This window comes from Tachypleus tridentatus, chromosome 7 (assembly GCF_004210375.1).
Source record: "Tachypleus tridentatus isolate NWPU-2018 chromosome 7, ASM421037v1, whole genome shotgun sequence".
Classification (NCBI taxonomy): domain Eukaryota; kingdom Metazoa; phylum Arthropoda; class Merostomata; order Xiphosura; family Limulidae; genus Tachypleus; species Tachypleus tridentatus.
In genome coordinates, this window is record NC_134831.1 from 68,191,478 (window position 1) to 68,263,566 (window position 72,089).

The window sequence follows — 72,089 nt, forward strand, 5'->3', positions numbered from 1 at the left end:
AAAACAGTAAGGTTTTTATAAAATCAGGAAGGCTTAACGTTTCATTACTAACAAACAGTGTTAAGCACCGCAGCTAGCAGCAAACCCTAAACTCTTTGATGCATGAAGATTGAATGGAACGATCCTCAGGTAACCTCGTTTTTATAGCGAAACTCCCGACAACCTCCCGTTGCGCGGCCTACTCTTATCTTGTCACGTGAACCAATCGAATCTCAGATCATACATGCTTGATCACTCTTTTCTTTACTGGCAAAACAAAGTCCATTCTACATTCAATTTCGCGAATTAAGAAAAATGCAGTTCAATTTTTATGTATTAATTCAAACGCTTGTTTCATCTCAGTGTTTTTTTTTCTCGATACTCTCACTATTAAAGCTTTTCAAAACTTTTAAAAAATGTCCACGTTACACAATCGTTGATGGAATTCATCTTTCTATCTCGAAATGGATTAATTCTAGATTTTTTGACAAAAGTCATAATCTGATGAAAATACTTTCAGTAAATGTTGTAACTAATGTACTTTTAGTTTCGCAGCTTTTGGGCGTAACCGTTCCTGATCTTCATCTGAATGGAAAAGAACAGAAGAAAAAAAAAGGTGGCGAACAGTTCCCGTAACATCTAACTTAATAAATAATGGGATTAAATTCCCTCTCCTTAATCCACGGCTCCAGGATTCCACTAGATTATTCCCGGCGCATAAAACGTTTGGAAAAAGTATATATAATTATTTCAATGATTTAATAATTTGTTTCTTTTGTTTGTTTTTGAATTTCATGAAAGCTATACAAGGGGTATCTGCGCTAGCTGTCCCTAATTTAGCAGTGTAAGATTAGAGGGAAGGCAACTAGTCATCACCACCCACCGCCAACTACTCTTTTACCAGCGAATTATGGGATTGACAGTAACATTATAACGCCCGTACGGCTGAAAGAGCGAGCATGTTTGGTGCGACCGGGATTCAAACCCGCGACCCTCAAATTACGAGTCGAACGCTTTAATAATTTGTATTTGCGTACTGTTTATATATTCTACTAATTAATTTCTTGTGAGGCTTGACTAGTAAACATATTCAGTATAGTTTATTATCGTTTTATAAATGATACTGTATTCAACTAATTCTGTTCCAAAGCTCTAATTATTAATTTTTGTGCCACTGTAAATTATTTGACAAGTACATCGATTTGTTTAATACAACAATACCATTCTGAAGTTTGAAAAATGGCTTTAGTACCATAAAACTTTGATGAATGGTACCACATGAACAAGTTGAATAATGTTTCATTTCTTTAGGACTAAATATCGTTCCATAATACAAATAATACAACGTAGCAGCAATATCACGACAGCCACTTTTTGTATGAAAAAAAGGATAACGCAAATGCTCATGATTTTAAAATATATATATTTAGAAATATTTCTTCGACAGAAACATGTTTTAAAAATTCAATATATATATATAATCCGGAAATCATAGTTTTAGGAATTACCATTGTATCTGTGACAAAATATTTTGTAGAACTTAAACTTTCAATCCAATGGAGAAAACTAATGCAGGACTTTTGTATCGTCTGGCAGTTACACAAATACCAGATGAATGAAGATATCATAGATTAATTAAAAAACCCCAAAATCACGAATCCCGGAAAGTGTCCGGGATTTAACGGCTACATCTACAAAGTTAATGAATACATGCAGCTGTACGCCATCTCATCTGATGATTTTCATTTGTTTGTTTTTTTTATCCAAGGTAATCATTTGGTTGGCAACTTCTGAAAGACCGCATGAGATGTACCAGGGTTGACATAAACTGATGAAGTGCTGGACGTGAATATAAAGTCTAATTTTCTTGAGAAATATTTCTATCTTTTGTCCCTTCCGCCTATGCTAAGACGCCATTATCACCGGGAATTCTGCCAGAGCTCTTGGGTTGTGAAGGACGAAAGCAAACCTATTTCTGTAATTACTGCTTTTGGTCAAACATGTCCTTGTATGTAAAGGGAAAATTCGAAATTAACGTAGAATTGGTGGTATAGGGTAGATCAATAGGAAAAAAAAATCGCCAATCATAGTGTATTATTATATATATGCATTATTGGAAAAGTAATAAATCTTACAATATACTTACTTACACGTATAATTTGGGCCATCATTGTATTTGAAAAACATTTTAACCAGCACTAATTAATCTAGAAAACGCGTGCATTATTGATATATCTGTAGTTTTAATGTTGTGGATTCAAAACTTTCAGAAGTATTTAACAAAATATAGCGGTAAGTCTACGGACTTACAACACTAAAATCATGGGTTAGATTCCCCTTGGTGGGCTCAGCAGATAGCCCCAGGTGGCTTTGCTATAAGAAAACACACAAACACTCTACTGATAACGACGCTAAAACAATATTTTAGGGCCCGGCATCGCCAGATGGATAAAGCACTCGACTCGTAATCTGATGAGCTCCGGTTCGAATCCCTGTCACACCAAACATGCTCCCCATTTCAGCCATGGTGGCGTTATAATGTTACGATCAATTCCACTATTCGTTGATAAAAGAGTAGCCCAAGAGTTGGCGGTGGGTGGGTTGGCTATCTTTACTCTAGTCTTACACTCCAAAATTAGGGACGACTAGCGCAGGTACGTTTCGTATAGCTTTGCGCGAAATTCAAAATAAATTAAAGAAATTTAATTTGTCAAAAATATATGAACGCTAACACCAATCAGAAGAACATTTTATCCCAAAGTACTTAAGTAAAATGGCAGTAATAGTCAAAACAAATCAACCGAATAACTGGAAAATCATTCAACTAATACACAGCAAAAAACAACTTTTTTATTGTTCAACAGCTAATTAAAATAAGAACCCAAGTGCTCCATTGGTATTTGTAAATGAACCAACAGTGTTAGCTACCATTTCCACTTCTAATAAATAATTGTTTACAATAATAAGCCTATTATATGGCAGCATACGAATTATTTGCAATTTTTAAGCTTCTTAAAAATTAAGGATCTTTTAATGTGTAAAATAATTACCTTTTGTTGAAAACGTCTAAAACATTTTTGTTTTGTTTCGTCGGCGCTGTACATTATAGTCTCGATTTACAAAATTGTTTAAGCGTAAGAACCTTGAGCTCAAATGGAGAGAGTTGAAGGTTGACAGTGATACTTTAACGTGAAAGAAGCAAAAAAAGAGAGAAGTTGAAGGTTGGCAGCGATACTTTAACGTGAGAAAAATCCAGAGAGAAAAAGGAGCAGACGATTTTGGAAGTATAGGATACAACCGTGGTAACTCGACGATATTATATGTGAATTGTACTCGGATAGTTTGGTGATAGTAACAGAGCAAAATAGTTCAGCCTGTCAACTGAAATTCTAAAGCTATTGAATACGAATGAGTTGACTTTTGAAAATATTTGTTGTTTTTTTGTTTGTTTGTTTTGAATTTCGCCCAAAGCAACAGAAGGAATATCAGTGCTAGTCTTCCCCACTTTAGCAGTGACAGACTGGAGGGAAGGCAGCTAGTCATCACCGCCCATTGCCAAATCTTGGACTACACTTTTACCAACGCATAGAGGAATTGACCATAACATTATTATGTCCCCGCGACTGAACGAGTGAGCATATTTGGTGGGACGGATATCAAAGGCTATGACCCTCAGCTTGCGAGTCAAACGCCCTAACCACCTGGCCATGCCGGGCCGGAAGTAGAAAGAAAACTAGCAGAACGCCAGAAACTAGAGTCACGAAGTTTATCAGTCGACTAACAAACCCTTAACGGGTTTAGAGGTCCTTTTTTAGTTTATATTTGACGAGCGAACCTTCACATTTAGGTTCCCCTAGACTGTCCATTATTTTTGGACATTAATCCTCGACTCGACGAATTCAAAACCATTCAGACAGGTGTTAGTGATCAGTAATCTGAGTGTAGAAGATAAGAAAGCCAAAAGATCTGTGGTCTGTTGTCGATTATTGTGATAATCCTTAAGTTTTTCTCTAGTGTCTTAAAAGCTGGACGTTGCAGGGCGTCAGTCACTCTTAGATGCTGTCACATGGTTAAAGTATACTTTCTTGTTTTGTACAAGAAATTAGTTGAGAAAATATGCGTGAATATATCAGAAGTATTGTGTTATTCTTATTTGTACAAGAATAGGCGATTGAAAATTTGGTGTTTCCTCAGTAGTTTACAAATGTTTATTATACACGTTGGTTACGGAAAAGTATTAATAATTATGTGTTTCAGAGGCAAGTGAATAGAATTTTTAGGAGTATTTAGAATGTATTATCAATGTGCAAACACCACTTATCTTAAACCTACATCTAATTATTTGGAGACATCAAGTGCAGTATTCTATAGGACGAACAAACAAAATGTCATTAGAGTTCACCCACGTCCACGAGTTAAGGTGGTCAGACGTAAGGAACATCACGGCAGAAGCTCGCTCTCATCCACGGGCTAATTTTAAGACTTTGCACTATTAATTACGCACTATAAGACAAACTCATCTTTGTGATAGCAGAGGTAAGTAATGAACGCTGTTTGAAACTTTGTAACAAAGTAGTTCTTATTCTGTGATCAAATATTTCAACAAAATTACACGAACATATTAACATTGTGGAGTAATAAAGTGATTTTTGGGTTTTGACCTTTACCATTGCATATAGAATGGGATCACTCTCATGACCTGAAGAAGTACCTCACTAAACATCTGATATAACACATTTCTCTGCGTTATTCTTAATGGAAATAAATACTTAGCATTTTTGGCGACTAAGTGCTTGAAGCAAATAGCAACTTCTGTGGGTTTCTGAAACTAGTTATTTCTCGCTAGGACTTAGTCTGGTATTTTAAATACGCGCAGACTAAACGTGACTTAGTTTCTGTTGTTGTTCAAACCCAATGGAAAAAGAAAGAATGTTATTTAATAAATTGTCGTTTTTTTCAAGTGTTCCTCTTGTGAACTTACATTGATAACAGACCGGTTTTGGTATATGAAGAATAGTTTTTGTTACTGTTATATTAGAATATTAGTTTGTGCTCAAAGGGTACTGCTTGTCAATTATGAGAAAATACCAGCGATAAAATAAACATGAAAACATTTCACTTGTAGAGTAATAAACAGAGGAAATGGTGTAGGACAGTGAAATCATCGAAATCAGATTAACTGCATTAATTTTACATATTAACTTGATTTCTAGGTTTTGGAAGTTTAGATTTAAAGAAAGTTTCTCTGGAATAATAGGAGAAATGTTTATGCTGAATGGAAACCAATGAATCAATTTTGATACCCGTATAATTTATAATAAAGAAATCTTACAATATTAAAGAATATGTTTTTTGTTGTTAAATGCAAAGCTACAAAATGGACTACATGCGCTGTGTCCATCTTAAGTATAGAAAACCAGTTTATAGCGTTTGCAGTCTTATTGCTGAGCCATTGTGGACAATATTTAGAGAAAACGTCCAAAAAAGATACAATCATTCGCACACAGTACTTAAAGATACGCTAATTAAGATGATGTACTTTAAATTTGATAGGTTATATTTTATAATAAATTATTTTTATACTTACATAGCTACCAGTATTACAGGGACATTGTGAGCTGAAAACGACCCTTAATGAATAAAATATCTAATTTTTACGGCATCACAGTGTTTCAGAACACGTGAGAATACAAAAACGTTAGTGTTTATAGCAAAATACAATCGTACAAACCGCGAGGACGCAACAAAAATACATATATGTGATCGTAATAAATCCAAAACTGAGTCAGCTGGTGGTATCTTGTTTGTAAATTGGATAGAACTTCCAAGTATGGAACTTCAACTTCCTTCACCAAGAAAAATGGCCAGTAGGAAATTTTAGGTTTTATTTTTATATTACGTAGAAGCACTAAACCCATAGCACATTGCTTCGAAAATATCCTTTTGGAATAACAGATATCACTATAATAAATAAAAATTGTTTTCACGCGTTTATGGAAATAAAATACTGATACGGGAGTTAAATCCAAGAAGTGGTATTTGACACCCACAGTAAAATTATGAAATATTAATTTTTTTTTTAAATCCCATCTTCATGCAAATGTAAGCTTAATTATCTTACAAAATAAAATCTGTCTTCATAAAATGTTATAGAATTAAATTGAGTGGTTCGTTTAACATTGTATTTCTTACTCAACATCTGGCCCGCTATGACCAGGAGGTTAGCGCGCTCGACTCATAATTGGAGGATTGCTGGTTAGAATTCCTGTCGCATCAAACATGCTCGCCCTTTCAACCGTGAGGGCATTATAATGTGACGGTCAATCCCATTATTCGTCGGTAAAAGAGTAGCCCAAGAGTTGGCGGTGATGACGAGCTGCCTTCTCTCTAGTCTTACACTGCTAAATTAGGGACGGCTAGTGCAGATAGCCCTCGTGTAGCTTTACGCGAAGTTCAAACCAAACCGAACGTTGCAGAAGGCTTATCTGTGAATAGCTAACCTTGAAACGACAGTCTAGAGAAAACTCAACTAACCAGCAGTACTCACCGCTAACTCTTTGGTTACTATTGTTTAAACGAATAGTAGAATTTAACAGTCATTAAGGTACAAAGCGCGGTTTTTAGTAACGAAATGCGAACCATGAATCTTCGGATCCATGCCCGGTCCCTTCATAGAAGAAAGCAAAGCTTTAAAATTAAAAAAATAAAGACGTTTTATGTAAAAAAAAGTCTTAGAAATATTTTCTGAAGGTGAAACTTCTATTTAAAACAGTTAAAGTGAAGCTTATATAATGGACATAAATATTCCGTACATTCATATACACATAGGCAAATACTCTAACAGTGTTGAATGTCGTTTGAAAGATAGTTTTCTATCTATTAAACACCAAGAGCTAAAACTGAAATATTATCCGGTTCGGTTATATTACCGGTTTCAAACCACATTGTTATAAGTTCAAGCCTCACCTTTTCTAATTCAGTATAAAAATAAAAAGAAACTTTCCTTAATTAAACGTCATGCTTTAGAACAATTTGATATTTACGGATCATAAAATATCTTCTATTCTGAGATGGGAACCTATTTCTAAAACCTGTCTTTGCCATCTTCAGTTGATAATTTAGCCATTTAAAGTCGTCATAACTTACATACCGAAGTATTTTCTTAATGATATTGAACAAACGAGATAAAATGTGTACTTTAACCACGAAGGAAGCAATAAGTTAAGTTATAGAGGTCAAAGGAACTGCAATAAATCCACAAATATAATCCTAATTAATTATTGACTTAGCGTTATAAAATACGATTTTTAGATTTAAATGAATGACTCGTATATGTAATTTTATTAAGTATTACGTGTAGGAAATACATAAACCTTGTTTATTCATTAATCGTCTTTGTTTTACATTCAAGTATATGAACCAAACTGTTTTGCCTTCACTGTTATTATAACGTTTCCTTCTCTTCTTTTATGTGTAAGACCATTAATTTACTTTTACTGTTTAATTTTATTAGAAGTTAGTTTTATCTTCATTTTTTACTAATAAATTAGCCTTGAATGTACAGTATATTCCCCATTTATCTTCTCTTTTACATTAACGATTGTAATTGTAGGTTTCAAATACCATGCATATAATATACATATACCACTATATTAAGCCTAGTCTAAGTCATTCGATTTGCCTTTTATCTGGCCTTCAAAATTGAGCTACCAAGTACAGCTCAGGAGCGACGTTATCTGATCACATTTTCTAGTATTTCCAACAGTTTCAAAGCTTCGTATCAAGTATAACATGCTAATTATTAACGCATAATACCATATGTGTCGACTTGCTAAATCCTACGGTTCATCCTCCACAAAATGTGTTTACATCTGCTGATCATCTGACATTTCTAAAAAAACCTCTGAGATTAAAATGAATAAAAATAACTGAGTTTGAAAAAAATATTTACAACCTAATGAAATGTTTTGTGTATTATATTTTTGCCTTGGTTACATATTTCATAAATGTTGGCAGTCTTCGACAGCGTATTGCATCCTGTTTGAAAACATGACATCAGTTTATCTTACATACTTCCTTCAGTTAAGATAAGGTAGATACTTTTTGCTTGGATAGAGATCAATCCAAAGCATTTAGATCAGTTTGAAATTAGGCCAGTCCAAAATTTTTTTACCTTCTTTGTTGTTAATTTATCCAAGTTCTTTGAGCTGTTTTTGCTGCGTTGGAAGAGGAACCTTCTGCAAATGAACCTATGGTAAAATACACTTAGTAAACTTTATTAACACACGGTTCCATCTATTAAAATGATCAGTCCGTGATTAATATCTGCAGTCCGTGAACTGCTGAAACATGTTCATTTTGTGATTGAAACTCTAGCATGTTTTACTGAAGATACAACATTTTCTCTATGGGAAGATATAACAATTCTCTTTCTCACGCCAAACACCTCCAGCTATATTTTGTGAGAAAGATCAAACTTCAATTTCATCAATCCAATGAATTTTCTTAAAGAATGCACTAAATTTATTTTTGGCTTCATTTTTAATGGATTGTTATGGAATCTGGTTTAAGTGTGGAGAATTAAAAGAACCAAAGTTTTTGTGTCTAGATTCGTTTGCAAATTATTTTCATGCTCTGTTAAATCAGATGTCTTTTTTAAGTCCTTGGCTGTTAATCTTGAATTATTGTGGACTGCTTGGACTATTTTTTCTAGTGATACAGTTCTTCTGGGACGTTCTTTAGTTTCCATCGTTTCAGACGTATTAGTACTCTGAGACTTCTTGATCATTGCTCTGATTGTGGAGTTTACTTTTCCAAATTTCTTCGGCAAAGTTTGATATACATTTCCTATGCTTACCCATTAACACGTGATTTTCTCTTAAAACCTTGATATGGTAAGAACGGATATTACTTTGCTTCAATTGAAGTAGGAAAGAATCATGTGCTTTACGATTTAATAATATAGTAGGTTTATAAGTAGTGCTTTATAAACTGAGATATATATTGAGATGGCTCAATTTAGATGAAACCTTGATGTATACACATTAAATAAAAAGGTACCAATGCTATGACAAGCATATGCTTTTCAGAAAGCTTTAGTTTTTTCACGACTACGGCTCGTGTATTTAGTTTGTTTTAAAGAAATCAAACGTTATTAACTTATTTCATTAGTGACGTTATTTTCAACTGTGATGTATTTAGTTAATAGTTTTTATATTTCCCTTGTAACTGCATGTATGTAATGTACTGTAATATGCAAATTTATTGGAGTACCTTACTGTATTTGTCGTTTTACTTATCGTGCACATGAAACAAATATATTGTAATTTAAAACGTTGGACAATGTGTCAAAGTCAAATTGTTGTTTTTTTTACCCTTTATCCATGTTTGTAATATGCTACAGATTTAATTTACGTCAAACTTGAAGAGAATGGAACACATGGCCACAAATGACTAAGTGCGATAGTGTTTTTTTTTAAATTGTTCAAATTTGGTAATCTAAATACTGAGCAGTACGTTATCATGAATAATTGTTCTTAATTTGTATACACGTCATCAAGAACACTGGGAAAAAGTAGGCTTTGGTGGAAATACCAACAAAGCATTCATTACTGGGCAAACAGACTGGTTTTGGCTAAATAAAGTGTATCTTGGCCTTTAGAATTGCGGTACAGGAGCTTTGGCTAAATAAGCCAAAGTTAAGCTTTTTGGCTCCAACCAGCCAAAGAATCAATGAGAGGTTACAGAAGTCAAGTGTTCAGGAAACAGGAGATTCTATGACAGTTTGGGGTACAATATTTCTGAATGTTGTTAGCCTTCTTCACAAAATTAAAAGAATCTTGGATCAGTAAAAGTATGATATTAGTTCATCATGAAAAGCAGCTGATTAGGCAGAATTTAATATTTGGAGACGATAATAACCCAGTGAGCCAAGAACGTACTTTCAAGAGATACTGAAATGATTTGGTAGAAAAAAAAAACAACTCAGGAGATATCGATCGGAAGAAATAGCTGCTAAAAAGTTCGGACCTTAACCCTATCTAGGATTTATAAAACCTCCTACTTGACAAAAATACCAACTCTATTAAAGAAAACCTCTGGATCCATCTTGAAGAAAATGGAGTCCAATTACACCAGAAATTTGAGAAATTAGGATTAATGCCATAAAAATGCCAAGCTGTTATTTATGCCAAAGATGACCACACTAAACATTAGTATTAAATACACTTAAAGACATTATTTGTGTACTAATTTTATTGTAATTTATTGTAATACTAGCTGAAGTACCACTCCCTTGAAAGGAAATTATGTAAATCCATGGTCAATGAAAGGTTATCCGAGGACATGAAAAGTTGCTTCCCTTATATGTAATTATAAAAAACACAAAAAATGCACATAAGAACTGAGAAAAGTAAATACAACACTAAAAACTTGCATGCATGGTCCGATAAACGCAATAACTTCCATACCAAATTTGGTGAAGATCTATCTACAGAGAGAGAAGTAGTGGTAAAAACGTAAAAACTGTAAAACGCTAAATGAAAAACTGAAAATTAATAAGCATCTTCCAACGGGCCTAATAAACCTCATTCGAATTTGAGTGAAGATCAATCAATACCATGCATAGTAGTGACATGGACAACAGAGATTATACAGATATATATATAGATCAATTGGGAAAAATCAAAAGTTAATTTCGAGAGCAAAACAGCACCTACTCTATGTGTAAAGCCATAACGTATGAGAAGAGTTGAGGTGATCCAATAAATATGCACACGTTTGTACACATATATGGACATCACTACCAGAAAATGAACATATACAATCATAGCTGATTTTAAATCCAATGATACAGTGTTAACATCAATGTTGCTCAGGACTAAAAGTTATCAGAATTATAAGAAAAGTTCCTTGGTATAAATATCTTAATAACATACTTCGCATTGTCTTTTTATATATATATATATATATACACAATCAAATGAACATTATATATATAACTCAAATTAGTTTCAGTTTGAAACTACAGTAACATAAAACTATATTTATGCTTTCCTATTCTTGTTTCTTTTTTAACTTCATCCTCCTAATTAAAATTCCCCAAAAAATGCAATTTTCGCTTAACGAAAGGTAACGTTTACAGAATACTAAATGAGTGAAAAAAGTAATAAATAACTCCCTAGAACTTGCGCTGGTTAAAGAACACAGTAAATGTGTATGATGTTTGTTTACTCCTTCGCGCTAATCAGAATTACCAAATCAGTATCGGCCTGTCAAAAAACACAAAATAAAACTAAAGTTTACACGTAGCTTTGCACCGAGAGATGCTCCCCCGGAAAGTGACCTAGTGGTAGGAAGACTAACCCTCTCTGTGGGAATTCGACTTCTTCTAACTAATATATTATCGATTTTAGTACTCGTCTTGTTCGCGCATGTTTCTGTTAGTACGGTTTACATAGGTGTGGCACCGCTAGAACACTCTAAACACGTACCACACCCCCAGTTTTCAAGTTCCCTGAGATCATTTACCACTAACTGTATATAAGTAAAAAAACCAAAGAAAAGAAACGTTGAGGTGGTCCTTCAGACCTCCCATTTTGAGAAGAAATTCAATTTTTGGCGCGTGTTACATGTACAGTGGCACGTGCCGCGCATTAAAAGTCCTAAAATTGTGACTCAAGTTTTAGTTTCTGTAAAGGTTATGACCTTCGGTTGTTATCCACAGTACGAACAAAACACTGATCTGTCCTTAAAACGTCTTAAAGTTCTATTGGCTAATTTGTAGGTTCAGAGGGTACCTGGTATTCCAAAGAGTGGTCTATGGTTTCCACAATGGAGAAGAGAATAATGTTCGAAAGCTCGGAGTTTGTTTTTACATTGTTGTTGTTTAAACAGTTAGAGTAATTTTGTTTTGTTTGTCTGTTTTTTTATTTAATTTCGCGCACAGATACACGGACTAGCAACCCCTAATCTTGAAGTGATAGACTAGAACGAAGGCAACTAGTCCTCACCACTTATCGCCTGCATTTTAACAACGAAAATAGGATTGACGGCCGAAAGGGCAAGCATGTTTGGGGATTCGAACCAGTGACTGTCGTAACCACCAGACCATGCCAAGCCCCATTCAGTAGTGATGAATGATAAAAAAAGAAATATATACTGTAAATTGAATAAACATACAACTATTTTCTAAACTATTGTTAGTTTTTACGTCTTGAACATTTTGAAAGGATAAGATCACTAGATGAAGTCATTCCCTCAAGAGTCAAAAACTAAAATTCATTCCAAATAATTTGTTTTTAATGACCGAGTCTTTAGTAAGATCAGAGTGTCATTATCGTCACTGAGGTGAAATTTTATTTGATACCCGGTAAACTATCTTCCACTCCTGATGGAAGTGCCTTGTAGGAAAAGACATCATTTAAAGTAACTAAAAGGAAAATTCCAGATATTGCAATTGCTTATGTGTGTATATATGTACTGCTAAATTAATTCTTATCAATTAATATTTTATTACATTGTTCTCACTTTGTGCAATTGGACGGAATAAAATTTATAAACCAACGAAAATAATCATAAATGGATTTCAGATGTTACTTGACGTTATGTAACAGTTTCATTGGTTCCCTCGTTTAAACGTTAGCACAGAACTCACTGTAAATAATTCTAGAAAAAAGTAAAGTTTTCTTAATTCAACCATCTCTTTGAAGACATTGAAATCATAAGTTGACTTACCGTGTGCAACACTGATATCATACAACATTACATCTTTAATACGTAAATGTACACAATTTGTTAATTCATGTGTGACTGTGTTAAGTGGTGATTTATCTTTACACGAGTCATTAACACATTTAAAATATTATTCAAAAATAATTATATATTGTTAGAGGGAGTCATCATATACGTTGGCTACAGGAAAAGAATAACAAGTAAAACATTTTTTGTTTGTTTGTAAATTTCGCACAAAGCTACACGAGGGCTATCTGTGCTAGCCGTCCCTAATTTAGTAGTGTAAGACTAGAGGGAAGGTAGCTAGTCATCACCACCCACCGCCAACTCTTGGACTACTCTTTTACCAACGAGTCTTAACACGCTTGGCCATGCCGGGCGACAAGTAAAACAGACAGTAATGTTCTGCAACCTGTATATTGAAGAGAAGACACTTTACATATCCAACCAAGTATTAAACTAACAAGAAGCACTTAACATAAAAACTTCTGTGATAACTTAAGAATATACATTAGCCACAAAACCTTCTATTACGCTAACAAGTGTTATTTAACATAGAGGTTTCTGTGGTATTTTCAAACATTTTCACCATAAAACCGTTTACTACGTTAACGAGAAGAGATTTAAATAAAAAATTCTGTAATATCTCAATTAAACACTTTATACATCAAACCCATTATTACTCTAACGTGGGACTTTTAACATAAAGACTTGTATGGTACCTAAATACAAAATTATTTACCTACCAAACCTTCCTATTACGCTAACGAGAGACGTTAAAACTAATCTAATCACATCAAAAACTGTTAATGATATATTCGGATAAACGATTTGTTTGTTTTTGATTTGGCACAAAGCTACTCGAGAGCTATCTGTGCTAGCCGTCCCTAATTTAGCAGTGTAAGACTAGAGGGAAGGCAGCTAGTCATCACAACCCACCGCCAACTCTTGGGCTACTCTTTTACCAACGAATAGTGGGATTGACCGTCACATTATAACGCCCCACGGCTAAAAGGGCGAGCATGTTTAGCGCGACCGAGATGCGAACCCGCGACCCTCAGATTACGAGTCGCACGCCTTAACACGCTTGGTCATGCCGGGCCCTGGATAAACGAAGGTGCTGCCATAAACATTGTTGTACAAGAAATACTGTTAGAGTAAAACGTTTCTCTGTAGTCCTCACGAAGAACATCGACAGAACAGTTTGCTACTGTAAAGTCCATCATACAATCTACCACATATACAGTATACAACATACTTAGATCAAATTAAGTAAGTAAATCGTACAATGATAAGCACTGTATTCTAGTTTTAATTATATTAACCCTCGTTGAAACGATCATCATATAGAGATCACTTAGTGAGATTTTGAATAAGAATTGGTTATCTTATCACCACAAAAATACACACGTGACATCTACAAAAGCGAGAGAAATTACAAAGAATATGCAGTGATTTTTAGCAGAAAACAAAATAAAAAATATATCTAATCACATCTCGTTATGAGTATTCGAAAGATACGAAACCTTTCTTCATACAATCCACTTTTAGCAACTTTGTCTAAGAGTATATTATTTTCAAGTGTATTACACATTGTTTCCTTGTTTAAGAAATATTTGGTTCAAAATTCAGAGTTTAGAATTAATTTTAAACTCGTTTTATAAATGTAACAATAAATCCCAGTAACGAACAAGTATATGAGATCTTGGTTATGGTTAACTGTATATTAAATTACATTTAGTTTCAGCTTAAGTTTCCTCGTTGCGCTAAACAAATATTTCTCAAACATTTTCTGTATGGGAAAAATTTGCACAATAAACGCTGAAATGTTTTTTGAATAATTCCTACAAAAGGAACACAAAATTAAGTTCATCGTCAACAAGTGTATTTTTAATTAGTTTCTATAAATTACTTTATATCTAACGAAATGGATATGGCACATTTTAATTGCTACGAGGCTTTTATTGGTAATTTAAAAGGAATAAAAACAATAATTGTTTATTTATGAGTTTTCGAGCTATGCTACACAAAAGGTTATCTGCGCACAATCGTCTCTGATTTCGAACCGATAGGATGAACGTACGACACCAAGTCAACAGTACCACTGCGAACACTGACTATTCTTCTCAGAACGAGTATTGGTATTTGACCATCCATACCATAACGTATCCTCAGCCCCATAAGTTCAGAGCCAGTTTTTCACAGGACAAGTACTGTAAATTAGGCCCGGCGGGGCCATGTAGTTAGGGCGCTTGACTCACAATCTGAGGGCCGCGGGTCGATATAATGTACGGTCAATCCCACTACTCGTTGGTAAAAGAGTAGTCCAAGGGTTGACAGTGGGTCGTGATAACTAGTTGCCTCCTATCTCTTCATACACTGCTAAACTAGGAACGGCTAGCGCAAATAGCCCGCGTGTAACTAGGCGCGAAAGTCAAAAACAAAAAAACTGCGCCCTAACTACGGCCAAGTCGTGCAGATGACAAAACATAAGTAGAATGACTGAGTTTCTTAAGAGTCTCAAATAAATATATATATATATATATATTTGTATATTTTAGTATCAAAATGTAGAAAAGAATACCTTATGAGGTCTGGATATTTTAGTTACTCATTTTAGGTAAACACAATTTAAACTGGGATAAGGAAAACTTGTTTCATTCTTTGTCGTTAAACCCAGAGCTATACAATAGGCCATCTGTGCTCTGCCCACCATTGGCATCAAAACCTAGTATTTAGTTTCATAAGCCTTCAGAGTTTTCACGGTGCCACAGGAGGGCGGATAAAGACAAAATAAACGATATTGTATGGTAATACATTTTCGTTTATCATATAGGATGAAACCGTATTTATACTTAACAATATCAGCCAAAAAAGATTGAAGGGAGGCAAGTTAATTAATATTAATATTCCATCTGATGTTAGGTGTGTAATCATTCCTTCGCTGACAAATACGTACACATTGGTATGTATATATATACTACAAAATAAACATTAAGTATATTCAGTAAATAATTCATTGTCAATCCCAGTTACCACCTCAAAGACATGACAAATAATGCCTGTGGTAATCGCTCCCAAATGTAGTTCTATTTAAGATAATTTTACTTAATATCTTTTATTATTTTGTTTTATTCCTTTTGTATGGCCTTAAGTCGCGGGTAGCACATAGTAAAAATGTTAGAGTGGTTTCATTTTTATTTTAAAAATTATAAGAACTATTACGGGTAACTGGCTGGAAACAGTAAAACGCAGTACGAATTGAGATATTATAGATGTAAGCAACTCAACTCCATACCTTCAATTAATTTTCCATGTTTACTCGCTAATTTTCAATTAATTTTCCATGTTTGCTCGCTAATTTAACATCAGGGTTTGGATTTTGACCTGGTAAACAGGATATCTCCAACGCATTTGGGAGCTATTACCATAAGCATTATAAGTTATGACTTTAAGTTGACAACTAGGATTGTTCGTTTGAATTTCGTGCAAAGCTACTCAAGGGCTATCTGCGACGGGGAATCGAGTCGAACGCCTTAACCTACCTGACCATGCCGGGCCGACTAGGATTGACAATAGTTTATTTACTTAAGACTTCTTAATGCTTACGTTATACGGCCCAGCATGGCCAAGTGGTTAAGGCACTTGACTCCCAATCTGAGGGGCGCGGGTTCGAATCCCCATCACACAAAACATGTACGCCCTTTCAGCCGTGGGGGCGTTATAATGTTTCGGTCAATCTCACTATTCATTGGTAAGAGAGTAGCAGTAGCTCAAGAGTTGGCGGTGGGTGGTGATGACTAGCTGCCTTCCCTCAAATCTTACACTGCTAAATTATGGACGGCTAGCGCAGATAGCTCTCGTGTAGCTTTGCGCGAAATTAAAAAAAACGAAGCCCGTGTGTAATTTTGCACGAAATTCAAACCAAGTATATTTTATATTAAGTGCATTATTGTTTTACGGTGTTGATATTATCCATTAATGTAATCACTAGTATTAAAGCTATTTATTTTATTGTAGATGTTGATAAAGAGAAGCAACATCCTGTTAATGAACCAAAGTGTCAATGAAAGCACTTGAAAGCTGAATATTGATCCTAAATTTCTTTATACTTCCTTGGGTCTAAACTTCATAATGAACAAAATAATTTCTTTGAGTTTTAATGATACACTTAATAAAAACTAGTCTTCTTGGGAGAAATGAAACAAGTCGTTAATGCTATGATTGGAAACTGCCTATTTATCAACATCGAAAAGGAACAAAAGTGAAAAGCGAAGACGGTAATTAAGAAATCAAATTAAAGTATATTGCGCTATAAGATATCCTAGTGACCTAGCAGGACTCTTAGTTAAGTGCATATAGAAAGGACTACAAACTATATGGGTTCGACACATAGTTAATGACTCTCAGCACTTAGATTGTCTGAGAGCTTAAAATGTTAAAAATTGGAGGACTCGTCGTGTAGTTTCACGCTTACAACAAACAAACAAAATTGAGAACAAAATCAGGTCATTATTTTGGAAAAAAAACAAGTTACATAAACAGTTGCCACTGTTAGGAAAAATGTCAAAGTCATCGGAACAAGCAAAAATTATTTTTGTAAGTGAAACTGGTTGTTTCTAATTTTGTTAAATATGATCACTATAAAGATTGTTGTAATTACCTTTCTAAGGAAGGTACTCCTTCGGTGAAGGCTAATTCTGTCCGTTCCCATACCTCTTGTGATCCCAATCGTTAAAGTAAAAGGAAAAAATAACGATTTAAATGAGTAATTCTCTGAGTTTCAATTACGAAATTTATACCCACCCACACGTATCCACAAAATTAGGAAATTCCAGTTTCTTTACCATAAAAACGGGCCTTCTCGTAATCCCAACAGTTCTAGTTCCTCGAAGGTTGGTATCCGATAAGTTATTAGTTTCTTCGGTGTGATAGTATTTCTCTTTTCCCCGTGCGCTACACACGCCACAATTTAAGATTTTCTTGATTTTCATCCAATCACAGCGAAATCTGCTGTGATTTTTGAAGTTTCTCCAGCAATTTATATTCTCGAAAGAGGTGCATTTTATAAGTTACCGACAGCTAACTTTCTACCTCCCGTGTGTGGAAGAGTTTTATATCCCCAGAGTTACCAGGCCCCCTATGGGCGTCAGGCCAATGCATCGTAAATGCAAGTAAAAAATCTGAGAAAGCACGATAAAGGGAAGCTAGTGTTGTAAAAATAATTCTAATTTTTAACACTCTGATATGGATAGTTGTTTTAATATTACAGTTTTCAGTAAATGTGATGCTTTAGATCTAATTAAAAGTATGTAAAATACACTGTTTAATAACTTCTATTTAAATACTTTGTTTGCTGTTAAACACAAGAATATACAATGAGTTATCTGTTCTGTGCCCACCATGGGTGTTCAAACTCGTGTTTAGTGTTAGAAGTCTTTAGAATTACCGCTGAGTCACTGGAGAGCTATTGAAATAGGAATGAAATAATAAATATAAAAAAATCACTTTGAAAAGTATTCAAAAATAAGTTTTCATAAGGTCCTAAACAACAAAAATCTTTACCCTTCAGCTAGTAAGCGGGCACTTGACTAAACATTTTAGTAAAGGAAAAAATAAACATAAAAAAACAGTGAATCTGTATTCTATACTTGTAGTCACGTATTTTAATTCACCAATGGCAAAGCTTTACTCTGTAAGCCTATATAGCGTGGTCATTAAACAATTAAATATTTCGAAAATTCTATATTGATTCTATCAATATATTTTCAACCATCCACGTTATATCTTGTTGTAACCACACTGTTTGAAGTTAAAAGGACCTCGTTGTTTTGGGTACATTCAAAACTAGAAACACTACATAAAAATTGACACTCAATGGAAGACTTTCCCACAATCCATGATTAAGCTTGAGGACGGTTCTTCTTTTATTGAAAGGGGGGGGAATGTGGTAAATTAGCTAGGTAGTTGTAGTTATTAAACAGTGGTTTACTTCCTCTCAGATACCGTGCGTGCAAAAGGCATTGTATTCGCTATGGGCGATGTCAACAGCGCAACAACTCTTTCAAATCTGTTACTTCTAATAGTAATTCTACTCATTGATCTAACTGCTATTCGATTCATTATCGTTAAATATTACTGTATTTATTAACTCCACAAATTACTGTGAGAACTATTCATTCTCACCAAATAATGCATTTATTACTAACTCCATATATTGAGCTAACAACCGATAGATTCATTCTAATGAATTGGTACCGTTAATACTAAATACACACATTGATGTAACAGATTTCTGAATTATTTTCATTACGTAATACTGCTATTATTAACTCCGCACTTCGACCTAACATTTGTTAGATCCATTCTCAAAAAACAATGCCCTCCGTTATTATTGACTTCAATCAATGACGTAACTATTGATGTATTCATTCTTATCAGTTCTGAGTTGTAACCCCACCCCTACCCTTAGATGTAGACAACAGTAATTAATCACCCTGTTTACCAGTAAAGTTTATTCACAAGTCAAAAGAACATTAAAATGTACGTATGCATTTGTATCTGTTAACTATATATATATATATATAAATTATAATAGACTCAGATCTTAAAAACATTTATATGGTCAAAATGGCAAGATTATTGTGTGCAAAAATGTTTTCATGTTGCACTGCAGTAGGTTACAAGCGTAGCTTAGTGGTTAGCGTATCGAACTGAAAATCCGAGGGTTTCAAGAAATAATGCTACCACAGACACTTCGCACTTTCAGATCTTGGCGTATTATAAGGATTAAGGGCAGCCGCTTAAGGTGGCGGGTTCAGCCGCCTGGTCGCCTTCCCTCTGGTCCGTAGTTCTAAACCAGTGACGAAAATATACGAAACACAGATGGCAGTGTAGCTTACTATGTGTAAAAGTATCACTCTGGTGAAGCAACAAACAAACAAATTTAGATTTTTGTTTTGCTTTTAATCTAAATTGTATCAGTGTCTAAAAATTACTGAAGGTCATAAGTCTGTAGTATATGAATTAAATATGTCTTTCAAGCTTCAGTTTTAACAATAGTACCAGCTCATTTTTTAAGCAAAAGCAATGAAGCTCTGATCCAATACATGCATGGTTCTCACTGGAATATTTTAGTGAATGTATAGCACATCATGAAGAATAAACTTTCTACAAATTATTTTTTAAAATCAAAAATGGCATAGAACAAGTTGTTAGTTATATGTAAATATAATTTTATAAGGATGGGGAGTAATTAGTGATAGTTATATACTGTTGTTTCAAGTAAAATATCTTTATGGAAGTTTGCCTTATGAAAATACAAAAAATTCAGCCAAAAAAAACACACTAAAAGATTAAAGAAAATTTAAACAATAGAAATAAAATACATTTTTAGACTTTAGTATTGATGAGTAATTGTTTGGAAATAACAGTGAAGTTCCAACCCTTGACAGTAACAATGAAACCAAAGTATGTTGATTGTTTTTGTTCTTTGAATTTCGTGCAAAGCTACTCAAGGGCTATCTGCGCTAGCCGTCCCTAATTTAGCAGTGTAAGACTAGAGGGAAGGGACCTAGTCATCACCACCCACCGCCAATTCTTGGGCTACTCTTTTACCAACGAATAGTAGGATTGATTGTCACTTTATAATGCCCCACGGCTGAAAGGGCAAGCATGTTTGATGCGAAGGGGATTCGAACCCGCGACCCTCAGATTACGGGTCGAAAGCCTTAACCCACCGGGCCATGCAAGGCCCAAAATATGTTGAAACAGGACTATAAAATGTGTAGTCTCAGCATCACCAGGTCATTAGGGTGGCTGATTCGCAATCTGGTGGTTGCAGGTTCGAATCTCCGTTCCCTTTCAGCCACTGGGGCGTTAAAATGTGACGGCCAGTTCCACTTTCGTTAGTAAAAGAGAAATTCAAGAGTTGGCGGTGGGTGTTAATGACTGCCTTCCCTCTAGCCTTTCATTGCTAAGTTAGGGACGGCTCGCAGAAATAGTTCTCGTGTAGCTTTGCGCGAAATTCAAAACAATAAATACAAGGTATGATAAACACTTGAGATATCCTGTTAGCTCGTTGAATCCACTGAATTTCTTTTTTGTCTTCTCACTCAACAAGAAGTAATCTTCCTCTCTTATCTCCCCGTACTTAAAGTAAATTGGTTTTTGAGTGTCGTTTTCAACAAGTGTTCCAGACTTAGTGACAAGATCTACAAGAGTGCTTAATTTATCGTTTCGTCTCGTGAGGAGAAAAATACATTTCACGAGAAACTGAAGGAACGATTTAGTTAGTCGTTCTGAAATCTCATGATGACGGTTTGAACTTTTGTGAGTGGCGGTATATTAAATAAAATCGTGAGCGTACATAATATTAAAAAAAAAATAGTTACGTATCTTGAAAGATATGATTTGGTTTTGAATTTTGCGCAAAGCTACACGAGGGCTATTTGCTCTAACCGTCCCTAATTTAGCAGTGTAAGACGAGAGGGAAGGCAGATAGTCATCACCACCCACCGCCAACTCTTTTACCAACGAATAGTAATATTGCCTGTCACATTATAACGCCCCCACGGTTTAAAGGGCGAGCATGTTTGGTGTGACAAGGATTCGAATCCGCGACCCTCGGATTACGAATCGAGTGCCTTAACTCTCTGGCCATGCTTGGCAGGAAGACATCGTTTCAAACCGTATTTTATTTAGATCAGAGTATCAGTGGTATATTACTGACGTCAAAATGCCCTGAAGTTTAAACATCTTACATTATACAATGCTTTGCAAAGTAAGTAAAGTGTAGAGTAACTTGGAAATAAAGAAAAATTATGTTTTGTAGTCGGGTCAGAATTTTAAATTTTACCTGTAAAGACAATACACGAGCACTATGTTAGATAAAAAGAACAACACAGAAAACATGTAATAAACATCTATCTATCTATTCGTTGGTTAAGTTGTCTTAATGTATTTATCTATCATTGTCTTTTTTTGTACATTTATTTGTTAAACAGTATGACGCAGCATTAAACTCTTAACTGGAAAATACATGTCAAACTATTGTTATACCATAGAGAAAGATTCCTCAAAATAAAAGAGGGATGTAGAGAGAAGGAAAACTAAAAGACTGAAAACAGAAAGGTGCTGTTAACAATGAACTGGTTAAACTTGGTCTGTTGAATTTGTGGTGTAGGGGAAGAAGCAATAAAAAACATAAAAAATACGATGTTTGGTATTGCCGTCGTTAGAATACGCATAGTTTCATTAATAGCCTCATTTTTAATAAATATTATTATTATTATTCGTGTGTTTAAGTACAAAATCGCGTGACTTTTACTACCAGTTAAACAAACTACACGAGAGGTGGAGAACATGCGTTCCAAGGACCTTTGGCAGTAAAGAGGCAGGTATAGATGAATTGACTTAGAACTGTAGTGAAATTCTATTATAAAATTAATCTACACGAAAACAGCGTCTTATCTTAGGCCTATTAAGGTAGATACCATCTATTTCTGGTAATTAAGTGTTTTCATCAAATCAAGAGAAAAGCACGCTATGTGCCGCCTATAGTTAACACATAGTTTTTGGGAGTTTTTTTTTCTTCTTTGTATCCATTTCTTTACTTTACTTCTGTCACACGAAATAAAAACACTTGCAAACTTAAAGAACTCTAGGCTATAAAAATCCTCGCTTATTTTTAATGGATTTTTCAACGTGAAAACGATTCTCGTCCAAAGAAGGAAGGAAAAGCAGTGCAATAAGCCTAATTGAGATTAAGGTGAAACATTGGAATTAATTAAAACTATATATCTATGTATGATGATAAAAATAATTAATTATAACTTTCTAAAAGAAAATTATTGTTTAATCCGCACTATATTACATAAATGTTCGTAATGGTAAATTTCTTTATTATTATAAAAAGATTGCTTTCACATTCTAATCTATTAATTGAGACATTAATTAATGAGAATAGTTGGAATCAATAAAGCATACACTAATAATTTGTGTAGTTTATAGATTTAATTTGTTGCTATTTCTATCCGTCGTGTAAAGCTATAGAATGGGTTACCTGAACTTTGTCCACCGCGAAAAATTGAGCTTTAGATTTTAAAGTTGTAAGTCCCAAAAACGTAGCGCTGATCCACCGAGGGATTAACACGTTGTAAAACATTTTAAGTTTAAGCACTTAAGACATAAATCATAAGTTCGAAAGTCGTAAAAAAGGTTCAAGATAATACTATGAACAGTTCCTAGATTTAACACCAGGGTGTCAGAGATGGTAACGTACTTTTTTTTTTGAATTTCGGGCAAAGCTACTCGAGGGCTATCTGCGCTAGCCGTCCTTAATTTAGCAGTGTAAGATTTGAGGGAAGGTAGCTAGTCATCACCACCCACCGCCAACTCTTGGGCTACTGCTACTCTTTTACCAACGAATAGTGGGATTGACGGTAATATTATATCGCCCCCATTGCTAAAAGGGCGAACATGTTTGATGTGACGGGGATTCGAACCCGTGTCCCTCAGATTACGAGTCGAACCCACCTGGCCATGCCGGGCCACAGGTAACGAACTAATGAATTACATACATTTTATCACTAAAATTTGTGTATGTATATATATATGTATATTGCTTTTATTTGAGACACTTTTTGTTAATTTGATGATGATAGGTCAGTTGTTGAAAATCCTTATATTAACGTTAACCTATTTATGAATATTTTCTTAGGGTCATTATAACGGAATTTTGTTCTGTTGCACTATTTTTGAAATGGAATACAATTCTCGAAGTAAACGATTATTTTATGAACAAATGGACTAAATGTTCAATTTCGAAACCCCTAGAGCTCAGGTGCTGTCGTTTCTCATTTGAACTACTGACCAGATGTAGGGCAATCACTGTCAGTATCCGTCATCACAATGGCTTTGTCCAGATCTTTGAACTGAATAATGAGATTCATTATCACCCACGTGCGATAGTATGTTAAGTACTATAACTTTTCGATCCTTGAATTTTTTTATTCACAATCCTAGAACATTCTCGGATTTTTATTTGCGAACTGAAATTCGTTTGAAAATAAGAGTTTACATTACATTACATTACATTACATTACTGCAGATACTTTGGTATTAATTGCACTTGTTGTTTAGATTGCTAATCGTAAAAAATAGTGGAATAACATCTGAGAATGAGACAGTGTCGGGCTGTTAAAAAGCAGAAGGAACCCAACTCTTGCTAAGCGAGTCAAGCCACTACTTGACTTTACTCAAGACAGCTATATGTTTGATGCTGAGTAAGACAGATGATTGGTTGCTCTTAAGCGACTAGGTGTGTGACTACTACTAAATACGCAGGTACGTGACTGATGACAGGCAAGACAGGTGCGTGACTAAGCCTAAGCAAGACAGGTGCGTGGCTATTGATAAAAAAGACAAGTGTAGGAACTTAGCTCTAGGCATGACATTTAGGTGTTTGTTGCTGAGAAAAATCGTGCCTGTTGCTCTTCACAGGTGTATAGTTTTTCTAAAATTGTAAAATTGTATGATTCAGTACAAGTTGTGTTCATTGGTTGTTTATAGAATTGAATTTGAATTGTATTAAAGTTTTAACTTTTCTAGAACAGGCCTCATGCTCCACTCCCACCCCAAAGAGACACAGCGGTACGTCTGCAGATTTCAACGCTAGAAACCGTATTTCGGTAATCATGGTTGGAAGAGCACAGATAGCCCATTGTGTAGCTTCATGTTTAATTACCAACCAACAAACATGATCAGAAGTAAGTTAATTGGGTAATTTAATAATGATAATTATAAATGGATACGATGTTGATTATTAAAATAATAATGTGTTAGTTCACTTAATGAGTTCATTATGCCTTTCCTGGACGTTGCTTAAATACTGTAGACCAAAAAGTAAACATACAATGATAATGTTATCAAATATTCCAAAGTGAAATTCATGAGACTCTCCATTACGTACACGGCATTTCTTTGTTGTTTTTTAAACTACTAAATTAACTTGACATGTAACAGTTTTAATTACTGATTTGTCAGAAGTGTTATCTGTTACTGGGATATCACTAAAGAGGTATTCGCCACTGAAATGATATTTAGTAGCGTTCATTTTCTGTATCAACAAATCGTAGAATTGCAATCACATGTTGTTCGCATTCACTTAGGTATAACAGCCGTGTCAGAAGCTCACAGGATTCAGTTAATTCCACACTACTGACACAGGGAAGAGCAGCCAGTAAGAAGCACCCATTTGACTTTCTCTGTTTCTTTGAATCGAATAAAGGGATTAACTGTCACGTTTATAATGCGCGCACTCCAGAAAGAGCAAAAATTATTCAGCAGTATCGTTTCTATAGCCTTGAACTATTTTATAATAAGTTCTACACTTTAATACTATCGCTACGCCTACTTCGTATTAGTGGTGATGCTTGTTTATAGACTTTGATTACTTAGATAGTCTTCGAAATTTCACATTAATCAGAATCTGTATATTAAAATAAACCAAGATATATCAAATATTTAGTTACTTTTAACCCTTTCTTTATTACTATTGTTTTCAGACAAAGAACAAAGAGACAGAGTTTTTGAGGAATCTAAAATATGACAAAATTTATCAGAGAAATCTTCAAAGGTGAGAAAGTTGTCTGTACTCTATGTTAGGTGCTCTCCCCCAGTAGCACAGTGGAATGTCTGCTTACAACGCTAGAAACCGGGTTTCGATACCGTGTAGAGCACAGAAAGCCTATTGTGTCGCTCTGTGCTCAATTACAAACAATTATGCAATGTGAATATATAAGGTAAAAAGTCCGAATTCGTTAAATGCGATTATCAGAACACGTGATGAACACACACGGAGCTTCAACAACACACCTGTAAACTAACTAATGTGCAAGATCAACTGGTTGTTATAAAAAATCAAACCAAGTGACATTAATACTAATTCAAAGATGTTGTATTAAAGGTGGAAAGTCTAAGCCTCAACCATGATATGAGTGATAATTCGTCCCAACTTTTACTCCAGCATGGCCAGGTGGGTTAAGGCGTTCAACTCGTAATCTGAAGGTCGCGGGTTCGAATCCCCGTCGCACCAAACATGCTTGCCCTTTTAGCCGTGGGGATGTTATAATGTGACGGTCAATCCCACTATTTGTTGGTAAAAGAGTTGGCGGTGGGTGGTGATGACTAGCTGCCTTCCCTGTAGTCTTACTCTGCTAAATTAGAGACGGCTAGCGCAGATAGCCCTCGTGTAGCTATGCGCGAAATTCAAAACCAAAAAATAAAAAAAACAATACTCCAGCATTGTCCTAAAGGATTACGTTTGAAACATCTTTGTCTATCAAAAATAGAGGGGCCCCTAGTGCAAATTGGTAAGCTTATTAATGCTAAAAGTTTAGGTTCTTTCACTGCAACAGACACGACACATATAATTATTTGTTCAACTATGCCCAAGAACAACAATAACAAATACACACGCTCACATAGAGACGGCGGTTGTTTTGCAGGCACTAGTGGTAAACGTACTTTCTTGACAAGAATACTTTTTCTACCTGTTCGAGAGTGTCAGGCTGGGAACCTGTTACCACAAAAAACAAAAGCGCTCTCAGCAGTTTCTGACTGTGAATGCGTCAGAAGAGTCAAATCCAACAATTTTGATAGAGTAACACAAGCGCTGGCGGTGGATGCTGCCTACTTCAGTCTGTCAGCCCTAATTTAGGTACAATTAACGCAGGTGACCCTTTCGCGACTATCCGGAACAAATAGAGAAACAAAAATATATATCTTCGGCAAATGTTCTGAAACCTTCATTGTTTTTTTCCCTCATTTCTCCTGTCAAGTCTTATAGTGAACCTGGAATTTTAAATTGGTTCTCTCCATATTATGTAAATGTATGTTGAATTATATACATATTATTGTAAACTTTGCATTATTCATGAATTAAAACCAAAATAATATATAGTTATTAGAAATACTTGCGACTTCCAGTGTCTCTCCGGATTTATAAAGTGATGGGCACAGCGTAAACAACCTATTGTGAGATTGTTTGATTTGAGCTACTTTTAACTTGAATCGTAAAATGTCATAGGTTATTTCATAGGTTAGGAAGAATACTGACGTTTTTGAAGGCACACAAAACACCTGCAAATGATATACACCATTTAACATATCTTTCTGTCTATAATTTGAGGAGCACCAGATTTGAAATGTAATTTTCGTTTGTGTATGACCCATATTTTTGATAACCTATTTTTAAGCATTTAAAAAATCGTGCAAGACATAAATAACGAACTGATGAAAATAGAAAGGTCTATTAGTTTGTTTTTGTTAAGCACGAAGTTACTCAGTGATATGTGCACTACGGGTATCGAAACCCAGTTTTTCATTTTGTAACCTTTAGGATTACCGGTGATCTGGGAAACGAAAGAACACTTCTTTGCGCGAAATTTTTTTAATATAACGCCTTTGTTGTTTTTACTTTTGGGGATATAATACAATAAAGCAAATTCTACTCATTTTGTGGGCCATAAATTGAAATGATTTATCTTTATAAAAGAAGTGTGAAAAATACAAAGCGATTTATTTGTGCTCAAGAGACACCGATGTCTGAAGAGGAGGTGCTGACAGTGAGATCTTTAAATACTGTCATGGGTAGATCAATCCTTTAACTTTTTTTTAGGCCTCAACTCACGATTCGTTGATTTAATTATGCCTTGTGATCTGCACGAAATTAAGTATATGATTAAATTCAATGATCCAATAGATAAAAAAAATCTTTAAGTATATTTGGTATGTTAGACACACACAAGAAACACGGTATAAGTGTGATTAAATAGTCTGTTAATTATATACTAAGATACTTTCTTTTCTTTCAAATGAGTGTACCGCTTAGAATGAAACTAAATTGTATTCCGCGTAATAAACTATAACCTGTAAAAATTGGAATTCCACAATTTCAAAGCATATTTATGCAATTACAAACGTGTGTGTAATTAAGATTACTCAGTTGATTTATTTTTTTTGTAATAAATATGTAAAGGAATTGTGACGTAAAAGCACATAATGAAAAGGTCATAATAAAGATATATAGAGAATGATGATTTTTCACAGAGGTTGTGTTTTATGTCTATCCGAAGAATTACGTAGATAAAATTTTCGTTATTTGTTTTCTTTCATGCTGTGTGTTTAATGAAGTGGACACAGACGTGCCTGCTGGGTAGACAACACTGGTGTCGAGAGAATTGTATATTCATCACATGCACATGTCTAACCCAACAAATGCGACCTTCGGCAAGATGTATGAGCCCGGTGTTCCTGTAAGTCTGAATGATTTACCCACCTACAAGAAGTAAGGGCTAAAGAAACGACCAGAGCACACGACAGGCCGCCTAACCACATATATTACCAGCAAGCATAAATTCTCCTATTTCTTTAGGCTCTCACCTGTTCTTTTTTGTAGAGCTTTACCTGGTGGAACAAATTGGCACTTGTGGACTACTCTTTTTAGCTCAGCTATCACTTAGGTTTTCCAGACACTCGTGCTGTTTGGAAATACATATTTTTTTTATATACTGTTATGTCTTGAAATAGTGGATTATCTCGCAGAATGAGACGACAAATGCAGGAGACATGTGCTTCGAAATCTACGGCCGATACATGCAGATATCGGCGTGTAACTGAAGTGATTTTTGCTTGTGCTTACACGTGACTTGCCGTAATTGCGCTCAAAGGACAGGTGAAACAGAGACTGCAGGTTATTTTTCAACATAAAGCAACCAGGCATGCCAACATTTTTTCTTTCCTTTCTTTAAATTATATCCAAACAGATAGATCCAACATATTAGCTCAGACAGCTGCAGCTCCTTAGACATGCAATATACGAAAGAAAAGCATGAACAGCTTATTAAAACAGTTTGTCTAAGGGTAAAAAAAAAGTAATCAAAGAAAAAACTTTTCAACTCAGCCCTACACAGATAGTTTTAACGCGCGTTTGTCATACCTTGAAGTCTTGGGCTTCAAAGCAGTGTAGAGAAATTTAATATTTATCATTTCACCCACATTAGTGTAACCTAGGCATACTTTTTGTTATTGTTTTTTTTTTCCACACATACATCAGAAAATTGCAATTGTGGGAAATTTTGAGGTTTTTAGATATAGTTGAAGAAAGACCGCCCGATGAAAGTGGAGAATTTAGGAAAGCCTTATGCAGATTAAATACACATAATAAAATATTAAATCATTGCAAAACAGGTTTAAAAATCTATTCTCTCAGATAAGAGTAGACCGGGAATTCGCGAGGAGCGCTGTAACAAACTGCTTTCCTTCTAGAGATGGTAATGCGCAGATAGGCCTTGTGTAGCTAACAACGCTCGAAATTCAGAAACAAGAAGAAATCGAAGAAATTAATCAAGAAGAGAGAACATTTATTTCTCAGTTTCTACTAGTAACCACAAGTTCTGTCGGGATGTTAACCTAAAGGCTAATGTTGGTCATTCGTCGGCCGACTGAGATAAACAAAAATTGAATGTCTCTTATGTAATAGGCCCGGCATGGCCAAGTGGATAAGGCAGTGGACTCGTAATCCGAGAGTTGCGGGTTTGAATCCCCATCGCACAAACGTGCTCGCCCTTTCAGCAGCGGGAACGTTATAATGTGACGGTTAATCCCACTATTCGTTGGTAAAAGAGTAGCCCAAGAGTTGGCGGTGGGTGGTGATGACTAGCTGCCTTCCCTCTAGTCTTATACTGCTAAATTAGGGATGACTAGGGCAGATTGCCCTTGTGGAGCTTCACGCGAAATTCAAAAACAAACAAAGAAACTTTAACAATATTATAAAAAGTCAAATATGATTTATATCCGCTACGACTTTATAACGTTTGACTAACTAAACTTGTTTTGTTTTCTTTACATTTGAATGTTACTGGTGTAGCAACCAGAATATCGTTGACATGATATTCACGTTCATGTTTTACGTGTTGGTTGTAACTGCACGCAGCCAAACTATGGGTGGTTATGACACAAGAACTGGAACTGGACCTAACCTTATGAATAGCCTTAACATATGGATTTGAGCCTCTCTTCAAAACTTTAAAATAAATGTTTTGAACAAATACAGAATTTGCATCTAGCTTATTAATACATAGAATTTTCAAAAATTCTATACTAACAATGTCTAACGAACTGTTGAAAACACTGAATAAATTGAACGTACCTCCGCTGTTGACAATTAACGCTTTACCAGATAAAATGTTTGTTTGTTTGTTTGAATTTCGCGCAAAGCTACACGAGGGCTGTCTGCGCTAACTATTTCTAATTTAGCAGTGTAAGACTAGAGAGAAGGAGGTTTGTCATCACCACCCGCCGCCAATTCTTTGGCTACTCTTTTACCAACGAATAGTTGGATTGACCATAACATTATAACGTCCCACAGCTGAAAGTGCGAGCATGTTTGGTGTACTGGGGATTCGAACATGTGATCATCAAATTTCGAGTTGAGCACCGTAACTACCTGGCCATGCCGGGCCTCTGGATAAAATGATAACGATACAGCCTAATAGAAGTTTACGTTACGTAGTTCAGGCTATAGCGGTTTCTAATGGTAAAAAATCGCAGAGCAAAATATAAACTATTATTGACATTATACGACTGTAAAAACATTATATCGGTAAATAAAACACATATTAATATTATTGAAAATGCCATAGCCATATTTTTATCGTGTAAGAAGTGATAATGAATATTTTTATCGTTTAAAAAATACAACGCTAAAATCAAGGGTTCAATTCCCCTTGGTGGACTCAGCAGATAACCTGGTGCGGTTTTGCTATAAGAAAACAAACAAACGTTTAAGAAATGATAATACAATATATTTGTCGTGTGAGAAAATATAATACAATATTTTCATCGTGTGGGAAATGATAATACAGTATTTTTATTGTGTAAAAATGTTAATAAATATTTTGAATCTTGAGAGAAATTTCACAGCCCTAATTTTTTATAGCGATATGTTTTGTATGTAATGACATAACCTTATTTTTCGTCATTACAATCTGCTTAAATGGCTCATATTTACCAATGTGAACCTCAAGGAGTCAGCTTGAGAGCTAAATAACATTCATAATCAGGGTGCTATAATCGCATTTTACACATCTTTGTGTAAGTTTAAGCCTACGATTAAGAAAACAAACTTACTAAACATGATTAAGTTTTTTTAGGCCTTGTACTTTATTTAAACAGTTTTAAATTTACTGTGCAATCAAGCGATTAATTTTCAATTTGTTAACACATCTATACTGTATTAAAGACATAATGTTCCTAAACGGATTTCTTCCCGGCCTTAAAAATAGGCAATAGAATTGTGTGAAATGTTGAGTTACGTTTGTTCGTTTTTTAACGACTGTCTTAAGAGTAAGAAAATGTTGCGGTAGTTTATGTTTATGCCTGATGTTGCTATTTAGGGTAATGGTAGATCTATGGGACTTGACGTAATTTCGAAAATCTGGACCATCACGATTAACTGTCATTCGCAAAGTCGTAAAACAAAAATAGAAATACAGAAGCACTCAATATTCTAACAGGTTTAGTGCCACAAGAAAACTATTGTAACAGTACATTTAATTACTTCAAATTCTGTATTGAATAAAGTGAGAATTAACACCTTTGTACTTCTATAATATATGAATTAATATTTTATGTTGAATTTATAACACTGCTTTGCTAAAATGTCCTGGATAATAAAAACTGTTTTAGAGAGATGAAGGTGATTTGGTATATATATCAGGGTCCGAAATTTGCAATATTACTGACTGGTCGTTATCACATTTATTCGATTCACTACGAAATTGTGCACATATATGTGTGAGTGTGTGTTTTACCAATTACAGGTTGATTTTTTTAAAAAGAAAGACACTAGTGTAAATATATATATAAATGACATTAAACAAAATCATTTAACTTAAAGCAGCAGTTTGTCATTATATCACTCTTGAAATTTGCATAATCTTTAAATTAATCCATATAAATACACAAATATTTGTTTGTTTTGAGTTTCGCGTAAAGCTACTCAAGGGCTAGCTGCTCCAGCCGTCCCTAATTTAACAGTGTAAGACTAGAGCTAAGACTAAGAAGTCATCTTACTCTGAAAGGGCGAGCATGTTCGTCACACTTGGTTGGAATCTTTCGCACTATTCACATGTTCCACAACACGTTTTTAATTTATACGTTAGAGAAATTTCCCATAATGGCTAAAACTAAGCTAGGAATTCTGAGAAAGCTAGAAGCTCCATCTGAGAGGTTGAAGTAAAAAAAATTCACAAGGCGAAAAGACAAGTGTAGTTTTAGGGTAAAACTATAGAAATGCATGTTTGATACATGGCATAAAAAGAGAAAATAATTTAAATTCTAATCGACCCAGTTAGTTGGTGATGCTTTCCCTTGGTATTTCACAACTAAATTAAGGACTAGCGCAGATAACCCGCGTGTAGCTTTGCGCTAAATTCAAATAAACCAAACCAAAAACTAAACGCTTACTAAGAAAAAATAATGAAAAGTTTTATTTGTTTGTTGTCAAGCACAAAGCTACACAACGGTCCATCTGTGCTCTGCCCACCACGGGTATTGAAACGTGACTTTCAGCGTTACGAGTCAGCAGACATACTGTGAGTTATTCTATTAACAGTCGAGGAAGAGGCAAAACACATTTGTTATTGTTTGGTTTTGGTAGTCTAATAGTAATTAAGAACATTTCTTATAATAGTAATTAATAAATAGAATATTTTATATTTTATTATACTTTTCAATTTCATTAGGTAAGTTTTAAACCTATCATCTCTAGTGTCGTTTTTATAGCAATCTTTATCTTTGTCTTATTTCTTCAATGTTCTCTTTGATTAGAAACAACTACTATTCGATATGTACAGACGAGGAAAAGTAGATTTAAATGTTGTCAGATTTAGCCTTCTTATCTGCTTCTAATACGTATTTATATATGCTATTAGCTATATTTTTACTTTGTTAGTAAGGCTTAAAAGTTAAATCAGATAAATGGAGCGTCTTATTCATCGTAAACTGTAGTCTACGCCCACATACTCACACAGAGAAATGTATATATATGTCATTGAATTGAAAGCAAAATTACCTTATAAACTAAGGCTGTTTATTATTCATATAATAAAGTTTATTTGTTTTTGTTCTTGTTTTCGAGTAACCAAAAGAAACGCGATTACCAAGAATAGCAACCGGACGTCAACCAAGGAATACAATAGTGTCAACATGTTAGATGATTGAAAGTTCAAGATTTATCCTCGTGATAGAAACCTTAGTAAAACGATATATGTGTTTGGATAAGGCAACTGATGGGTCGGTAGCTTCAAGGACTGTATCCATCTACTGAATACAGAGATAAACGAAACCTGAGCTAAACTAGAATAATTCATTTGAAATATTATAGTTCCTATTGTGAGCGTAACCCGAAACCCTACTATTTTCAGTGAGGAAACAACGGTCAGGAAGACGAAACGTCAGAACATATGCGAAACGCATGTGTCGTCAAAGAAGAAAACAACAAGAATTTAAGAAATAAATTTTTCAGAAATAAGCTGCTTCTAATTTTCTAAATAGTTCACTCCTCCCTCCCTTCCTAGAAAGTGTATATGGTTGAGCAAAGTTTTATAAAAATTTCGCCACGGTTTGAAGTTGTTAATGTAAATTTTATGAAAAGAATATCAATAGCTTTTCCTTTAGCGTTTCGCAATGAAACGTGATGTGTCACAAATTATAGGTTCCTATGAAAATTTCTCTTCAAATACGTGATTTTTGTTTTAATTTGAACAGACATAAACGACGATTAATTCTAGTAGATGTAAACAACTGTGGTTTGCAACTATTATTGAATATTAGATTTCGTGCGTAAATACATAAAAACATATCACGGACTTCTGGAAAAACTTGTGACATTTTCATCGGCGCGTATATTAAAGCTGTTCAAATTGTTGTGTTTCGAAAATTCAATGGCCCTAGGAAGTTAGAAACTTGTGGTAAACGTTTGGTCACGGTTTTAACTGGGCGGTGTCTGTAAATCGCTTAGAGACGAAAGCTCTCTCAATAACAAACGAATCACCACAATGCATAAGATAGACCAGTTTTTCCCGAGGGCTAATTTTTATAATGTCCTTGAAGTTATAGTTTTTCTATTCAACTACATTCAGAAGGAAAGAATGGCTATTTTGGTTTTATTGTTTGGTTGGACAGGTGACGCAGAAGAGGAAATCCTAAGAAATATCGAACCATTTAGAAGCAATAATACGTCAGCCCGCTTGATTGTAGTGAGCACGAAATAACTTAACACAGCCGAAATCACTTCGGCAACGTACAAAGGTTTACGTCTTCTCCAATGAAGACTTGAAAAATTGCGTACTGATCGTTCATTATGAATAGTTATAAAACATATTCTGAATTATAGTCTTCACTATTTCATTATATATATATATATCAGTGAATAATAGGTTATAATTTTCGCCGTACGACCAGTTTTGTATGAAACTTCGACAGATGTTTTAAGGTCTGTCGATGGATTAATCATAATCTATTCTGTTGCGTAACAAGCTTAAATCATGCTTTAACAAGACCAGATCTAAATAACAACGTAACGGAAAGAAATATATCTGTTTATATTTTTAACACTGAATTAAGAAGACAAAGTTTCCCTGGTAGAACAATTACATATAGTTTTAGGTAAATTATAATTTTTTTACTCGAAAATATTTGATTTTTCAGGAAACGAGCTCATATCGTATGAGACTTACTAACTTGGTGCAATAGCCAATAGTTTGAATCAAGGGATGAATCATTAATAGATGTTTAGCTGCAGGATCACGAACCAAGGTAACGCCTCGACCTAAATAACCGGGCTATACCATAACAAACACTTGCTTTCCTTGCGGAACGCCATGGGTGAGTTGATGGTTTCTCTCGTTTTGCATGAATGATGTCACCTGCGTTTACATGGCCGATCAGGTGACAGGGCGCGTGCGCGTCTCGTGACTTCTTTTTACACTTCAAGATGGGATTTAGTACCAGGGAAAACTGTAAGTGAGAGAGAGAAAAAAAATCCACTTTCCACGGTTCATAGTTACACTAATAATATTCTTCAGCTGCTTGTCTCTTCATCTAGGAACTAGTTTACCTTCCGTAGAGATTCACTACTGTTGGTAACACTAGCTAGAACGGAAAACTAAATCTATATACTAAACCAACTATAGTCGGTTTTTTAACCCCTAGAATTACTGTTGGTTTTTAAATGATATTTTTCCAAGTCATTTATGCACCAAATTACTTTTGAGTTAATGACACTGTAGGTTATGGGGCAGTCATCTACTGAAGTTACTGAAGTCTTTCGTTACTGGTCTTCAAATAAAGATAATTTTATTAATGGTTGGGGAAACTTTGGAGGGGTCAAAGTTCACTGACTGGCTGAGTGTCAGCCGTGCTTTGTGTGTCCAACTGCAACTTACTGGTTGTTCTCAGATATTATCTCTTTCAAGCATCGGTAAAGTTTACTCCTATTGTTAGTTTTATGTTGTTGCTAAATCTTAATGATGACCCAATCAATGATCAATCAAATTACCAAGTATGACAACTGTTGTATCCCGCCGGTAGGAAACGGACATCAAAATAAGTCAGTAGTTTTGGGGTTCTTATAAATGTTCAGAAAACATGGCTTAACAGATAGTACCCGTGGGACAATGGTAACTCTACGAGGTTCTGCGCATCATAGTGGACCACAGCAGAGCTTCCAGTGTGACTAAGCTCTAATACAAACAAATAGCATACAGAATTAATATAATGTTATACTTTAGTTAATCTTATGGATGAAAAACACCTAATCTTGAAATGCAAAATTAAGAAGTGCCGTTTTCGATGTCATGTATGTCATAGCTTCTATATAACTACATACACAATATCTTTATTATATGTATATGAAAAGTGTTTTGTTTTTTGTACGGGAGCTGTAGTTTCCATTATTAAGAAAGTCTGTAATATACAATAATAGCACTAACAGCAAAAACTTCATTTTATTTTACTTAAACAGATGAATAGTGTTGTTAGTTTAGTTTATGTTAATTTCCGACGAGAAAAGGCTAAACTATAATTTAAATTCACAAATGCTGGATTATTTTTGCACCAGAGATAAACATTATCCCATTAATTTTCGTTACTTACTTCTTAGGAATATTAAAAACAAGATGGAAGGAAAATCCATAAGAAAAAAAGATTACTTCACAAACATTAACACACAATTAACTCTAAAGAGAAACTATACGACGTTTTTATTTAATATTCAAGACTGGTTTTGAGCGTACAAAGATTGTTATCAAACGGCGTTTACGTGACATCCCTACACCAGTTTTATTTTTTTTCAAATATTCAAAATATATATGATCTAACCCTGAAAGTTGTAATTTCATTTTATTTGTTGTTCATAAACGAATAACGCAGAAGAAAAATTACCTATATTGATTTCTTTCTTCACTTCAGGCGTTGACGAATTTAAAAAAGTGTGCAACTACGCCATAAAAATAATACCTTCCAGGAAATAACACATGTATTTTCTAAAGATGTATTAGCAACAAAGGGATTGATGTGAGAATCTGTAAAAGTGCATTAGTGACGCACGCGGTGCACGCAATACGCCTATTGCGGTTGTTTGTATACAAAATAAAAGTTCTTTACAAGGTCAGTTTTTGCTACACAATCTAGAATAATCTTTCCTGCCCAACCTTCTAAAATACCACACAAAGACAATACAAATATAAACTAACACTGTTTTGGAGTTTGAATTGACTATGTTTTTTCGTTTATGGAAACCACATGTTTTCTTCCAATTAAGTAACTCACATGTGTGCCTTAAAATAAATTTTGATATTAAAGCAAAAAAGGAATAGTAATAATGTTTATTGGTTATTGCAGAAACTAACCATGCTGGCGGTCCCTACGTCTGAATGGACAAGCTAGAGGAAAGGCAGCAAATCATCATCACTCACCGCCAGCTATTGGGCTACTCTGTACCAATGAACGATAGGATTGGTCCGTACCGTTATAACGCAGCACGGCTGATAGGGCGACAAGGTTCGGCGACACGTTTCGATGTCGCGACTCGAACAATGGGCGTTGAGCTTCCTTACCATCAGGATACGACAGATTCTCATAATAATAATAATAATTACATCTTTATCTACTAAGAGAAGGCCTCAAAATAATTGAGTTTAGTAAATATCTGCCAGCGACTTTAAATATCCAAAAACGTGAACTAAAATTCGTTATTGGACGACGTAAATGTCGTCATGTAACGACAACATATTCTGTTAAAAGAGTTAGCACACAGGATCACCGATCGCATACAAAATGTGCATTAAATATAAGCACTTTAGAATAATTAACTATTCTTCAGGAGAATAAACGATGACCTGTTTTAGAATTAAGCACAATTATGTAGAGAAAGAAACACCATTCTAGCAAAGTAGTTTTAGTATTCTTGTGTTTAATTATCCAGATATGAAATATCTAAGAACAATAGCTTTGGGAAGTATAAATCGTTTACTAACAAGTATTCTTAGGGTTCAATACACTTGTATATATATAATACAGCGAATAAAGGATTTTGCTATTTTCAAAATTTCATTTTGTAAATATAAAACAATGCCCTAACATTATTCATATTGTATGTTTTTATTGGATAAGTTTTTGATTTAAAATTTTCACAATTGTCAGCATTGTCATTTAAGAGGGGGATCCTTATGGAGGTTTAGGAGTCGCACGCGGATTTTTCAAGTAAAAGATGTAAACATATTTGTTTTGGTGTTTACTTTTGCTCTAGATTTAAAGCACTCTCCGTAAAAGTGTAAAACTGGGACTTTATTTTAAAATTATTTTAGTCTCTATGCGGAAGGAGCAGTTTGGGTTGTTTCACTTTTAGCTGTCATTCAAATTATGAACGAGGCTTGAATAACCGTATGGTTTGTGAATTAATTATGAAAAGAAAAATAATATGCAGTTTAAAATCAGATCCATAACCTTTTTTAATTCTCAAATACCTTAATATACCGTTTATATGAGTGAAAATACACTTAAGTTTGTTATATTTGACTTCTAGCGTTTTACCTACTAGCCTGTATAGTAGGCTATTTCCAAGTTTATGAATAAAAATATTCATTTTACTTACTTATGTTAACGCTTGCTAAATTTTAGTTGATAAACTCTTTAATATATATATATTTTTTATTTTATGATATTTCAAGTTTAGCTATATCTTATAGGGTTTTTTTCTTCAAGATATTTGAGAACAAACTTTCGGTTTCTCTTACTAACAGCAGAGCAGATTATCCTTACACATCAGCGAAAATTGCTACAGGAAATGATTGACATAAGCAGATTGACACAAACAAAGTTTTAAACAGAATATACGCAGTGTGAGCTTCTTGAAATTCAAGCTACGTATATTTAGAATTTATATGTATATATCTGAAAAAAATGTAATCAATTTTGCGATCATGACAAAGAAAATATAAATACACTTACACGGTATAAAATTACGTTTTCATTTTTAAGTAATATTAACTATTTAAGGTCAAATGAAACATATTATTTAGATTTTTTTTTTAGATAAATGAAATCAGTGTTCCGGACTATGCACATACATCATACATACTAAATATCTACAAGTTCTTCCTTTAGTTTATCGACAAGGAAGACAATAAAGAGTACAATTATTTGATCTCATATATTTTCATTTATTTACAGCACCCAAAATCACTGACACTGTAACTTCCCCCATATGTTGATAAGTATCTTAAAAACATTTTCATGTTCCAACTACAAGTCTTTTTCCAAATTTCTACTCAAACCTAATACACTTCACAAATAAATATTATTAATCCGTCAACAAGTAATGCTCACTTGTCAAAATATTAATATACTGTTTAAACAAACAAAAAAAGACGACTAATTTTTTTTCAATATAGTTTTCGTTGAACACGCTTTATCTTCCAGTTTTTTCTATGTTGTAATTCATGCTTAAAATATTAATTTGCTTTTATATTTCTTGTTTTATCACATGCTAGTTTGTTCATTCTGATAAGACTTATGATGAAAAAAAGGTAACACAACCATTTACCATCTTGGTTGTTCTATGCACTATGTCGCCAACAGTCAGTCACACTTCGGAGCGAATTAGCTTCATCTGCTAAATATATATATATATAAAACAGGAATACACGTGACATTCGTACATATGTTTTTGTCGAAACGATAGCACATATTTTTGTTTTTTCTTTCCTTTGACAATTGCTTTTCGTGACAGTAATATCTTAATAACGTTACAAATTCTCGGACGTTAATGTGGCCACACAAGCTCATTCCCTGAGGCCGAGTTTGCTCGATCATAAAGTTGTATTGTAAGTTTCGTTGTTTTTTGTTGTTTTTGTTTCTAATTTCGCGCAAAGCTAAACGAGGAATATCTGAGCTAGCCGTTACTAATATAACAGTGAAACACAAGACAGAAGGCAGCTATGCATCATTACCCACCGCCAACTCTAGGACTGCTCTTTTACCATCAAATATTGAGATTGACTGTAACTTGTAATGCCCCTTCCCCCACGGCTGAAAGGATGAGTATGTTTCATATAACGGGGATTCGAACTCGCGGTCCTCAGATTAGGAGTTGGATGCCCTAACCACCTGGCCAGTTTCGTTTGTAAATCTGTATTCCTTCTTTTATTGTATTTCACTGTTTGTTTATAGTTAAGCACAAAGGTACACAATATGTTATCTGCGAAATGACCACCAAGGGCTTCGAAATCTGTTTTTTTTTTTAGACCTACCGCTCGTCACGTGGCTTGTTTCTTTCGTATGCACGTTAAATTGATAACACATTAAGAGATTTAAAATCAAATTTTAAAATAACTTCTGAAGAAACTCTATAAACATTATAGTTAGCCAAATTACTTTTACTGCATATGGAGCTAATACTAATTGTATCCTTTTATGAGTTCTCATTACAAATAAAAATAATTATCCCAATATACTTGCTCTATTGTTTTAGTAGCTCTTTTATTTAAAAATAGAATAATCAAGAAAAAAATGATCTATCTTACATGTGACGTCGCATTGAGCATGCCAATGCTAACGGGTATGACAGTTCAAAACTAATAAGACGGAAAACGTCTTACAATATATATAGTTTGTTTTGTCAGTGTCAATCAGTATTCAATCTATATATGTTTGCTTGTCTACATATTTTTTCTTCTTGTAACAGCATTCTCACGTCTACAACGCTAAAAACGGATTTTCGAGACCGGTGGTGAGCACAGCACAGATAGTCCATGAGTATGTTAAACATGTCTGACAGTTTTTGAGATTCCGTTGCGCTTAAAGCGATGTGATAATTCACTACATTGTATTTCAATGTCTCCTTTAGTTATGTACTGAGCTAAAGGAGGAATTTCTAAATTTTCACAACCCACAAACCATCTAAGATACCAGATAATGTTTTGGGTGGAACTGGTTTAATCTGTTTCAGTAAAGTCTGGTAGTTCTCTAGTAGTTTATTTGTATTTTGTCCATTCAAAACCATTTTAGGATAATTATATATAATATTAAAATACAAATATATTTAACTGTGCCTTGTTTGGCGACACAGAGTTTGGAAACAGTTGAATTCTGTTTGTAAGGTTCCATTAGTTTATTTGGTAACAAACAGACCAGGAATGTGTGTTCAATTTATTTCGAACTCGATATTAAGATATCCGTTTTCTGTAGGCTGGCGTTTCAATCTCGCATTGAAGAAACTAAACAAAATTTTATTTGTTTCAGAAACTACTTTTAGCTACTACGTTTTATTCACGTGTTTTTCTCTAAACCTTCGAGCTTATAATTTTGAAACAATTTAGTTGACTTTATTATTGTTATCGAAAACTTTGTAACTGTTACCAGTGTTGTTCTGTACACTGTGGAAGAAAACGCTTGGTTCTACACCGCGACTCTTGTGAACGTTAATGTAGAAATTGTTTTTAATATTTCAGCTACAGACCTAATAACCTTTATTACTTTGAATAATATATAATTTTATCTAGCTAGTTTCTCTAGCACGATAGAAGACAGGGCACACAGTGACTTTTGTCGTGTAAGTTGATGAAATACAATGGCGTGTAAAACATCAACTCTAACGGACAGTGAAAATGAGTTTTGGACCAAAGTTAATCCATTTAATTGTTACAGTCGTAAGTAAGTGTTCCAGATGCTAGTCTGTTCAACTGTCAATGATACGAACCAGCTGGGCAACGGGACCACTGGACCGTTTAGAGCTCACGTGTGGGATGCTACAGTTAAAACATTGACGTGCACGTGCAGGCGATTGACTCTGCCACGCACAAACTGTTCCGCTATGTCACGTGACGTTTTACAAGTATTATATGAACTTGAATAAAAATACTGTTTTGTTTTAACCCTCTTCGAATTCATACAGTTTCTCAAGAGAATTATTGTCCTTAGGACCTCAGCACTTCTTATGGAAAACACGATTCAAGCCTTGAACCAAGAATGCAATGATTAATCAGAACACAAACAGCACATTTATTAGCACAACATCAGTGGCTGAAACCTCATTAAGTCTCGAATTAAGATTCTGGTTGGGAAGAACGCGAGCCGCCCAGTTCAGACACGCGACACACATGCTGCTACACCTAGTGCTATCATTGTCGTGTCAGAAAGATTGACACCTCCAAAAGAACTTCATAATGGAACCCTTGGAAACAGGTCCAGACAGTAAGTGTCTTCACTGAAAACATTTTAACAAAGAAGCCTACAGTTCAAAGACTACCTTTAAAGTTTGACTAAACTTGCATGTTAAGCTATACTCAGCCATTTATCTAACATAAAATAAAGCTTTCTTTCACTTATAGATTGATGCACAAATTACAGAGTTTGATCACAGCCCCCGAAAGTAAGAGTAAGACAAAATTACTGTTAAATGTCTTGGGGAAATACTGATGGGCGTAACTCGTCTTTCGACAGGGTTTTACAATAACAACGTTTTGAAATATTTGTTGCCCAATAGACTAGAAATTAAGTTCTTTCTTAATAAGCATTCGTTAGATTATGTTACAAGGATGGTAAAGTGGATAATAAAATAACTGAAAAGAGTGTCTGACTTTACGTTATCAGCATCTCTATAAATCGGAAAACACGGGTTCACAAACATTTAACCGAAGTGGTTACTTTCATGGTATTGCAATAAATTTAATATTGTCAATTTCCTAAACAATGCTGTTTATATTGCTTAATATTACACTATTCAATAGTTAATTTAGTTAATTTCCAGTTGCTTCAAGCAAAGCTACTAGTAGCGTGTAAAATATCCAACACTATTATTAGTGAAATTAATGTCAAAATGGGAAATAAATGCTTCGAATTAATTTGACCTATCTAACTTAGTACGAAAGGGTAAAATAAGTGACTTTGCAGTAGTCAAGATAGTATTATATATAAGCCTACTAGCTGTTGTAACGACTATTGTTTTACACTGTGATATAACTGATATTATAATATTCAAGTAAAGTTACATATAAACTTATTAACTGCTGCTGTAGCCATGATTGTTTTACACTGTAATATAACTTATATTACATTATTCAAATAAAGTTATATATAAACTTATTAACTGCTGCTGAAGCCATGATTGTTTTACACATGTTATATATAAACTTATTAACTGCTGCTGTAGCCATGATTGTTTTACACTGTAATATAACTAATATTACATTATTCAAATAAAGTTATATATAAACTTATTAACTGCTGCTGCAGCCATGATTCTCCCTGTGTAAAACAGTTGTTTTTGTCTTCTTATATTTTCAACACGCTAACATCATGTTCATTATGTAAGCCAGCTGGCTTCACCATAAAAACCCGAACCATTCCTAACATCTTATTAACTACCAGTTAGGTAAAATTACATTAAATAACCAATTTTGAACATTTTACTTTGGTTTATCTGCTTATGTAACAACACCAAAATAAAAACACCTTAATAATAAGTTGGCAAACAACAATTAATAAGCATAATAAAGGGATAAGTTTGGGAACAAACTACACGTGTCGACAAAACATTGGTTTGTCTTCTTCAAGTAGCTTTAGTAAAGTAAGTGTGATATTTTACAGCAGTAGGTGCGTTTCTATAGAAACAAGTAAACGCATTTGAAGTAACAATATCATTCAGGTCGGAACGAAAGTATAATATAACTTAGCTACAAATCTTTAACTAAGAAAGTGGTTTTTTTCTTGCACATATTTGTCAAGTACGATCCTCCCTACTAACCCTAAAGGACCAATAGGATAACACTGAAATTTTGACTGACACTTTGAACAATTTATTTCATGTTTATACAAAATTTTATGTGGATTCGTAGATCCAGTCTCTAAATCCACCAAATCACTGTGACTTCCACATGTTTTGGACAATTACTTAAACGTTCACGCCAGTCTTTATGTAAGTCCATGGGTCTAGTCCTGGTAGTCTCTCAAACCTCCTTGAGGAGGTTTCCGTTTAAGTTGCAAAGGGGAATACTGTTATGTATGTTATAAAATAATGTTTATGGAAATCGTAATTTTAAGAATTAAGTAGAATATATCTGTTTCTCTTGTATGTGTTATGAGCATCACATTTAGTTTAAAATTTGATTAAGATTAGTCACTTCAGGTGGTGTGTACCACTGACCAGTTGCTTTCCTTCTGAGTTACAGTTAAAAGATAGGAATGCCAGTACTTGGAACGTACAGTTTGACCATTTTATGTTTAGGGGGTTGTTCAGATAAACAAATAAATAAGTTATTAATTGATTTTTATTTAGTTTTATTCAAATAAACAATAGGTGCTTACGCGCGAGATCTCTTAACATAATCAATTTGTTATTTGTTAAATTTTGAATTATTCGCTATGTCTACTTTGAGGTAGATTATGGTTATTAGCCGTTACTGTATTTTTACTTTTATTGTTGCTACATTAAATTAATAACTTCTAAAATATCATAGATAGAACACCAAGGTATTACTGAACTTGATGGATAACTTATATACATATATATATATATTTGTCTTAACATACTTTCTCACGTGCATCATTTAGCGCTCATGACATCCGGGAGATCCTGAATAACATATTTCCAAACAGATGGATTGGTAGAGATGGACCAACATGATAGTTTCCACATTTTCCTTATATAAATCATTTGTATTTTTTTCTTGTGTGGAGAGGGCACTGTGAGAGATCAGGTATATTTAACACCTGTGTGCGGTATCATGGATCTTCGTCACAAAATAATCGATGCAACAAGAAATATAACTTCTCACATGCTGAACAACATCTGAAAGGAGACAGGGTTTGATCTAGACATTTTTCGAGCACCAAACAGTGTACATGACGAAGTCTACTAAGACAATAGAAACATTTTATCACTTCTTCGTCAAGGTTCAATAAAACTAGAATATTTTAGCTATAATAGTTTTTAAGCTATTGATTTGGTTTGAATTTCGCGCAAAGCTATGCGGGGGCTATCTCTGTTAGCCGTCCCTAATTTAGCAGTGTAAGTCTAGAGGGAAGGAAGCTAGTCTTTACCACCCACTGCCAATGCTTGTGTTACTCTTTTACAAACGAATAGTGGAATTGACTGTTATTTGTAACACTCACACGACTGAAAGGGCGAGCATGTTTGGTGTGACTGGGGTTCGAATCACCGATCCTCTGATTACTAGTCCAGTGTTTTAACCACCTGGCCATGCCTGGCTAAGTCACTGAACATTAGAATGAATCAGATGACCTCTGGGCATCCTTTCTATGTATATATATATACATGTCTGTAAATAAAACTTTATTGCAACATATTGAGCACCATATCTCTAATCAGAATTATTAGTTTAAACATTGATTAAATTAATTACAGATTTATTGTAGTTATTTACCTTTTATTGATGTAAACTACAAAATTATCTGGGTAAGGGTTACACACAAAGTTTTTGAAATATCTTGTGCATTTATAAAGATATTCCAATAAAACGAGTAATCTGGCAAAGAGAAACAGAAACTTAGTTTCTTCGTTTATCAAAATCGACTGCTGCTTTCATTATCAAAATGACTATTTTAACCAGCTTGAGGCTACTCCATATGCAATATTACTGTTGCACACAACCCAGAACATTAGGGTTGCTCATTATTTTGTTCATAGTAACGTCAAAAACTACTTTTATTCATAAACACAAAAAATAAATTGAAATTTCATCAGTTATTTATTATTGGATTTCAAAATAGTTCCACTAGTAAAAAGCTTAGACATTTTCTCGAGAACTTGTTCATTATTATTGAGATATATTCATAAATGGAGTGGTGTATTCCAAACATATAACAAGTGCACCCCGGGCAGATGAATGCTCCCCTTAAATGTACTTGTTAATGAATTTTTTGCTTCTCTCAGTAGCTTTAATGCTAACATATATCATTCTTGAGATTATTATGTCTATTCTGAAAGTTGACTGGCTGAAAAAATTCATTTTGATAAACACATTGATGAATGAGTAATAAAACAGTCACATATAACTTTAATATTTTATTCTGGTTAAGTTAATTTCGCTAATAAATTAATTCTAATGATACAAATTTGTAAGATATATAATGTTTTGTTACGTGTAGGGCTTTCTGCACATCCATCTGACTGACAAGTTGTTCCTGAGATGGTAATAAAATCATAATATAACTCAGTTAACTTCCGAGTATTGGAGTAGAAATATTACCTTCTGATGTATATGCAGCTGATATAGGTCTCACGAAAATCCGGCACGTGCTTGTTGATCACTCAACACTAAGATGTATCACATACCCCTAACGGATCTTCGATATTTTATCCAAATGATGGACATTCAAAGTCTCGTTTACTTGTGGTGGTCTCTAAAGAGTTTCTATTTTGAGGTGAAACATTCACTTCGATACAGTTTCAAAAGCTATTAAACTAGATTCCTTTCTCGTTATTGAACTTTAATGAAGCTTGTCAGCTCACTTGTTTAGGGACTTATGCTGTTGTTTCTTCTGCTGTTTTCAGCTTTTCATTTATTATTCTTCCAAGTGTGCCAAAATAAATACCTTTAGGTTGTATTGTAATATGTTCTTTTTTGACAATTATTATTTTCTAATGTTATACTACTCAAGGCAAATCTCCATTAATTTTGTCTATTTTAGAACAGCTTTCTGGTGAAGTACTAAATAACATTGCCAATTTTCTCTGATTTTCAGAACTGGATGAAACATATTTAATTCCCGTGCTTCTCATGTTTTAATCTCGATCCTAAATACATATAATTATAAGTTAAATGTTTGCTTCTGAATTTCACGCTAGTCACCTTTACTTCTGAAGTTATGGACTAGAGAAAAGGTAATTAGTAATTACCACTCATCGTAAAATCTGGATCTGAGCTTTACCAACGAATAGTGTGATTGGATTCAAACCCTCAGTTTACATAGTTCAGACTACGACAGACTTTGATTAAGGCCTAGAATTATGTTTCCAAGTTAGTAGTAATTCTTTTAGGACAATTCTTACAGCTGAAACAAATATCAGATTTTGCTCTTCGAAAATTTGCTACCCGTGTTCAAATTGTGTTAAAATATTTGGCAATAAAGACACTGACATTATCAGAAGTGTGTGTGTGTGTTTATAGCAAAGCCACATCAGACTATCTGCTGAGTTTACCAAGGGGAATCGAACCACCAATTTTAACGTTGTAAATCAGTAGACTTACCGCTGCATCAGAGGAGGACATCAGAAGTGTTTTTTTTTTTTTTTATTTGTTATTGTGCCTTGTTTAAGTTGAAAGTAATCGCTTGCAATATCGTTAATATAATTTACAAGGTGAACAGAAGAGAGTTTTCAATAATTAAACAATATTTAATATTAGTTTCATTGTAAAAACTACTCATACAGATATCTCCAAAAATTTTCGCCATTACTCTGACTAATGATATACACATCAGATTGTATTTCATTCAACAAGGTTGTGTCTTAGTTGTTCTGGTTTTAGCGTAAAACAACACAGTGGACTTTCTTTCTACAGCGAAATATCTGACCCAGGATTTTCGATTTAAGTTCTTAAACTTACCACTGATCCGTCGAGGGAAGCGACTGTGTCACACAAGGCACTAATTAATAATAGTTTTTAAATTACCATCTCCTCTAATTTTTAATGATTTTGATAGCATTTACTACCAGTCAACTTCACATTTATATTTATTAATATTTAGTATCACTATTTTCTCCGTTTATGTGTGTAATGTTAATATTTATAACATCACCACTAACATTTTATAACGCGATCCAAGTCGCTTTACCTAAACGTTTTACCTCCGATTCCAATATTCCAGATTTTACAATGCTTCATATGTTCGCTGTATTGGGAGGAGCGCAATGGAGCATGGGATAAAATGGTCCAATTTCAGTCAGTGTAACCGTAACATTCGGGGAGTTATAAACATTGTGTATATTGTACTTGATAATGAACTTGAGTTACCGTTGTAGATTAATAGGCGTTTAACGTTGTGGTGTTAGATAAACAAGCATGAGGGTATGTGTCCTGAAATTGTAACTGGACCAATATGCTTCGAGAATCAAACTGGCGTCCGGATTGCTTACAATCCGAATAATTTCTTTGCTTTTTGAATTTCGCGCAAAGCTACACGAGGGCTAGTTGCGCTAGCTGTCCCTAATTTAGCAGTGTAGGACTAGATGGAAGGCAGCTAGTCATCACCACCCACCCCCAATTCTTGGGCTACTCTGTTACCAACGAATAGTGGGATTGACCGTCACATTATAACGCCCCCACGGCTGAAAGAGCGAGCATGATTGATGCAACGGGGATTCGAACCTGCGACCCTCAGATTACTAGTCGAACGCCTTAACCTACCTGGCCATACCGGGCCAACCCAAATAAAATGAATAAACAAAAAGGTTTTTTTATTATTAAAATTCCTTTAGAATACTTGCTAAAATATTTTAATTGAGTATTTGTTTCAACTCTAAGATCGGTTCTTTATTTTCTTAGTTCTTATTTGGCTTATTGGTGATGAAGAGCCTTGTAATCTGGGTATTTTATGTATTGCAAATTGGGTTCGTTTATTTACTGTAAAACACAAGACTATACAATGGGCTGTCTGTAATGTGCCCACCACTAGTATTGGAACCCTGTTTTTAGGATAGATTACTTTTTATGTTGTTGTACCCTCCAACCAGTGCTACATTTCTATATTTTATAACTTTTTATGTTGTTGTACTCTCTACACCAGTGCTACCTTTCTATATTTTATAACTTTTTATGTTGTTATACCATCCACACCAGTGCTACCTTTCTATATTTTATAACTTTTTATGTTGTTGCACCCTCCACACCAGTGCTACCTTTCTATATTTTATTCTTATATCTTCTTTTTTCTGAGTCGAGCATTTCGATGATTCCACATTATCACTGTTAAGCCTAAATAGTCGGTTTTCTGGAATGAATTATAATTATGGAATGTTTCTAAAGAGGTGAAAAGTAAGACTGTCAAGCCTTTGGCTAGTTAGATAAAATATCTACTCGGAAAAGTAGTTGAGTGTTCGAATTCCCCATAATTTTTTAAGTTTTATCTTCTTCAGTAAAATTTCCAAATTGAAAGGATTGAGTGCCATCCTTAACGTTTCTGTTTCATGAATTTTAACTTAGATAGTTATATTCGTCAAATATTTTGATTTTCCCTTTTCTTCAGCTGACAAATGTTTTGGAAAAAGAAATAAACATGTGGAAAATTTCAGGTAGAAACTGGGTAAAAAAAGAAAAGAAAGGAAATTATCTAACACGTCGATAACACTGAGAGAAAGGATGTTTTATGGCACAGCGGGAATACAACTGTAATAGGGTTAGGTGGTTCAGACCTTGATAAACAAAGAGAGGAAAAAGCATAGGATGCTATTTTAAAAATAGACAGACAACTTCCTGGTTATACAAAAAACTAAAAGGAAGTTATAAGTGTCTAAAATTACTGATACACCAGTGACTAAGAGGTTTCCTTGGTCAGTCGAGAACCAACATAAGAGAAGAAAGATAAGAACAGTAGAACAAGGAAACAAAACTCGTAAAGCAAGAAACCTGCATGAAAAATACGTCAGGAAAAACGTGCACCAATAAACATGAGATACTGCAGTTTTTTTTATCCACGTTCACTGATGAAATGGTATTGACACTAAATTTAATGGAACGAAATTATGAAGTAAATAGAATTAGCACTATTGATGTTGACGTCACACTGTAAAGTAAATAACACTGATATTAAACTCATTGACATGAGTTTGTTCACATCAATCTGTATTCTTTATACCTGAAGATAAACCAATGTTCTGTTGAAACAAGTAGTATGCTTGTAAATCATTGTTTTCCACCTTATTGTAACGCTATTCATGATGGTACTGTTTATGAATTAGATGGTAACACTACTTACGTTTATATCAGACTGTAAACTAAACATTAGTAACATCACTCTTGTTGGTAACAAACTGAAGTAAATAATGGTAACACTACTTACGTTTATATCAGACTGTAAACTAAACATTAGTAACATCACTCTTGTTGGTAACAAACTGAAGTAAATAATGGTAACACTACTTACGTTTATATCAGACTGTAAACTAAACATTAGTAACATCACTCTTGTTGGTAACAAACTGAAGTAAATAATGGTAACACTACTTACGTTTATATCAGACTGTAAACTAAACATTAGTAACATCACTCTTGTTGGTAACAAACTGAAGTAAATAATGGTAACACTACTTACGTTTGTATAAGACTTAACTGAACACCAGTAACTCCATTCTTGTTGGTACTGGAATGTGAAGTAAGTGGTACTGACGGAGCTCATACTTACGCAAGATGGTAAATTAAGAAATAGTAACGCTACTCATGTTGATACTAGTCACTAAACTGACATTATTAACGCTAATTATGTTGGTATGATACTGAACATTTAAAAGTACTATCATGATTCTAGTTGGTGCTAGATGTACCAGGCTAAAAAAAAAAAAAACAATACATCATTAGAGGCTAACTTAAATAATGATGGCTCTGCTCTGGTTGGTAATAGCCTGTAAAGTAAACAGTATTAACATTACTCGTGTTGGTGCGACATTGTGACATAAATAAAACTGACGCTCCTTATGTTGGCATCAGAATGTAAAATAAATAAAACTAACACTACTTATGTTGGCATCAGATAGTAAAATAAATAGTATTGAAACTATACATTTCGGTAGCAGCTATACAGTAAATAGTTTTAACACTAATGTTGTTAACAATAGTTTATGAAATAAATACTACTGATGCTACTTGTGTTGCAACTATCAACAAATCACTAACCTTATTAATAATTACATTAGTTTCAAAATAAAAGTGAATAGTTTGAAACTAGAGAGATAAAAACAATAAAAGTTGTCAAACTCTTGGTGTCTTGTTTGTTTGTTTGTTTTGAATTTCGCGCAAAGCTACTCGAGGGCTATCTGCGCTAGCCGTCCCTAATTTAGTAGTGTAAGACTAGAGGGAAGGCAGCTAGTCATCACCACCCACCTCCAACTCTTGGGCTACTCTTTTACCAACGAATAGTGGGATTGGCCGTCACATTATAATGCCTCCACAGCTGAAAGGGCAAGCATGTTTGGTGCGACCGGGATTCGAACCCGCGACCCTCGGATTACGAGTCGAACGCCTTAACACGCTTGGCCATGCCGGACCCTGTTGGTGTCAAGCTGTAGAATATCCAGCTCCTATTGTGGTAATTGTTTTATTATAAAACAACTAACAATATATTTAAGTTCAAACACGTCTGCAAAATGATTGGTTTTTGATCTAACCTGGTTCTAAACTGTCAATACGAAAAAAAATATATTGTGCTATTCTTTTGTTTCTTACTTCTTTAATGATTTTACAAATGCATCTAACATTTCTCTAAATGTCAAAGTTTGCAATATTGATTAGTCAAAGTATGATTTAACTTAACATTTAATTCTGTAAAGACTGCTTTTAAATAAATTTTACGGTAAAAAAAGTTTTATAGTTATTGCTTTCGATTGCGAAAGTCACATTATTATTACAGTCAAGCCTGAAAGGGCATAAAAACAACAACTTTGATACGTGTCTGTAATGCTACTTATAAAACACAATAAATATTCCGTTGGAAATGAAGCGTCGTTGTCGGGCTGAGGGGCGAAAACAAGAAAAAGTCGGCTGTTCCGTAGATTTATGAACTTGCCACGCTTATGGTTTCATGCCTGCTGATTGCTTGGAAACGCAAGACTGAATTATTGGATGTAAGCGTTATTGCCTCTAATGGTAATATTCTTTTGTTTTTTAGATTTCGCTACGATTCAATAAGAAATTACTTAATTTTGGTACATCTTTTTGTTTCTGTTTGTGCAGTGTTATAAGTTTTGGATTTACTTCTAGTCTTTTTTGTTATTGTTTTTGCAGGTTTTTAGCTTTGGATTTACTTATAGCTTTCTCTTAGTTTTACAGTGTTATAAATTTCTAAATTTCTAGATACATTTCTAATAACGGAATTTCGTAGGTATCTTGCATGAGTCTACCGCTGTTAGAAAATAAAATTGTCAATTCTGTTACTTAGTTTTGTTTGCGAAAATACGCTTAGCATATCTGTTTCAGTTGTTCCTAAGTGGGACATAACTTTAGAATGCTTGATAGCCAATCTGTTTTCTGTTTAATAATTCATTATTTCAAACTATTTCGGGGTAAACTCATATGTGTATGCATGTTTTTGTCTATTTTCGGTGTTGATAAATAAGTTTAATGTTTAGCTTTTACGTTAAATTTAAAAGTATTTTTCAAATTTTTATTGGAGGATCTATGACATTGTTATTGCATATCCAGTTGAGTTAGTGATAACCTACTGGTCTATGAACAGAAGATCCACCTGTTGGTCCCTCAACAGCAGATCCACCTACTGGTCTGTGAACATCAGATCCAACTGTTGGTCTGTAAACATAAAATCCACCTACTGGTCTGTGAACAGAAGATTCACGATTTGCATCCTGTTGCTACAAAATCGTGTTTCTCATTGTTGCTCTGAGTGACGTTTAAATTTTACTATTAGATCAGAATGATCTAAAAGCTGGCTGTGGATGATGCTGACTAGGTACCTTCCTTCCTTTTACATAAGTTCAGTATTAAAGACAACTAGCACTTGTGTAGTTTTACACCAATATCTGAAACGACGTCTAGTTATTCTTTGGGTGTAAGACATTTATCAATTCCGTTTCGAATGTTTGCGCAAATCTACGAAAGAGCTATCAGATCGAGCAGTCTCTACTTTTGTGCTAATAAGATACAGAGAAGGCAGCTAATCAACAACACTGCCCGCTAACTCTTGGACGATTTGAATCGAATGGTCATTCTCATAATGCATCCAGGACTTCCAAATGCTTAAGACGATTTTGCCACAACGAGGCGAGAACAGTGAACCATAGGACCCAACTTATTATGTAGTGGTCTCCACTTTTAATATGTTAATGAAGTATTACATCAATTATCTAATTCTCCACTTGTCTTTAAACCATGCATTATCTTCTAAGTCCAAATATGTTGTCATATTACAGGAGATTAGTTGCTGACTGTTACAACACTTTGTTGAAAGAAACGATTAAAAACACTGGGTAAAATCATGCATTTTTTCTGTAAGATACATAGAGAATACAGACAACAATAAACGGGATTATCAGCAATATTGACAGTACGTATATTGAGAACACCAGTAACAATGAGTGGGTTTATAAACAATATTGACAGTACGTATATAGAGAACCCCAGTAACAATGAGGGGGATTGTTTAGTAATATTGACAGTACGTATATAGAAAACCCCAGTAACAATGAGGGGGATTGTTTAGTAATATTGACAGTACGTTTATAAAGAACTCCAATAACACTAAATGGGATTAGTAGCAATACTTATGTAAATATAGTCCAGTAGAAATCGACGAGAAAATGAATAAACAGATTCACCCAAACCCATACATGGGAAGTCTGCTTATTATAGATAAAAGTACCTGACCAACGACAGCAGTACAAACAACGAGTTTACCAGACCCAGCCGGTTGTAGTTTATAAATAATTTTGCTTTCAGTACTCAAGACATCCAAAGGTGCTCAGATTGATAAACAAAAATTAACAAATAAGTGTGTTTTAACATTACTGGCTGAAATGGTTGAATAAGACAGAAATCTTCTAAAACAAACTGAAAGACTTCTGAAAGCAAATGTGACATCCACAGTCATTTCTTCATTTATACCTTTTGTATTTTAATGTATGTATAATGGTATCTGCCTATTATATTACCTACATATTTGTCAGATATGTGGACTGTATGTCCACAGTCTTCAGGCACAGTACGTTGTGTCGCCTAGAAACTGTACCAAATAAGAAGGAACATGGATACAAAGTAAAAGCTGGCTGGGTTCTCCCTGTTATTATTGACAAGACATCAACACCTTTACGAATGCTGATCGATAGTAGATGTTCTTGCATATTCAACCTGAAGTAACTTCAGGAAAGGCAATGTGAAATACAGTGTGAAAAACAATTTGCCCTCGCTTGACATCATTGAAATGAATGAAGCAATATGAATATTCTAAAATGTTTCATGAACATTCGCGAAAGGTAAATGCATACGTGCATATCTGGTTATAGACATTGCATGTTATTTTGGAATTTGTGCTTAGTTACGTTGAAGTCATTCCCTAATGACATACGGATACGTATGTGGACTTGCAACTCTGGAACCGGTTTTGATACCCACAGTAGGCAGAGCACAGATAGCCCATTGTGCAGCTTTGTGCTTGACTATAAACAAGCAAAAAACATGTTGCAAACATGTTTAGGAAAGACGTAAATGCGTATAAATTTATTGTATATTGTGTGATTCACTATTTTTTTTATCAGTTTTGATGTCAGTATAAATGACATGTCGTAAGAGGTATGACATCTTTTGTAAGTTCAGGAGGGGAAAAATGTAAGTAATGAGTGTAAATAAAATTTTACTATGTCATTACCACAAACTGTTTCTAAATACTAATGTCATTACTACAGACTCTTTCTAAATATTAATATCATTACCTCAGACTGTTTCTAAATATTAATGTCATTACTACAGACTGTTTCTAAATATTAATATCATTACTACAGACTGTTTCTAAATATTAATGTCATTGCTACAGACTGTTTCTAAATATTAGTGTCATTACCACAGACTGTTTCTAAATATTCATGTCATTACCTCAGACTGTTTCTAAATATTAATGTCATTACTACAGAATGTTTCTAAATATTAATATCATTACTACAGACTGTTTCTAAATATTAATGTCATTACCACAGACTGTTTCTAAATGTTAATCTCATTACCACAGACTGTTTCTAAATATTCATGTCATTGCTACAGACTGTTTTTAAATATTAATGTCATTACCACAGACTGTTTCTAAATATTAATGTCATTACTACAGACTGTTTCTAAATATTAATGTCATTACCACAGACTGTTTCTAAATGTTAATCTCATTACCACAGACTGTTTCTAAATATTCATGTCATTGCTACAGACTGTTTCTAAATATTAATGTCATTACCACAGACTGTTTTTAAATATTAATGTCATTACCACAGACTGTTTCTAAATATTAATGTCATTACCACAGACTGTTTCTAAATATTAATGTCATTACTACAGACTGTTCCTTAAAATTAATGTTATTATCGCAGACTATTTCTTAATATTGATGGGACTACCACAGACTGTCAGTTAATATTGATGTAATTACCATAAATCTTTTCTTAATATTAATGTAATTACCACAAATTTTTCCGTAATATTAATGTAATTACTATAAACTTTTCCTTAATATTAATGTAATTGCTACAGATGTTTCTTAACATTAAACTGATTACTACAGACTGTTCATTAATGTTACAGAATTACCACAAACGTTTCCTCTATATTGCTGAAATTACCACAAAGATTTCCTTAATATTATTGTTGTTACCAATGACTGTTCCTTAATATTAATGTGACTACCATAGATACTGAAACTTCAACACAACAGTTACATGCTAAACATGTTACACTGTCAGCTTGAATATATATATATAGTCTATATATATATAGACACACCAAAAGGGTCTTTCTGTTCATGTACGTGTTTTATATCAGTGTTACGTTTTTCCCCACATGTGCTGCAGTTTAGATTGTAAATGTTCTGCTTAACCAAAACATACCAACTGGACTGAAAACTATTTATTTTACGAGGTAGGACACTTGTACTATAATTTTTCATATTATAAGTCTAAAGACTGGATGTGCCGTCCAGATTTATTGTTTATGATAAACATCTCAAACGGCCATGTTGCATGTGAATTAGCTATTTATTCATTATAGACAGGAATGGAAAGCATGCAGAGGTTTTTTCTGACTTCTGTTTTCGTTGAATAATTGATGCACACAACCGGTTTCCCTAACGTTATATATATGGGGGTATTTTAGTAACAATTTTGTAATTCCCCTCAAAATCGTTTCCTCCAAGAGTTTCTCACGTGCAACATTTTATGCACTTACTGCACACTATAATGAAATGGTTAAAACAAAACTACCGTTGTTGCTATTGTTACGTTCCCTGTCCATGTCGATTTCTATTGGTCAAACATTTTTTGTGTAAACATTCTGGTCCATGTCAATTTCTATTGGCCAAACATTTTTTGTGTAAACATTCTGGTTCATGTCAATTTCTATTGGCCAAACATTTTTTTTCTGTGTGCGTAAACATCCAGGTACATATCGATTTCTATTAACCAAACACATTTTTTGTGTGTAAACGTTTCAGTCAATATCGATTTATATTAGTCAAACGTTTTTATTGTGTGTGTGTGTGTGAAAACGTTTCGATCTATTTCGATTTCTGTTGGCTTTATAGGCCCCGGCATGGCCGGGTGGTTAAGGTGCTCGACTCGTAATTTGACGTTCGCGGGTTCGAATTTTCGTCACAACAAACATGTTTGCCCTTTCAGCCGTGGGCGCGTTATAATGTGACGGTCAATTCCTCTATTCGTTGGTGAAAGAGTAACCCAAGAGTTGGCTGTGGGTGGTAATGACTACCTGCCTTCCCTCTAGTCTTACATTGCTAAATCACGGACGGCTATTGGAGGTAGCCCTTGTGTCGCTTTGAGCGAATTTAAAGAAAAACAAAAAATACTATTGGCTTTTTTTTTGTATAACTTGTGTTAGTAGGACCCTTTAACCAATGAATTCACGGAATCACAAGCAACTTGGTGAATAAATAGTATAGAAATATGCGTATTTTAAAAGCCGATTGGGTTCAGAACCTCATAGCTAATTATAGGGTTAGTATTTCTGCTGCTTAATCTCTATATACATAAGCATGATAACATCATTGTTGTGTGTATTTCTTATAGCAAAGCCACAAACGGCTATCTGTTGTGTCCACTAAGTGGATCCCCTGAAATTAGCGTTGTAAGTCCCTAGACTTACCCCTGTCCGAGCTGGGGGGAACTACATCGTTGGTTTGATAAATATTTTTGTGTTCGTCGTATAAGTAAATTAAATTTAAGTAACTTTGTTTATTCAGTCAGTTTGAAACAACATACTTAGCTCTAGTCTTCACAATGTTTATTATTGAAAGATTTATATTAAAAATCTACTTTTAAACTTTTTAGAAAATTGGAATTAGATATAGCATTCTCTAATCTTTGTGCTACAAAACTATGAAAGAACTTAGAATATTGATTGAATGAAACAACCAATTTTCTACGTAAACACTTAGGGCTTCAATGAATTGTTGTATTATCTAGTCTTCTTGTGAGGTTTGAAAGTTTAGTTACGATATTTACTTGTTATTTTATTTATTTATTTATTTTGAATTTCGCGCAAAGCTACACGAGGGCAAGCTGCGCTAGCCTTCCATAGTTTAGCAGTGTAAGACTAGAGGGAAAGCAGCTAGTCATCACCACCCACCGCCAATTCTTGGGCTACTCTGTTACCAACGAATAGTGGGATTGACCGTCACATTATAACGCCCCCACGGCTGAAAGGACGAGCGTGTTTGGACTGATGGGGATTTGAACCCGCGACTCTCGGAACATTTACTAGTCTTCTTTTAAAGACTGATGTTTAGTTATTGCATGTTGTTTCTTCATTTAAATCCTTATGTTTACCATTTCTATTGTTTTATGAGACGAATTACAACTAGCAAGTTGATGGTATATTTTATGTTTAGAAATACATTTAAGAGTTTTGCATTCTTCTCTCATCTTCCAATCTTGATATGAGGAACTATTCACAATTTCATGAAGTAGTATTAGTGTAAAATTGCCGAGAGTTATACTTATGAATATTATCAACTATCCTGTATTTGGGTAAAGTATGGTTATAAAACTTAAGGTCTATCCTCAGTTTGAGGAGAGTATTTTTATGAATCTTATGGTTCTTCCCCAGTTTAGAGAAATTATACATTTATGAATTCACCAGATGTGCAGTTTGATTAACTATTTCGTGTGGCAAGTTGCATGTCTGACAGATCCGATAATAGTCTGCAAATAAAAGTGAACATTCAGCATATATTAAGTTTTCTTTTTGAGTCTCTTGTAATGTACTTTATATATCTTATCTTAAACGTTTTGTAGATTATTTTAAAGAGACTGTGCTCTTCTATCTTTTCTTCGTTTGAAAATGCGAGAAACACGAACAAATGGGATAAGAATGAACATTCTCCAAGAAAACTGTTTTAAGTAGACAGGAAGTAAGGAAGTGTAGTTAGATCGAGAAACTCGACAGAAATGGCAAAGCAATTACGTCACTTCCTGTTTAAACAGCCAATTTAACAGTAGAGATGTGATCAAGATTTTTACTGTCTAAATTTGGTATATTTAATTTAATAATAATATTAATTTTTGTTCTTACGGAATACTATATTCTACATTAAAAAACAAGAAATATTCAAAAAGTATTGTAATTATGAAATACTTCTCTAATTTAGGTTTAAAAATTTATTCTAACCATAGTATAAATTAGAAGCTAAACGGTGGGTTTTGTTTGTTTCTTGTTTTTTTTAATTTCGCGCAAGGCTACACGAGGGCTACTTCCGCTAGCCGTCCCTAATTTAGCAGTGTAAGACTAAAGGGAAGGCAGCTAGTCATCACCACCCACCGCCAACTCTTGGTCTACTCTTCTACCAACGAATAGTGGGATTGACCGTAACATTACAACGCCCCCACGACTGAAAAGGCGAGCATGTTTGGTGCGACGGGGAAGCGAACCCGCGACCCTCAGATTACGAGTCGCATGCCTTAACACGCTTGGCCATGCCGGGCCTAAACTGTGGATATCAGAAAAATGCAGGAAACTTAAACAGTAGCAATATTTTTATTTTCTGTGTTTTATTACTGTATATTTTGGTTCTTGTAAGAAACAAACTAAAATGTTGAACATTTTATCTGTAATCTCTGACTTGTATAATTTTGTTTTGGTATGAATTTCTTTAACTCAACTATAATAACGATATAAGGTTATTCAGTAGCTTTTTTTTAAATATATATGAATCATTTTGATACGGCACGGCATGGCCAGGTGGTTAAGGCACTCGGCTCGTAATCCCACTCACACCAGCCATTCTCCTCTTTCAGCCGTGGGAGCGTTATAATGTGACGGTCAATCTCACTATTAGTTGGTAAAAGAGTAGCTCAGCAGTTGGTGGTGATGTCTCGCTGCTAAATTAGGGACGGCTAGCGCACATAATTCTCGTGTAGCTTTGCGCGAAATTCAAAAGAAACCAGTTTAATAAGAATTTGGTTAGCTTTTAGCCTACTAAGTTAGCATGCAAAGTTCGGTCTGAATTGGTCAACTCGTTTAGGAGAAGATGCGTCGACAGAGATATAGAACGTGTTAATCCATGTTGTACAGTCATTTTATTCCTATAGTTTGATATGCTTAGCGTATAGCTGAAGAACGCTTGTACCATAATATTTACACTTCTCGTTTCCTCCAGCAGAGCTGGAGAAATGAGGACACCATTTTAAAGTTTCATATTTCATTCAAGTTTGAAATTGAAACAACACTCTCAGAAGGGCATTTAACTTCTTTCCGGTTTCTCAAATTGTATATTCTCTTCGTACTGCTTGTATAACATACATCTGGACACATCGGTGAATGAAACTAACAGTACGTCACCTAAACAGTAAGACACCTCTGTCTTTACACTGAGAAAGGACCTAAATTCATATTTTAGAGATTTGTGAGTTAAAAGCTAAGCCTACAAAGAATCGTACTGGGTTACGTGTAACAGTTTGTTGCTTGTGTTGATTTATATATATATATCACTTAGAAAAATTTTTCACACAAAGCTGCACACAATAGTATAGAAGACCATAATTTTCGAACGGTTTGTTAGGGCAGTGCTTCAATTTATTTTTACCGACATCATTTACCCTCTATAAGTTTTTCACAAAAGTTCACTCGCCCCAGTTTCAAAGAAGACAAAATGTACTAAACTAAAATACAAAATTATTTATTATGACTTAAGTATATACAACTTACAACTAGAATTAATACAACAGAAAATAAACCAAACCCCTGGCTGAACCATTCACCCAGTTGAGAAGCAATGTGCTAGAGGAAGGAAATCTAATTAATACCAACCCTCACTAAGTCTAGGACTATTTTTGCCCAATTAAAACGGTGGTAACTGATAGTAACAGATCGACGGCACAAAAATACGTAGCACGATTTTCAGCAACGTTCTACAAAACCACTAATTCCCAGACTCACAGCATGGGGGCACTAACCACTAGCCACGCTCGACCTATGCATAAATAAAACACAACATTTAGTTCAAGAAAAATATTTTTGCAGCAAATTCATAAAAGAAAAACAAAGAGAGTTGTTGTTTTGTAACTAAGAACAAAGCTACACAAAGGGTTATCTGTGCTCTGCCTACCACGGGTATCGAAACCCGGTTTTTAGCGTTGTAAGTTTGCACACTTACCGCTGTGCCACTATAGAATAATGAATAGTGAAATTCAAAACAGAATAAAGTGATTTACCATAATAATTCAATTACTTAATCATGATAAGAGTAAGTGATAATACCATCAATGAACAACAAACGGTGCTTTCCTCTGATGGACATGTGAGAAGTTAATGGGCTTAATACGCCAAAATCCGGAGTTTGATTCCTCTCTGTGAACTTAGCGCGAATAGTCCATTGTGCATTTTTGCACCGAAAACATTGTGTGAAAATAGAATAAATAATTACAGAAGTTGTAACCGATTGTAAGAGATGAAAGGAAATAATCTTAATTACAAAATATAAAGTATTCTACAAAAACTAAGTAAATCAAGGGGTAGGGACATTAGTCTACACTATTAGGACTTGAAAAAATATTAAAATTACCTTAAAGGCCTGTGATTAGTTTTGCTGTAACAGAAAGATACATAGTATCTGTAAATGCTAATTATTTGTTGACGCACGTATTTAGCGAGCATTCGACTGGTCTCTCTCATATAAAAAATATCACACACCCAAATTTCAGCTGAAGAAAAAAGGTCTACCTTTCTAAATCGCTCGGGTTATAAGGAGCGTTATAAAGACTATCACAATGAATTATACAATAGAGGGGGCAAATTAAAACGTTGAACTAAGTCGTTGTTTTATATGAATTAAAATAATTTTAGCCTATTGCTGTTATTCTTTTACCCATATAAATGAAAGTGTTATGCATATATGACACTTTTGCAGCCGTATCTGTCAATGGATACAAGGGAAGGTATTTCTTTTTCCTGTAAAAAGCAAACAGCATCTGTTCTCCCGCGTTAGTTCCAAACCTTCAGGTACAAGGTTTATTTCTTTGTTTGTTCTAGAACAAAATGACGCTGGGCAATTTGCTGTATCCACCGCTGGGAATTAAAGTCCAGATTTTAGCCTTATTAGTCAGTAGACTTACTGACGTCTCACTGTAGGGCGAGGAATGTATCAGTAAAAAGATGGCCTTTGGTGTTGTTTTGCTGCTTGAATTTCGTAGTTTATCAAATAAGCTCGCCCTTTCAGCAGTTGGAGTGTTATAATGTGACGGTCACGCCCTTTGTTTGTTGGTAGAAGAGTAGTCCAAGAATTGGCAGTGGATGGTGATGACTAGCTGCCTTCTCTCTAACCTTTCACTGCTAAATCAGGGGCAGATATTGCAGATAGCCCTCTTGGAGCTTTGCATGAAATTTAAAACAAAACAGACGTAATATAAGTTCACTGTAATAAGTTAAAAAATGGCACAAAACATCATACACAGAACGTAGTTTTGTTAAAGGACTCCAGTTGAGATAAAGAAAGAAGCAGGAGGAATATGTTAATTCTTATCGAGCGACAGAAGTTTACTGGTTCTAATTATATTATTTTTCGATGAACAAGGAGATTGTCTGTGGTGTGAGTGTGTAGAGATTTGTTAATGGTTAAATCAAGACTCTCAGTGATGTATAGTATAAGCTATATATTGATGTTCTCAACTTGAAAATGTTTTACTATATTGTTTTTGAAAATTGTTTTTGAGTGAATAGTTTACATGTAGTTGAGATCAGTGTTAACTGTGTGAATTTTACGGATTTACCATGAACCACTATCGTGGTTGACACTCGATAGTCTAATGTAATCTGTTGTTCATATGGAGCCTCATAATTTAATATACATGCATATGTAATCTAGTTGTGTGCAGACCATGGATGTAATTTAATGTTTATATGGCAGGCATGATACATGTACTATAGCGACTATTAACTTATTGATGCAACTGTAATGATGTCACTTATTATTTGGTTATTTTAGAGTGCCTGCCCTTTCGGATGCGATGTTGATTACAGAATCACGGTTTTTATATACCACTGTATAATCGTTATCGGTCACGTTACACAAACGTCTTGGCTGTCTTAGACAACAAACTTTAAGCTGTAGCTTAAATGATAGTACCAAGCTCAGTTTCGAGCATGGGATCGGCGATCACGGTGATGGCTGGTGCTAAGTGTCGAGTTATAGATAGACTGCATGGTTACAGAGTTTGTAGATACTGAAGGTAAAGTATCCATTTTTGAAGCTGACCCTGAGGAGTGGGAAGAATCGTGCGAGAAGGAGATGGCGAAAATGATGGCAATTCTGGCAGAAGAACGTAGCTATATATATGTTATTGAGAAAATATTTAGTTTTAGATAAAGTTTGCAGCAGTGACAGCCCATCATAGCTTATGACCTAAACTCGGTCAGTGATGGATAAGGGGAAAGGTATATTAGTATAATCAACTCGTAATTATTAATTAACACATTTTCGACCTTATAGTTTGTGTAGAATGTCACTCGAAAAGTAAACCTGGCCATCTGGATCAAAACTGTATCCGGCCTTAAAATGACCAGCAAAGAAGGAAGAAATATAATAACTATAAGATATATAAAAATATTTATTTGTATACATATGTTATTATATTATGACACTTTGTTTTTTAGTTGGATTGAATATGTAAGAATGCATATAGTTGTCTATACATATAGCTTTACAATTTGAAAAAAAAACTATAAAGCTTACGGCGTGCATGCACGTATATAGATATGCACACTAGCCGACATGCATTTCGTGCGCATGTATCGATAAAACTCATGTGGTTAGAAAATCCAGTACATGTACCATTCCAATATAGTTCAGTAGTCCTTCCAATCCAATGTTTACCGATTCCCTATATAACTATGGTGTATAAACATGGTAGCTATATATATATATTTTACAAGTATATGTATAACATACGATAGGTTCAACGTCATGTTATGGTGATCGTACACACATTACCATTATCAAATATGGCATTCTGACAATGAAATCAGGAGTAATAGTCATCCAGTGTGAAAGAAGCCAGTACAAAAGTTGTCATTGTTTCGTGAGCGAATATCACACATGAGTTGCGTATTTCATTAAACTAAACGGTTTCAAATAGAACAGTTATTAATATTATAGAGATTTATATCCGTGATTAGCATAGGGGAAAAAAAAAGATTATTAAAAATGCTGATCTGAAAAGGACTAATAAAGATATTTATAAGTATAGTAAGAAAGTAGATAGCTTAAAGTGAAAATGCAATCGCAAAAACGCAAACAAAGAAACTTAAGGTTGGAGACATATTGTTGACATCACGACATAATGTTGACATCATTTTATCAAGCTAGAAATCTCTTTTTTTATTATTTACAAGTTTAAAGGTCGTGACATTTATGAAAGTGAAAATAGGAATATCAGGAAATAATGTTAACACTGTCTCAAACCTTATGTTTCTTTGTTTACTCTTTTGCGACTGCATTTTCACCTGAAGCCACTTTAAGCAACTTATCTTGAATCTTTAATTTTCTGAAAATCCGTATTCCCCCTTTTTAAATTAACAGTTTTTTAAAATAATAGAACTAAGTAGTGTATGTGTTTTCTCATAAAAAAACCACAGTAAGCTACCTGCGGAGACCACCGAATGGAATCGAACCGCTGATTTTTAGCGTTGTAACCTGTAGACTTACCGCTATACCAGCGGGAGACGGATAAGTAGGTGGTTATGTCAATAAATAAGTGTATAGACATGCTCGACGAACGACTTCGCCATTTCAAGAAACAAAAGTTTTACAGTTGTAGTGGTAGCTATATCTAAAACATTGTCGATTAACATAAAGTATAACTAGTTTTAAGAGTGTTTTTTTATATATATTATTGGCTTGGATAAACTCTATATTACGATGAAACTTCGTAGAATGAACGGCAACTGCCTGTTGTGTTTTCACCAATCTAAAACAATCTATCTAAGAATAATTCTATGTTACGTTTCTTCCCAAATTCCCCCCAGTTTGGCACAGCGGCATATCTGTGGACTCACACTGCTAGAAACCGGATTTCAATACCCGTGATGGGCAGAGCACAGATAACCAGCCCATTGTGTAACTCATGCTTGGATTCCAAAACAATATTCTCAAGCATATGAATTTGTTGACTTTTGCGCCATCTATTATTCTATTTTATAATTTTTTTTCTTGAGAAAACTTTTCCGTCTGCGTTAAATTTCACAAGTTTATTCACATTTGAATTATGCATATTATAAAATAAAATACAACAATGTTTCTATTTGGCTAAGTAACTTGCTAACTGTCAAGAGATATCTGTATTAACACAAGCAAAAGTTTACTTTATTGCGACTAAAAGAAAAATTGAGGGTCGCGGGTTCGCATCCCCGTCGCGCCAAACATGGTCGCCCTTTCAGCCGTGGGAGCGTTATAATGTTACGATCAATCCCACTATTGGTTGGTAAAAGAGTAGCCCAAGAGTTGGCGGTGGGTGGTGATGACTAGCTGCCTGCCCTCTAGTCTTGAACTGCTAAATTAGGGACGGCTAGCACAGATAGCCCTCGAGTAGCTTTGCGCAAAATTCAAAACAAACAAACAATCATACTAATTTGTGTCCTGTAGCAGTGAGTTCAACAATATGGAATGAAATGAAAAAACAAACAAACAAACAAAAGAAAAATTAAAATAGAATATTAAGTATCAACTCACAGGCGATAAATAACACTTTTAGGCTAGAAAACTGAAGTTTTATAATGAATTATTAATGTTAATGGTTTACATTTCAAATGAAAATTATCATATATTTCTCTTTGTACCTTTTTGAAACTATTTATGTAGAAACTTCCAAAATGATTTTTAAAGCTTTAATATCTTTAACATTACCACTCATGCATTGAAAATTCATATGTGAAGATTGCATAACAATATTACATTAACTTCAGCTGACATAACACAATGATAAGCTAGATCACATATCTTACTCTTTTAGGACATACTTCCTTAAAATTAGCTAAATATATTTATTTATTATACTATTTTACAAGACCATCTCTATTAACATCCAGTAATAACCACCTATTTAAATATTTATGGTATGACTGTAGTGATCGGAAAAAAACATACGTTGAAAAACAGAGAGACCGACAACTATGAAAAAAGAACACAACAATCTATCATATCAGATAAAAATGTCGTACTTTAACTTGGAGTAATAATACTAAAATAATGGGATATTATCTACTTAATCATATCAGAAAATAATCCTTTTTTAAGTTGAAGTAATACTGAAATAATGGCATGATCCACACAATCATATCAGAAAAAATGTTCCACTTTAAGTTGTAGAAATCGCATCTTGTTGAATGATTTAAAAGAAAAACTGTTTTGTGAATTCCTGAATTCAGATAGCGCTTTAAAAAGTCGTTTCGTAGCGCTCCCTCAGTGGAACAGTAGTATCTCTGCTGACATACACTACTAGAATCCGGGTTTCGATAATCGAGGTAAGCACAACACAAATAGCCAATCGTGTGGCTTTATGTTTAACTACAAACAAACATTCCGGACCAGTCGGATGTTTTTGTTTTTGAAAAATTTACAGTTATCTTTATATTTCCAAAGTAATTTCAATGCCTTATTTAAATTTTATGTAAATTTCATATGTGTCATTTGCCTTGTACAAATACATGTCCAAGGGTGATTTTATTACTGTAATTTACGATGTGTTTTTTATTTGCTTGGTAAACTTTGGTAACAATTTTTAACTTTCATTATTAAAAATAACAGACATTGTATATATTGTATATAGACGAAGAATTCAGCCTTCTCTATTATGAGCTTGAAAATAATAGTTTAAAAGGCTTATATGTTTTTAACACTAACACTGGTGGAAATTGACAAAAACATCAGTATTCCGGCTATTAAGAGGTTTATCATAAATTATCGGCAAAAACTAATTTATTAATGCTGACACTGGGCTATCAAAGGAATTGCATCCATGTTTGTCACGTACTTAAGAGAATAAAGTTTTGTTATTAATAACAGTTTGATGAAACTCATTACTAAACAATGGATTGAACATTTTTATACATACGTTTGTTGATTTTGTTTTACAGCGCCTTGTGCTCACATTTAGTTCTTGAGTTACAGATTTTCTAATTAATTATAAAAGGTTGTGAGTTATTTATTTGTAACACTTTAATTCTTAAAGCTCATTTTTATTTTTAAAAATCAAATAGCTACTTATGTATTTTTGGTGCTTTATATTTATTTCCACCTTATAAATCAATGTGAAATTCAGTTTTTCTGACACATGTGTATACTGGGTTTTGAAGACCTGTACTAGACTGGCGGTTAGAAAAAGATCGACTCGCAAGCTGGGTTTCAAGGAATCAAAACTCATCACCGAAAGTGTTCGCTTACGACCTTTACTTTCCCAATATCCAGCGTATGTGCAATACCTGGTAAAATTGCCGCTCATGTATAACATGGTAATGTAAGATATCATATACATGCAAAACTTGGTATAACTGTCACTCATGTATAAAATGGAAATATAAGATGTTATATATATATGAAATACTTGATACAATTTCACAGTTGTCACTCATGTATAAAATGGAAATGTAAGATATATATATATGCAATACGTGGGACAATTGCCACTCACGTATAGGACAGTTGTTGATTGAGAAAGAGCGTATATGGTTCTATAATCACTTGTTTTATGAACAACCAAATGATTTTCACAGTGAATCTGCAACGAGACTTTTTTTTCTTGCAGCTTTTCACATGTATTTAACTGTACAGATGCCCAGCTTGGATGACCATATACTGAATGAAAGAATGTTGCAACGCTCTACTTTCCAAATGCCCAGGCCTGGCATGGCCAAGCGTGTTAAGGCGTTCGAGTCGTAATCCGAGGGTCGCGGGTTCGAATCCCGGTCACACCAAACATGTTCGCCCTTTCAGCCGTGGGGGCATTATAATGTGACGGTCAATCCCACTATTCTTTGGTAAAAGAGTAGCCCAAGAGTTGGCAATGGGTGGTGATGACTAGCTGCCTTCTCTCTTGTCTTACACTGCTAAATTAGGGACGGCTAGCGCAGATAGCCCTCGAGTGGCTTTGCGCGAAGTTCAAAAACAAACAATACAAACCAAATGCCCAGGGAATTTTTCCTTGCAAAGTTCAGTTACTGTCCTAATCAAAGTAGCTGCAATTCTCCCTAACTGTTGGTGAGGTTTTATCTTTGCATGTGCCTTTTAACAGGGCATGTTCTAGGTTAGAACTGTCGTGTAGTCAGAAAATTACTGACTAAATGATCGTGTTGCTCCTGGATTTACAACTCCCTGATTGGCTTTACAAACATCTGACTGGTTTTCCTCATGAAGATTGCCACCCTTATCAGACTACTTTCAGCTTTCATGAACTGGTGGTGAGATATCTCTTGGGAAGTACTTGCTTTTACAATTGGTTGAGTATGACTCTTCTGTAGATTGAGGAATTATGTTTCACTTTGAAGCAGAAAGTAAATAAGGTAACTTTTTAGTGGAACGAAATTAGTCTTGTTTCACTAAGGTTGTCAATGTTTTATTTTCTGTGAAGGCATGCACCTGTAAAAGGTAGAATTAGTATAAATAACATTGCTAGCACATGGAATTTTAGACAATAATATAGTTCAGCTAAATGTGCTAGGAGGTGTTTATTTTGTGACGTCTGTGCTATTGGGTTGCAAACCTCACATATGCCAGTACATTAATAAACCTTAACTACTGTTTAGTTAATGGAAATAGTTAAAGTACTGTAGTAGTGGTGCATATGTGTGAGGCAGTCGATCTGAACTCTTAACGTGAATGACGATATGCTAACGTTAAAGCCATAATTATGTGCAAATAAACATTATTTGTGTCTATGTGTATGCTAAATTTGTATGAAACTCTACACAGATATTTATAGGCTTGTTCAGCATTAAATGAATCAGCCATTGAGAATTTAACAGAGAAGAAACTTGACCGAGAATAGTACAATTTAATCTGATTGTTGGATAGAGTTACCTGCAAAGTGTTATTTACAAAAAAATAATGAGTTACTTTTTCATTTGTACTTGTGCAAATGTTTTAGTTAAAAACGTTAAGCATATTTTGGATTTTCTAGAAATGGATACGAATAATGCAGGGCTCTGTCACATTTCCAGAAAGACACAGTCATACCTGTGGTCGGCAACATTTTAGTTGGATCGAGGCGAAATGTGAGTGTGTGTAAGGTAAAAATTATCAGTGGAAAGTGAAATTTATAGACAGTACAACTAACATGACAAACGTAAACTTGGTGTATCCAGATTTTGTTTGATTATTATGGAATGCTTTCGATCATCCTGTTTGGAATATTTCCTAAGTACACTGTCTACTCAAGAAAAGATAAAATTTAAAAGTAATAAAATTCGAGGTACTGGGCTAATTTCTAATCAACATTGTTAGTCAAAGTAATGAAGAATATCTTACAAAACATACAAAAACTAGTTGTTGGTTTCAAGTTCTGTCGTTGTTTTACTGTGAACTGAAAAACGCAATGCCAACGTAACCGTGTAAGAGTAAGCCTTTACGCAATATTCCAAAACAGCTTTGTCTAACTACGACAAAAACGACGTACAGTGTTAGTTATTTCTAGTCTAGACTATTTTTCTCATTGATATGCTGAGTCTTAGAAATCAACACTTTTACCTGGAGGGATTATTGACACAACATTCACATGGAAAGGCAGAGCTGTCATTGATTGTTATCTGGTTCAATCTGACGCAACGAAGCAGTGATAAGTTTTTTGTTTTTTTACTTTCCATGTTTTGTCAGTACCAATTTCTTAGTAACATACTTATCTTGGGAATTCGAGCGCCAGAAGAAGGACTGGAATAAAACAAAACACAAAAGGTTTAGATTTTTTCTTTTTTTAACCATCTAGCTTGTCTTCTGATGAATGTCAGAATAATAAAATAACTGCTGCTTATTTCGTATGTGTGTAATGTTTTCCTTGTCAGGAAAGTTTGGTATACTTAGTTATAAGTCAACTTTCTGCAAACGGTACACGCACCTGTATAATTTAAGGAACCTTTTAGTTCATCTAGGCCATACCATTTACCATATTATATTTTAAAATTAAAAGAAAACACTCACAGCAGCCCTAAGTATTCAAATAATTACCACACCTTTCCTTAAATTCCGTTAAAGTAAGTGCATCAAACACATCAGAAGGCAGCTATTAATAACGAAGGCCGATTACGCTGTTAATGAAATAGAGGTGTAAGCTTAAGATGACTCATATCCTGCCAAAATTTATATTTGTGTCCCATCGCTGTATCATTAACTTTACATCTGTGTCTTCTTGCCCTGTCATTAACTTAATATTTGTGTCCACTAACCTTACCATTAAATTCATATTTGTGTTTTGTTAACTTCATATTTGTGTTCTCTAGTCCTTCCACTAACTTCATATTTGTGTCTCCTGGTCCTATCATCAACTTTATATTTGTGTTCCCTATTCTTACCATTCTCGACATTAAAAATGATGATTCGTCAACACTATTAATTCTTTTAACAATCTTAAAATCTTGAATAATATTTGTTTTTCAAAATAATAATTATAAATTTAGAGACCTTAGCTTATTCTGGTATGATAAACTTTCCATCCAAGTCAGCATCCTAGTAGTTCTCACATGAGCCCTTTCGAACAATTCAATGTGTTTTTTTTTTTTTTAAATAAGAAGGTCAAGGCTTCATGTCAAATTTCGGTCTCGGTTGTTTTTTAAAACGATTTGAAGAATTTCTAAAAGATTTTTGTTCATTTAGGACAAAGTTGCATTGGGTTACGAGTCTGTTCACCGTGAGGAATCAAATCCTGGAAGTTACCGCTGTTCCACCTGGGTCTTTTAGAAAGATTTAAATATTTCATACACGTAATGATGAAATTCTCTTGAGGTCTTATACGATATTAAGCATCAAGTTGTATTCTAAAGACGGGTGGTATGGGTATTAAAACCTTCATTTAAATAAAGTACAGAATAACGTTTCGACCTTCTTAGGTCATCTTCAGGTTAACAAAGAGAGTTTGCCACTGACCGTTTCCGGGCATATGCCTTAGGGTGTAAACGGGTACGAGATTGTAGGGGGCGTTGCAGGTGGATGTTAGATTATTAATTATTATAGGTATAGAGGTGCTCCTTTCTATTGGTTTAATCTTGGTTTTAATTGCTGTATGAGTAGGGCTTCTTCAATTTTAGGTTTATTTATATTTGTGTCCTTACTTAGTATCCGGGTGTTTTATATGGCTATGTTGTGTTTATTTAACTTGCAGTGTTCAAAAACGTGTGAAGGTGTTTTTTTGGGTTCTTTGAATCTAGTTTCCATTTTTCTGCTTGTATAAGATTTTGCAGTTCGTTGTTTCTTGAAATTTATTATTGTTTGTTTGTTGTTCATCTAGGTGTGTGTGTAATTTTTTCAACAGTTTTTGGAGGAAATATGTTGTTCTTGATGAAGTGTTGTTTCATTTTGTTGATTTATTCGTTAATTTTATCGGGTGAGCATGGTTTTGTGGCTGTGTTTATTTGGTATCTAAATATGTTCAGTTTTTGTTTCGTTTCATGTGCTGAGTACCAGGGAATGTATTATCCAGTATGTGTGATTTTTCTGTGGAATTCTGTTTTGAGCTGTGTGGCGGTTCTTGTGATGTTGAAGTTGAGAAATGCTATTTGGTTGGTTTTCTCGTATTCATAATCCGTTCTAACATGTGAGTCGTAAACAACGAGTAATTGCATTTAGATAGTAAATTTGTAAATGATAAGAAACATTTTAGTTTCCAGAAAATACAAAACAAAAACGTAGTTTGTACAATGCACTAGTATTTTATATTTTAGCTATTAGTATTTATCATTATTTTGTACCTGAATTTGTCAGTTTATGATTGTGGAATGTGTTTTAAATGCCTTATTACTTTTCACAATCCAGCCAAATTGTTTGGTCAAATTTTGACCTTTTGTGCTGTTTCGTAAATACATCCAACCTCAAGAATTCTCATATTGTTAGCGTTCCACCGGCTTTTTCACTGTAGAGATATTGTTTTATTACGTTTACTGTATGCTGAAAATCATTAATTTGTCGTGTTCCTGAAGACATTAACATGTTGGGTGGGTCCTGCCTGTACGTTGTCACATTCAGATTGCCATCTGTTTTGTGTATATCACCAACAACCTTGACTGAGATGCAGCTTTAAACTCGTATTTAACCTCAACGTGGCTTCACAGTAGATGTGGTACATTAACTGTGGTTGCTGCTCTCCTCTTTGCTGTTGAACAAACTGTTTTTCCATGGTAACTCAAGTTGGATTCATCCATAGTGAAGACACATTTCCAGGTTTGCTCTTTTCACCTTTTGTGACCTGATGCCCTTTACAACTTTTCTCAGCAGCTTTGATGTATCTTGTATCTCAATGGTAACATTCACTCCTATAATTTCAAGAAGGTCAAAAGAATAATGTCTACTGGATTATCAAGTATTTCGTACAGAACACACTGTGAAGTACTTGACATCGCTTTCAGAGAGTTTCTGTTTTATAGTTCGCCTTCTTTTGTTATTAACAGTGCCAATTTCACTTTCTTCAGAGTCTTGAACAAAGCTATTATTGAAACATAAAGAATTGCTGCAATATTTCGTGTGGACTTGACTCATTGAAACATCGATTTCCACATGCTTGTTCTGGTAGCCATGACTGATGTGGTCAGTTATGTGAACCATGAATTCTTTATTATAACCTAGTACAGTCCATTTTCATGTGATGAAAGGTAACAATCACATGGTACTTGTCATAAAATAATTTTGTTCACTGTTTCCAATGAAAAAAACAAACTTTATGAACTTTAAATGATAACAATTCTGAATTTCTAAAATATTTATCGATTTACCAAAAGGTGAATTTGGTATATTAGACTTATTTATATCTAGTCTATATTTACCATGTTAAATACTGGGTTTGATTCATGAGTAGAGCGCAAATAGATTATATTTTAATGTTCGATATAAATATAAGAATCCGTATTTAACATATGATTAGTCTAATCTTCAATATGTGAGCATATCCAGTAACCATTGAGCATGCTCATTCTCACAAATACGTACCTTACAAGTAGGCCTGAGGTGTAGGTTTCATTGAAAAATTCTCACCATAAGGCTATCATGTGCCTAGCACATCATCCATCCCTGAATGCTTTTCATCTTCCATCTAATGTATGAGTGCAGTGTTTTCACATTTCCTGTTTCGGCAGTCTACTTGCATAGAGGTCCATAGATGCTGCATCCGGCGACTT

The 72,089-nt window shown here is 34.2% G+C and overlaps 1 protein-coding gene and 1 long non-coding RNA gene across 2 annotated transcripts in view; one reads left to right on the top strand and one right to left on the bottom strand.

Annotated features, from left to right (window-relative positions):
* The window catches only part of LOC143258010 (transcription factor 15-like), a 1,328-nt gene extending 1,231 nt beyond the window's left edge, over positions 1–97 (bottom strand). The window contains exon 1 of the mRNA XM_076517052.1: positions 1–97. This exon is cut by the window's left edge and continues 1,231 nt beyond it. The gene's annotated coding sequence lies outside the window, so the exon portion shown is untranslated.
* Positions 98–24,143: 24,046 nt separating this feature from the next.
* LOC143258011 (uncharacterized) lies at positions 24,144–37,331 on the top strand. The gene is made up of 3 exons (XR_013032089.1): positions 24,144–24,215; positions 24,307–24,479; positions 36,679–37,331. It is a non-coding gene; the product is annotated as an uncharacterized LOC143258011 (long non-coding RNA).
* Positions 37,332–72,089: the final 34,758 nt, after the last annotated feature.